The 72,089-nt window shown below is 34.3% G+C and overlaps 2 pseudogenes; one reads left to right on the top strand and one right to left on the bottom strand.

The window, feature by feature from the left end:
• Positions 1 to 31,448: 31,448 nt before the first annotated feature.
• On the bottom strand, positions 31,449 to 56,701 carry LOC120120887 (annotated as a pseudogene).
• Positions 56,702 to 62,967: 6,266 nt separating this feature from the next.
• Positions 62,968 to 65,348, top strand: LOC120120886 (annotated as a pseudogene).
• The last annotated feature ends 6,741 nt before the right edge of the window (positions 65,349 to 72,089 follow it).

Below are 72,089 nucleotides of genomic sequence, written 5' to 3'. Positions count from 1 at the left end.
GTATTTACGTTTTTTTTTCATTTGCATATTTGCATAGTTACATCTATAGTTTCAAACTTACATCATGCATTAAAACATTCGTTCATTAAAATAAGGATTTCAACCGAAGTGATCTTGGTTCTTCCTTGTAGCAAGAACGCTTAGCATGACACAAGAAAAATGTCTAAAGAAACTGAGGATAGGCTAGCCAAATTTGAGATAGAGCAAAAAGAGAGGCAGGAAGAATTGAGGAGCAAGTTGGCACAAATTGAAGCTAATATCGCAAATTCTCATACCGATCTACTGAACAATATGAAAGAAATGATTGGGAAGCACCAGACCGCTGTAAAGAGTCTTGTTGAAAACCCCATAAATCCTCTGGATGTTACACCTGTTCACATTCCTGAGCACACCTCTGTACATCAGGAAATTCAATCACCGGTTCATTTCACTGTCAAGAACCCACAATATCAGGCTGGAACATCATTCCCCACTGATTGTCCTACTGCTTTTGGGTTGAAGCCAAATGAATTTTGTACTGCTTCTAGAGAGACGGTTGAGTCATTTTTTGGGTTTGACGCCAAAGAGTTGAGTTTGGTCCCCGACTTAGTTCTCCCACCAAATTTCAAAGTTCTAAATTTTGAGAAGTATAATGGGACCACATTCCCTTCATATCATATCACTATGTACTGTCGTCGTATGACTGGCTATATGGAAAATAAAAAGTTGTTGATCCACTGTTTCCAAGATAGTTTATCGGGGTCTGCATCCAAATGGTATAATCAGCAAAAACGTACTCAAATACGTTCTTAGAGAGACTTAGCTCAAGCTTTATTGGGTCAATACAAGCACATGACTGATATGGCCCCTAATCGAACAATGTTGCAAAACATGAATATGAAGTGCAATGAAAGCTTTCGACAATATTCACAACGATGGAGGGACGTTGCTTCTCAAGTGCATCCACCATTGACTGAAAGGGAGTTCACTACCTTTTTCATCAGTACATTAAAATTTCCCTATATTAATCACATGATAGGGGTTACCCCTAATAATTTTTCTAACATCATCATGAGTGGAGAAATGATCGAAATAGCTATCAAGAATGGCAAGATAAGAGGCTCTAACAATACTGACGTCGAGAAAGAAGCTGAGGATAATACAGTGAGGTCTTATTCAGTTAAACATGGTGCCAAACCTTATAGAGTGATCAAGAAGAAAAAGAATGTGCAGGGTTTTCAATTTCCTCCCTTCTACTGTTCGAGTGAAAAATTGCATCCAAAAATGCTCTCAGCCAGATTAACTACTTCACGACTTGTTCAACCACAGTGGCCTCCAAATGAGAATTGAACCTATAAGGATGTTCCTTGGATAAACCAAACTGGAATTCCAAATTCTTCAGCTAAGGTTCCTGGTAACCTCGAGGGAAATTTCCAAGATCCTTTAGAGCAAGCAATTCAAAAATGCAAGATAAAAGAAAGGGTTAAGGTTCAATGCCCTGAAATCGTTGCTTCAACAAAGACTAATGTGACCAAATCCTGCGAAGAATATCGGGCGCAAGAAAATGGGAAAAGGAATCAAAAGGCTCCCATGGAGGTAATTCGAGATTGACTCATAGGTCTAAGAAAGAATGGGGCAGATATAACCCAGAAGATACCTCAGATACCTATATCAGATTTTTTGAAACCCAGTAAAGCAAGGGGAAACTTAAAGATTCCCGTTAATACTACCCCAGTTGTAGCTGAAATGAACATCCAGAACCCTTCGATCACAGGAGAACATTTAGTCGTTCAGAACGATCAAGGAAAGTGATAATCTCTCGAGCGAGAAAAACTCTGAAGGTGTTTCAAGAATCTATCTCAGATCTGTACCCTCATCTTATGCCCATTTCTATGATCAAAATAGTTTATGTAATTTTTACTTGGGAGTATCTGGGCATTCAACAGGGAATTGTTGATCACTGTTAAAAGAAATAGAGACGCTCGTTGACAAGGGAGTCTTGACACAAGAAATAATCAAGAAATGGGGGCAAATAAAGATGAAAATCCTGGGCCAAGTACATATCCAACATTCGAGGAATGATAGATGCAAGCTAAATAAACAAGTGGAAGTTGTTATCTACCACTGTAGTACTTTCTATTTTCAGTATCTTGTTTGAACATGTTTTTTGTTCCTTTCTCCGCCTTTTGTGCAATAAATAAACTTGCGTTGCTTTCATGGTTATGAGCAGGAATTGAATTTTAATCTTGAAATTTTTTAGTATCGAGTAAATTAAATATTCTTTTTCAAGAATTATAGATCTTTGGCAAGTGGTAAAATTATATCTTTCATATCCCGTCCAAAGCCAGAAATACAAAAATAACCAACTTGATCCTTACTAAAACCAAATCTTTACCATACATTTATTTGAGACTCTGAAGTCATGTCTCTACCTGTTTTTGACACCAATTCCAGATGTTTACCTTCTTGGGTAGAATTGATTGGTTTATAACCTTACACCATACACATGACTTTAAAAGTCACACATTTGTCCTTCCAAATACAAAATCATCATTTTACCAGTGAAACCAAAAGACCTCGAAAGAACCAAACTTTCAAATTATCCGTAAATCTTTCTGCAAGAAGAGACGAGATGAGGCATCATGTACGAACTTATCGAAGATAATTTTGAGTGATTGGGGCATACTCAAAGAAGAAGAAAAAGATTGATTTAGATAAATATATCATGCATTAATTACATTGTTTTCATATAAACAAAGATTAATCTTGAATATCCATCCCCTTGGGGATACCACTTTTTACAAAGGCTTCTGTGTATGAGATGACGAACGACATTGTTTCATTTATCCCTTCGCAAAAGGAAAAAAATATATCCCTTGTTGTCTCCATTTGAGCCTGAATGATTTTTCTTCTGATTCAACCCTAACCAAGGATCACCCTCCACATTGGGGGACAAGAAGAAGGGTATCTGCTCACAGGAATAAAGATTATCAATTTGAAGGCAAATCTTCATACTCTCCACCCCAGTCACTTTGCACAACCTTCACAAACATCCCCAACTGAGTTGCAAACATTTGTTGAAACAACTTAAATGTATTTACTGTCTGCGATCGTGTTTTCAAAAAATAAACCCAAGTATGTCTTGAATAAGCATCAACAAATGACAAGTAATAGTAATATCCATTAGAAGCTACATGAGCTGGTCCCCATATATCAGTGTACACAAGTTGACAGGGTTCAGTGTACACAGAATTGGAATGAAAGAAAGGCAACTTATGACTTTTGCCCAATGCAGCACGCTTCACAAATCTTATTCATGCCTTTATTAACTCGTACATCAATAGTTTTGCATACACTAGAAACTGTATCATATATTGCATGCCCTAACCTTCTAAGTCAAAGACTGTGAACATCATCAGCCACAACAGAATTTACAAAGGTATTTTTACAAACACTTGACATAGTAACACTAGGAAACACATAAAGTCCCTCTTGCATTCTTCCTTGGAGAAGCATCTCTCCAGTAACTGCATCACGAACACAGCAACCTTGTGCATAGAATTCAAACACCACGTTGTTGTCCCTAGCAAACTTGGACATAGATAACAAATTTTGTGTTATGCCAGGTACATGGACTAAATCATTAACTAGCAGTACTCTAGAAGAAGGCTTCATGACCATACTACCAACCAAATCAACAGGTAATGAAGCACCATCACCCACAACCAGCTTACCTAGACCACTGTAACCAGTTTTGTGAGTTATAGCATATGCATCTGAAGTGATATGGTGGGTAGCACCAGAGTCAACAAACCACTGATACTACTCAGCCACTGATGCATCAACACTAGTCGAAGCGTGAAGTCGAGAACCCTTCAAAGAACACATACAAGCACACTTATCATACGCAGCAGTGTGAGCTTGAGCATATTCTTCATCATAAATGGATTGATTGCTAATAAAAATCTGAAACCCTTCATCATAACAATGCCAACAACGATCAACTAAGTGCCCGATCTTGCCACAATGCTTACACTGAACACACGACCTACTACGTCATCGACCCGCTTAACCACTATACCTGCCACCTGACCGAGCAGTGGTCATACAATCTTTATCATAGTTCAAATATGACCGTTTAGAGTAATCACCTGAACCAGCTCCATGAGCAAGATGAGTCGCAACCATCACAATTTCTTCTTGAACAAGAAACCCATCAATCTGCGTTTATGCATCTATAAGCATCGTACAAACCTTATCTAAGGGCAACATGTCATCGTTTGATGTAATAACAACCATAAACGACTGATACTCACATGGTAACCCTTTCAAAATACTAGCAATATGTCCTAGAAAAGGAATCAGACTTCCACATGAAGCCAAGGCATCACAAATTTCTTTGACTTTGGTAATGTAGACTCGAATATTGTCTTCTCCCTTCTTGAGAGACTAAAGTTTACAATGTAAACTCATCACCGAGGTTGAAGACCTAGTTGTAAAGTATTACAACAACGTAGCCCAGATAGATGCAGCTGTCTCAGCTGCCACAAATTGAGATAAAATATGTGGACTAATGGTAGAAAGTAACCACGATGCTAATGCACTGTCTTGGGCTATAAAATCATCATAAGCTTTATTGGGAACAAGACTGCCATCTTCATCAACAATCATCTCCGGTGGAGATTGCATACCACTGGTGAAAAGGCGATGAATGTGAATGGTAAGTAAATCTTGTTCTTTCCACAACAAGAAGTTTGTTCATCCAACACCACATTGATCTTCTTGTTAGTTAACATCGAATCACAACACTTAGTAGAAAAACAAGCAAGAAACACATAAAGATCCGATAATCAAATAGAAACATCATACCATAACTACTGAGCAATCACCTTTTACACTTAACAACACGATGAACTAACAAGAACACCCTGAGTAATGCAGCAAGAAAATCAAGAAGCTCCAGTGACTTATGACGATTGATGCCATGTAAAGAAGTAACCACATTGAGGAAATGTAAAACCAAGATGCATATCATTTATTGAGCTATACCACTGCTTATATACAAGAGATTACAGCCACTATAACTGCTTATAACAGCTAACAACCAATAGTTAATAACTGCCCCTAACAACTTCCTAACTACAAAGCTAACTGCACACATCAGCAACACATTCATCATTCAACACCGCCACTGGGCTACAAAATAAAACAAAAACTAGGAAGATAAGCCGTTAACTTTTCAAATATTGTTAGAGAAAGGTATTGTCACTATCATGTGGATGAAATGTGATGCATCTACTTGAACAAAGTAAAGTGGATGATGCTGATAACTTTATTAGTACTACAACATATCAAGACATATTGGATAATAAACATAAATGAAGCATTGTTTACCATTAATTTGTTGCTAAGGCCAGATTAATTGTTGAGATTGATAACACTTTGAATCACAAATATCAACCTAAGAAAAAACATTGAATGAGCATTAAAACTCAAAGAAAAAAAACATAAATGAACATCTTAAGCAGGGTTTCAAATCGAGGTCACGGTTTGGTCATTTCGGGTTTACCGTGATTGTGGTCGTCGCGGGCGCTATTGTGGGTATAGTGGGTAACCTGGACGGCGACAAAACATCTATTTCGCAGACGCTATCACGTTTTCAGATCGTGATTTAAAACTCTGATCTTAAATACTGTATCCGAGTCATATGAACTTCTAGTAAAACTACAAAATAGAATTCCACACCTCTCTACACCTTTAGGGGGAAGCCCTGACCCTACGTTTTCTCTAGAAGGATAAACAATAGTATAACTAATTATACATTTAGCTATACTAGAATTGACTACTCAAATACAAGGATATGCATGGGACCCGAACCCGACGGGTTCCGACCCGACCTTTATAAAAATTTCGAGTTCGGGTCGGGTCGGGTTTTTTTAAGTGTAATGTTCGGGTTGGGTCGGGTTCGGGTTTATGATAAAAAATATCCGACCCGACCCAAAAAAATATATATAATTTTATTTTATATATTTAGGAATAATTACAATAATACCCCTTTATATATAATTTTTTTCAATTAAGTCATTGTTTTTATTGAATAAAAATAATATTTTTTTATCGGGTTGGGTCGGATTGGATTTTTAAGTTATATATCGGGTTTGATTCGGGTCAAGTGAAATTTGATTTTAATCGGATCAGATCTCGAGTGGAATATCATTTATTCTCGAATCAAATCAAATGGACCAAAAATCCGACCCGACGCATGCCCACCCCTAGCCCAATAGGACCAGACGTTGCATTTTTGCCAGATACAGCACGAAATGCGAACCCATTGCCGGTGTCATTAAATATGCTCCTAATGTACTTGCCCTATCAAATCAATACGCCAGCTAACAAAGTCAAAAGCATTTATTAAAAAAAAAAGTTGAAAAGTAAACATTTGTGAATGCCAATCGGGCATAGGACTGAACATGACTTTCTGGTGTTATTAACGCATGGTCCCGTTTGTAAACACTACCGGTGAAACCGTGTAAGTCTGCAAAGAAACCAAATTTGATTTCAAAACTAAAAATTTACATTCACTTGTAATCTTTTAGCTAATCCAAAATTGATCAGTGGAAACTAAAATATAAAATAACCTTGGAGATGAGAATGAGAGAGAGGTGGGTTTGTGACTTTCCAATACAAAGGTTTAGAGGAAGTATCAGATTGGTCCAATATGGAAGAATCCTCCATCACCCAATATTTGATTGAACACACTGTCGCGGTAATCTTTCGGATGGGTCCGGATCTTCAACTTAAAAAAATATTTTAGAGTCGTCATCGATCATTTAAAAAATATTTAGGTTAATCGGACACCATCTTACCTGATATGCGTTTTATCATAAATATGTCAGATTCGGGAGTCGGTTACAGTCAAGGAATGATTAACATTCTTGAACTGTCCTTTCGGTACCATTTTAATTTATCGGTTGTCTTAATTGCGAAAATTAAAATTTAAAGACTCGATTCGAATTATTTACTTTTGATCGATTAAAATTACCTCTAAAAAGTTGAAAACGTTATATTATAAAATAAAAGAAATATCAAATAAAAATTAAATTAAAAAATCAAAGAAGAAAATATTAAATTTTAAAAAATGTTATATAAAAATGTTAAAAGAAAAAATAAAATAAATAAAGAAAATATTAAATTTCATAAAACAAAAATAATAAAATATAAAATAATGTTAAAAGAGAAAATAAAAATAAAACAAAGTAAAATAAAAAAAGAAGTTAAAAATAAAAATAAAATATAATAATAATAATAATAATAATATAAAGAAAAATATAATAAAATAATAAATAATAGTAGTAAAGATAAAAAATGGACTTTTTTAAAATTTATTTTTAAAATAAAAAATAAGAATTAAATAAAAGAAAATAATTAAATAAATAATCTAAAGAGATTGAGATAAAGAGAAACTTATAGTGAAAACTGTTTCAGACTTCAGTTTTGCCTCAAATTCTTTGGATTATCGAAACAGATCTTTACTTCAAAATTCACATCGACTTACAAGGATAATTCTTCGCTGTCAACTCGAATTATATTGTTTCAACAATAACTGGTTTCGATCTCAATTTCTTCTTAGCAAACAATTTTGCTAAGTGTGTTCTCGGAAAGTCGATTACGCTTCAATAAGTAAATCTTTATTCAAACGTTAACCATAACAACATCCAGACCAATGTCGAAATCATTTTGAATTGAAAAGTAAGCTGATAAAATAAAGAGAAAATTCCGAAGCGATTTAGGTGTCTCACAATTCTATCGTTTGGAATTGAGCTCTCACTTTAACTTTCGGCTTAAAAGAAACTTAGCTAAGCATGACCAAAATCATACTTAGCATAATTGTTGAAAACAAAATTTAAAAGAAAATAAAAAAGTGTGCAAAAAATAGAAAGAAAGTTAAGAGAAAATGAATATTTTATTCTTAGATGTGTGTGTGTGAGCTGAGATGTCCTCTTAAGCTTACCTGGAGAGTATATTTATAGCATTCAAATTCTTAAAAATAAGCCAAAGATAATTCCTAAAAAAATATATTTTATTCTAATTAAAACATTTAAAATTATTTAAACAAAATACCTAAAACAAAAATAAAATAATATTTAAAATAATATCTTAAATCCTAATTAAAATATTAACATCTATTTAAACTAAAATATAAAGATAAAATATAATATTAACATGTGGATGCAAAGGAAACAAAAGAAGAACCCAATAAAGATGTGGATGATTGAAGCTAAAAGCATAGAAGAAATCAGAGGAAGAAGGTACTTAATAGAGTGAAGAAGGAAAGTAGAAGTCGAGGAAGAGAGGGGTTCTCCATTTTTTTTCCTGCGTTTTTGGTTGTTGTCTGGTAGATGAAAGGAACAAGAGCGTACTGAGTGGTAATGTGGGTTTGGAATTCGAGCATTAACGTTAATCTTTTACTCGAATTTCTGAAACTGACAAAGATGTACAAGTTGGGATTGAGTTGGAACTCCAGGATTTTCTTTTCTTTTTTACTTTTCCCCCTTTTTACAGGTTAAATTTTGTTGTTAGTCCCTTAATTGTGCAAATTGAGGATTTAGCTCCTATACTCTAATTTTCTCAATCGTGGGTTTCATATACTTTATGAATTTTGAAATTTCAGTCCTAACTTAAACGATGTAAGGAATGTATGACTAAGTTACATGAATTACAAATGAAAAAAATTAAAGAACAAAAATTAATTCTACAATTTCCCTAATAATGTAATTTAACTTAGCATGTTTAATAGTTATAATTTAGATTATGACAAATTCTAAAATTTGAAAAATACGAAGACTTAAAATGATTAAATTAAAATATAAAGATTAAATCCATAATTTAGACGTATTATAGGGATTGATAAGAAAATTTTACCTTTTTATATAATTTTACTACTTATAGATCAATTTAATCCATGTACTAGCAATACAAATAAAAAATGTTATTTTGATTTTATTATTATTTGATCTTATAATGGACTTATAAACAAGCATTTCATTTTTCAAGGATAATGAAGGCTACCAAAAAATTCAATTTCGGTCTCGGTTGTTCAAGACAGAAAATTTGAAGGTTCAAGATGCTAAAAATTATACAAGCCCATGTGTTGAGAGAAAATTGGGTTTTTTTTCAACAGGGAAAAATAATTATTTAACCCAATACAACATTATAGTTTATTTTGAAATCTATGACATATGCTACAACTTAGAACTCGTCACCTCGGGATGATGAGTTACATTAAAATAATTTTATTTTTTCTATTATGTAGTTTTTTATAAGAAAAGAAAAAAAAGTGGAACTCGTCTCGCCAAGATGACGAGTTCCATATTTCATACTGATGTTTTATTTAATTCAAAGTATTAAATAATTTGAGGTTTTATTTAGTTGGAAGTATTAAATGTTGTGATTGGACATTAAAATAGATTTTGTAATAGATAAAAACAATAAAACTAACACTAACACATTACGTTATTGACATAAATTCAACAAACCTTACACATCTTAAACAGTAAAATAAAATCATAAACATACAACTATTCTTTATGATGTTTTAATCCTCGTAATCAGTAGACTCGTTAGCAGTAATATTAAGTTCTTCAATACCCCATGTTTTTTTCTTTTTGGCGTTCAAGTACAAATTGGAACCATGCTTCCGGGTCTCCATCATCTACCTCTGTTCTTCATAATTGTTCTTAGTTGGTGGGATATTCGAGCTAGAAGCATAATCCTCAACCATACGAGCAAGGTCGACATCAGCAAATTCTACAGACAAATGGATATTAGACATAGAATTATAGTAGTATGTCTCAATCATACCAGCAAGGTCGGCATATTCGTTTATATGAAACCTTGTGCATGATAGTGGAAATCTATAATGTAATGAAGATATTATTCTATTGTTTCCGAGTTGAACCCTTCTTTCTATTTTGAACTCCAACTTGTTTAGTTGAATGTTTTTGTTGAAAGACATGGTTAAAGATTTGTAATAATAAAAAAAACAATTGCAAGAATAGTAGTCATATTAGGAAAAAATTGAAGTTTTGGAAGCGAAAGACTCAATTTTGCTAATTTTTTGTTTCACCTCAAACATATTTATAGCCCTCAAGGAGCGTTTTCTGTAGGACGAGCTGATATAACAAAAAATAGGTTTATGTAAAAAAAATAGGTTTATATAATTGAAAAGTTCCTGAAGTGAATTAATTGTTGTATGAGAAAAGGACATTTTTCTAAAATGAATTTATTTCAGAGGCTCTACTCACATATGGAGTGATCAAATTTGAGGATGATGACGATGTTGCTGCGATGGTTGAACTACATCAATCTTCAAGTAATCAAATGATCGAGATATACGCGGAGATGAGAAATGTTGTGGATATTCTTACCTCATCAATAGTTGCATTCGTCGCTGAAGAAGTAGGACCATCAGCTGATGACAACCGTTTTGGGCAATTTGGTGAAAGCCTTGCTGAGTTTAGCGAGGATGATGCAAAACAAACTTCCATGCAAGGCTGAAAAATGTGAGGAAATACGAAAAAGATGTTTACAACTTTGTAGTTGAAATACTTCGGGAAAGATGGTCACAAACATATGATGATCAGGGTCGACGTTACGACCATATAACAACCAATCTTGTTGAATGTATAAATTCAATGCTTAAAGGGACTAGATATCTTTCAGTTGCAAGTATTGTGAGGGAGACTTACTTCTGATTGGGTAAAGTTTGGGCAGACAAAGATGCACAAATAGAGGAAATGATCAATGATGGTAGAAATTAGACTCCAAATTTAGAGAAGGAAATAAACAAAAATCAAACACATGCAACATGAATGTTTGTCCATAATTTCGTCAGACTTGATTCTGATTACATTGTCAAATCACTTGTCCAACCACATGAGGGTGGTAATTCTACCACATACACTAATAATTTGAATAAAAGATAGTGTGATTGTGGACGAGTTCCATCTATTATACTAATGTTTTATTTAGTTCAAATTATTAAATGCTTTGAGGTTTTATTTAGTTGGAAGTATTAAATGTTGATACATACTCATATGTTGATGATTATTATAGTCTGCATAATATGAGTAACATATACAGCTGTGAGTTTAAGTATCTATCAAACGATGCTTATTGGCTGCCAACAATTTCTGAAGAATAATTTCAAATCCACAATAACGAAGGAAGTTGAAAGGTCAGTCTTAATCTACTCGAATTCATAATGATATGGATGTTCCTCAATGAGAGCAAGGTCTGCCAAAGCTTTGTGGCCACTACAGATGTGAAGGCCACAATAAGAAGTGTTGTCCACATATTTCTAAATATCGAGCGGGCCGATAAAACATTTGTAATTTTGTTCTCATGTTGTTTTGTTGTATCAATCGGTGGATAAGTTATGAACATCATTATCCATATACATTTTTATTTTTTCATACATAATTACATACTACTTATAAATAACTTTTAACTAAACACAAATTCATACATATATTTAAAACATTTCATCAACATACCAACCAAAATTTTCTCTTATTCTTCTTCTAAATTTCTACACAATTTTTTTCCAATCTTCTCAATAAGACGTTTGCTACGTCGGATCAGTAACTCTTTATACTTTTTCTCCTCCTCCTTCTCTTCTTCAAGTTTCCTTCTCTCCTTATATTGATCTATTGACTTCATAGTCTCCTTTACCCACTCTTCATCTAAAGACAAACTCGATTATGAATCATTGATGTTTGAGTAATCAGACCCAAATATACCATTCGAAAAATTTTGGTAATATTTTTTTTCTAAAAAATGCATGATTTCAATCTCATATACACACATCAACTCACCCACTCCTATTTATAATGAAAATTTTGTAAAAATGATCGTTGGAACTCTATCAACTCACCCACTCCATCAATTCTAAAAATCATGGTGTTGGTTTGTCAACGACTACTAATTTTAAAATAAATAATATTTTATTGGAACTCTTTATGTGAGGTGACGAGTTCCATTTTTCTAAATTTTGTAAAAAACAAAATACTTGATAAATAAAAAATATTATTTTAATGAGGTGACGAGTTTAAAAAAATAATTAAATATTGGCATGTCGATTTAAAAATTATTTTTAATGTAACTCATCATCTCGAGGTGGCGAGTTTCAGGTACATTGTAACAAATGTCGCAAATCCCAAAATAAACTACAAATATTAGTAACTCATCATTTTCCAAACTTTTCACTTCAAATAATAAATACTCAAAATAATTTTATTTTATGAATTTAATATTAGTAAAATATTTTAATATCATTTTAATCAAAATATTAATTATTAAAATATATAAAATATATTTATTAATATTTCTAATAATATAATATTATATTTTTAATATTATAATAAAATAATTAATTATATTATAATAATATAAGATATTATATTTTTATTTTAATAATATATAATAAATTATTAATACAATTTATTAATAATGAATAATATTATTTATACATTTAATAATATATAATAATCTAATAACATTTTAATAAATATATTTAAAATATACTAATTAATATTTTTAATATATAGTATAACACTATTACTTTAATAAATAATTAATATAATTTATAATATTTTTATTTCAATAAATATACTAATATTAATATTTGTATTAATAAAATTATAAAAATAAAATTTAATAATAAATGAATTATTTTAATATTTATAATAAATAATTTTTAAAAAATTCATCAACTAGTGAAAAAAAAAATTTAAACATATATTTCAAACAACGTAAAACGTTTTCTAGATATTTTTCAGAAAAATGTAATTTAATTTCCAGAATTCAATTTTCAGTAATTCATTATCCAGAAAATCAATTACTATCAAATACACATACCCTTATTTACAATCTCTTTTTGCAACAATATTTCTTTCCTTGTCCTTGTACGGAAAGGATGCGATATATTATAATAATTGAGTAATGATATCTACGTGATTAAAATATTTAACTTCACTTCATGAACTTGAGATTATTAATGGTAAGGGTACGTTTGGTTCACGGAATGTAAGATTATTAGTGGAAATAGGATTATCGGCGGGAATAAGATTATTGAGAATGTTGTATTCTGTATTTGGTTACTTTAACAGGAATGTAAGATTACAGTGTATGGTTAAAGTAATAAGAAATTATTGAAATGTATATTTTACCAAATTGTCTTTATTATTATATATTTATTTTTTAACAAGTTGAATTCTACTATAATATTACTATAATTAATGTATATATTATCTTTAAAAAATTTAAATTCATAAAATTTATATAATTTTTTTTACAAAATTGAAAAGATAAATAGGTTTAATGAAAGTGTAAAATTTTATTTTAACCTCTGAACTTCATATAAAATTATAATTATGGACTTTTTTTGTAAATCTAAAATAGTTTAAGGATAAATTTGTAATTTAACCTTCGTAGAATTTTTATTATTCATCGACAGAAGAAGGATATTTTTGAAAGAAAAAAAATTTAAGGGCATTTTAGTTTAAAACGTCGGTAATCCAACAATACATAAGGGAATGGGGTAATCACATTCCCGGTAATATACCCCCAAAATATCAATGTTGGAAATAAAAAATTATCGGAGAATAGAATTACTGGTCAACCAAATGGGAGAATGACATTCCATTCTCATAGTAATCCCATATTATCTGAACCAAACACCCCCTAAAAAATATGATAGCTTTATCGGGATTGCCTTGCTAAACTTACTAAAAGTTAAATGGGGGAGATACACTATAATTGACACAATTTCTCACATCTAAATGTTGATATCACAAAATTCAATAAAATTTGAGGTGTGTAGTAAAATTTTAAATTCTCTATCAGATTTTAATTAATATTATATCTTTTCTGTTTGAGTAAAGTTTTTTATTCACTTTTTTTAAAAAGTGTGTTTTAATAAAAAAAAATTATATATTCCAGATTTTTGCAAGTATATATTTTTAGTACATTAGACTACTTCAAAGTAGTAATTACAGTCTTTACTTCTTTCTCTCTTGAATATTTTCTATATTTCATATTTTACATTTTTGCAAGTATATTTTTAATCAATGTCTAAATAAAACATTTCATAAACATAATACATCAATTTTAGGCATTAAAAGAAATGATAGAGAGAGAATAAAATAAATACTTAGAATTATATTATTCTCTCAAAGATGAAAATAGATGGAATAAGATATAAATGAGGTGACAAGTTCTCTATTTATAGTTGAACTCTCACACAGTGAATTACTTATATCGGTTTATATCTACGACTAAGATAAACGCACTTCATATATATCTTTAGAAATTACATATATTCTTATTTAAGATGTTCACACTAGATATAACAAGATTCATCTGGAATATTATCTGATATGATGTCATCTTCATTTTTTGTAAAATCAATGTAAACAGGTTTTCTAGCGTTCTAAGTGATGAGTCAAATTTGATGGTTTTGACAAGCTTAATACTCTTACAACATTTGGTGAAATCGCTATTTGACCTCCAAAAAAATTGTAATTAAATCGCGCTCTTGTAATGCAAAAAACTTGACTTTTGTTTCTTTGTGTAATTCTGTTAATGTTTTAAGTAACATACATAGATACTTTTATGCCAATTTTACTAAGGAATTAATATTAATCTGAATTTGCTAAGTAACTATTCAGTTTTTACATTTTGCATGTATCAAATATGAAGATGGATGAATCAGTCAAAGCAGGAAGCTTACCATGGAAGCCTTTCACTTTATTTGCATTTAGGTTTGAAGTCGTGAGTTGTAGTTTTTGCTCTAGAAGTTTTCGTCTCTTGCTTAATGGTTTGTAACTTTTAATTTGTAGCTAGGGTGGTGACTGTTGGTAAAATAGACTGCAAATCCACACCGTTAGCACTGACAGGAAAGATAAACAGTAATTGAAAAAGAACAGATTGGTAAACCGTGGCGTGGTATAACCACTGCCTTAGAAACGAATTCGCCCCGATGTGTGTAATCGCTACAGTAGGTGGACCGTCCCCCAATGTTAACACGATCGCTCCGAATTCCTTACACACGAAATCGGAGTGGACTGCTGGTGGTATTGCTCTTCTTATAGGAAAACACACAGAGAGAATATTTAGAAAACACTTGGAGAGTGAATTCTGAATGTTGAGAGTGAGTTGGGAAGCTGAATATAGCTCTATATTTATAGGCTAGAAATAGGGTTAAAATTGTCCATAAAATTTACGGATTAAATCTCTTCTTTGTAACACCTGAAACGTCTAGATGAACTTGACTCAGAAATAGTCCAGGTTCATTGCATCATTATTCAGTTGTTATAACTCCCGAAATTATATCATGTAACCCCTGGAATTAAATCAAATAACTCCTGTAACTCCTGATATTAACAGTTTGTCCCCTTTGTACAAAATTGGAAATCAGTCCAGATACATCTTAACATTTTTGATTTAATTTAGGAAAAGCTGTTTAATTTATGATAACTCTCATAATTATCATTTAAATTTAAACAGTCCTCAGCAGCCTATAAATATCAGTTGAAATCTTTCACATTTTTCCATTTGTTTCTTTCAAAGAGAAATTCCTCAAGAATTTTCTCTAAAAAGATAGTATCCGTGCGGACGTGTCGAAGACCCATTTGTTGGAGATTGGTTTGAATCCCATAGGCAAGTCAACTAATTCCCAAGTATGATTAGACATTATCGATTCAAGTTCATCATTAACATCGCTTTTCCAAAAACTAGCATCGATAGATCTTATAGCTTCTTCAAAAGTTTTAGGATCATCATCTAACAGAAAAATTTGAGCTATAGGATCTGAAATGGAGTCTAAATCATTTATTACAGAAATAAAGGAAAAGTATGGTCCAAAAGAGGTTTCAACTCTTTGCCTTTTACTTCTTCTAGGCTCAAAAACAATTTGTTCAGAAGACCTAGCAGGATTATTAGAAGAAGTTGATGGAATATATTCTATTTGTGTTTCAATATTTATTCTCGGCTCCTTTAAAGGAAAAGTATTTTCAAAGAAACAACATCCCTTGACTCACAAATAGAATAATCTTGTAAAAGCATGAATCTATATGCCGCACTATTCGTAGCATACCCTATAAACACTGCATCAACGATTTTAGGTCTGATGGTGGACTTCTTAAAGTCTGGCAAACCCACTTTAGCCAGACACCCCCACACTTTCAGGTATTGTAAATTAGGAGCGTATCCTTTTCACAATTCATATGGGGTAGAATCTAATTTCTTATGAGGAACTCAGTTTAAGATATGAGTTGACGATAGAATGGCTTCCTCCCACATATTATCAGATAACCCTGAACTTATTAGTAAAGAATTCATCATATCTTTTAAAGTTCTATTTTTCCTTTCGGTTATACCATTCTGTTGAGGAAAATAGGGGGCTGAAGTTTCATGAATTATGCCATTCTTTTCACAAATATCTTTTAAGAAATTAGATCCATATTCACCACCTCTATCAAATCTAACCCGTTTGATTCTCCTATCTAACTGATTTTCAACTTCTGCCTTATAAATAAGAAAGAAGTTTTCAGCTTCATCTTTAGTCCTTAGGAGATAAACTTTTGTATATCTTGAATAATCATCTACAAAAGTTATGTAGTAGTGTTTTCCTCCTTTACTTTCAGTGTTTCTAAAATCTGGTAGATCAGTATGAATAAGTTCCTAACAATTCAATCTTTCTATTAGAAATAGTTTTAAAGTGAGGTCTAGTATGCTTAGCTTCTACACAAATATCACATTTGTTAAAGCTAGTTGTGTCTAGTTTAGGCAGAACATTCAAATATATTAATTTTTTTAAAGAATGAATATTCACGTGTCCTAATCTAGCATGCCACATATCAATGGATTCAACAATATAAGAAGCAGTGGTAGATTTATTTTCATTAAATTGAGTTTATATGACAAATTAACCATTGCTTAAAAACCCTTTCCCAACATAATCACCATTTCGAGAAAGTACAAGTTTATCTTCCTCAAAAACTAACTTAGTGCCTGCCTTATTCAGAAGCCCACCACTTATCAAATTTCTACGCAAGGTAGGTACATACAGAACATTATTTAAAGCCAGAGTTTTACCAAAGGTCAGCTTGAGTAAAACCTTGCCTTTGCCTAGCACTTCAGAGCTGCCAGAGTTCCCCATATACACACGTTCACCTACGTTCCCATCCTCGAATTCGGTGAAAAACTCCTTCCTTGCGCAGAAATGCTTTGAAGCTCCAGTGTCAATAACCCATTCCGAACTGTTTTCCACCAGATTGACTTCTGAGACCACCGCAACAATGATCTCATATTCTTCTTCTACAACGTGCATCTCTAGCTTGTTTTCATTCTAGCGGTCTGAGCGGTGTTGGCATTGGTAAGCTTTGTGGCTGGGTAAACCGCATATATAACACTTGAACGTCTTTCCTTCAGTTTTGGCCTTTCCTGACTTCTTGAAGTTGGTAGCCTTATGAGGTTTCGTCTTCTTGTCTTGATTCCCATGTTTCATGATCTTCTTAAATTTAGACTCAACCAAGTTAGCTCTAAAAGATAAATTACTCATAGAATTAGTAAGCTTATCTTTTAAACGGTTGGCTTCTTCAATCTTCATATGGCCAACGAGCTCTTCAAGCGAAATTTCTCTCTTTTTATACTTAAGAGAGCTGCAGTAGTCAGACCAGGACTTGGGCAGCTTCTCAATGAGAACATTGGCTTACAGCACCTCGTATATTTGCATTCCTTCGGCGATGATGTAAGCAACTAGGTTCTCATAGTCATGGACTTGATCCATTATCGGCTTGTCATCAGTCATCTGGAATTTGAGCCATTCGCCGACAACGTACTTCTTGATGCCAGCATCGTCCGCACCATACTTTTTATTGAGAGTATCCCATATTGCCTTGGCACTTTTTTCTCTAAGGAACATATCAAATAATTTATTTGACATGTGAGTAAATGTCCTCGCACCGTTTTGTTGTCTTTCTCGTACTTCTCGTAGGTAGCGACTGTAGCAGCGGCAGTTGTTACGGCATCATCATTGAGGACCGCATCATTACCGGTAACTGGGGTTGGCGACATGGTAGGTGGTGGCTTGAGCAACACGTAGTCAAGATCAAGTTGCTCGAAGAATATCAGGATTCTTTGGGACCACCTTATAATTCTTTCCATCAAGTGCATCCAGCTTGGAAAGATCAGGTATCAGTTTGCTCAAAGGTGTTGACATGATTGCAGTATATTTGAATTCGTTTCTAAATTGTTGGTAAAATAGACTGTAAAACCACACCGTTAGCACTGACAAGAAAGATAAACAGTAATTGAAAAAGAACAGATTGGTAAACCGTGTCGTGGTATAACCACTGTCTTAGAAACAAATTCGTACCGATATATGTAATCACTGCAGTAGGCGGACCGTCCCCCGAGGTTAACACGGTCGCTCTGAATTCCGTACACCCGAAATCGGAGTAGACTGCTGGTGGTATTGCTCTTCTTATCGGAAATCACACAAAGATAATATTTAGAAAACACTTGGATAGTGAATTCTGAATGTTGAGAGTGAGTGGAGAAGTTGAATACAGCTCTCTATTTATAGGCTATAAATAGGGTTAAAATCGTCCATAAAATTTCAGGATTAAATCTCTTCTTTGTAACAGCTGAAACTTCTAGATGAACCTAACTCAAAAATAGTCCAGGTTCATTGCATCATTATTCAGCTGTTATAACTCCCGAAATTATATCATGTAACCCCTGGAATTAAATCAAATAACTCCTGTAACTCCTGATATTAACAGCTTGTCCCCTTTATACAAAGCTGAAAATCAGCCCAGATACATCTGAACGTTTTTGATTTAATTTAGGAAAAGCTGTTTAATTTATGACAACTCTCATAAACCAGCTGTTATCATTTAAATTTAAACAGTCCTCAGCAGCCTATAAATATCAGTTGAAATCTTTCACATTTTCCATTTGTTTCTTTCAAAGAGAAATTCCTCAAGAATTTTCTCTAAAAATATAGTATCCACGTGGACGTGTCGAAGACACCTATTAACTCGACCACGACCACGACCATGAGTCGAGCCGTGCCGAGCTGAGCCGAGACGAGACAGATGGCGGCGGCGGCGGTGCGCGAGAGTCCCCCTTGTTCTCTTTCACTCAACAAGGAAGTGGGAAATCCAAACCATAAATACCCATTCCCAATAGTATTTCCAATACTATGTGGGATTGAGCATTACCAACATTCCCCTACTAATGCGAAAGAATTCTTCTGAAACTCGAAAACAAACTTTCCAGAAGAGCAATAGCGAGATTAGTTACTTAAGAACTAGTGAACGTATCTGGAACTAGTACATAGTGATAATGAGCAATCATTCTCTTAGATAAGTGAAACTAGTCTGGAACTTTCTAAGATGGGGATAAAGTCATAACACAGAACTAACCCCTTCATCCACCTGAGTCCTCAATGTGTAAGATATATATATATATATATATATATATATATATATATATATATATATATATATATATATATACAAAGTATATATTTGGCCATCTTGCCTCAGGATTCTAGTAAGTGTGCTAGAAAAATGGCCCAACATTTTTCATAGAAGGCGGCTAACCCTTTTCACTTACATAGGTTATTTCATCAAGTTTATCTCGATATAAACCACCCTTAACAAGGATATGAAATAATTCACAGCTTTTATAAAATTTCAACCTCACAAAGAGTATGATGACTTTCTTCAAGTTCATTATAAATGAACCACCCAAACTCTGGGCTAAGAAGTCATTAAGAATAAATATTCAACCTCATTTATCGGTAAATTCAATAAGTCATTCTCACTAGAACCATCCAAATACTGGGATTTGAATTTATTAAGAGTTTAACAAACTCAACCTTTCTGTTGGTAAGTTCATTATTTCCTTCACACTTAGGAGTACCCACTCAAATTGGGTTATGAACTTATTAAGAATAGATATTCAGCCAAAATCGGTAAATTCATCAAGTCCTTCTTACTAAGACCACCCAAAGTCTGGGCTATGAATTTATTAAGAGCACTAAAGATCATCATGGGCATGCACATTATTCGTCATTGGGATAAGAAGTAGGAATGTGCACTATGAGTCTTTCCATGGTTTCGTTTGAGCACATGGAACTTAGATAACTAAGTTGGGTATCCACTATGAATTCCTCAACCAATGGGCTTGAGACCCATCCCCCTCGATGAATATAAGACCAGCTTCCGACTTAACCCTTTGGTAAGCGGATCTGTAGGTTCCTTTCCGACTTCACATACTCTAAAGAGAGCACTCCATTCTTTATTAAGTATATAACTGATTCATGTCTTATGCGAATGTGTCTTTTCTTACCATTGTAAGCTTGGTTCATAGCCACACATATCGTAGCTTGTGAATCACACAACAATGAAACTGGAGGAGTAGGTCTTCCCCACAACGGAAAATATGCTAACAATCTTCTGAGCCACTCGACTTCTTGCCCAGCTAGGTCAAGAACTATAAACTCTGACTCCATGGTAGAACGAGCAATAAAAGTCTACTTTGATGTTTTCCACGAGATTGCTGCTCCACCCAAAGTAAAAACATACTCGCTCGTAGAGCTTACCTCATTATTATCAGAAACCCAGTTGACATCACAATATCCTTCTAGTACCGCAAGAAAGCCAACAAACTCAAGTTTCCAATCCAAAGTACCCTTAATATACTTCAGTAAATGTTTAAGAGCAATCCAGTGCTCACCACTCGGATTATGAGTATATCTACTCACTCTACTAACAGCATAAGCAATATCAGGTCGAGTATAGTTCATTAAGAACATTAAGCTCCCAATTAATTTAGCATATTCAGTTTTGGAAACACTACTTCCTTTATTCTTAACTAGATGTATGCTACGGTCATAAGGAGTTCGAACAGGGACGACATCAAAACTGTCAAATTTCTTTAGCACTTTCTCTACTTTCTCTATATAATGTGCTTGACATAAAGAAAATCCCTTCTCAGTTTTGGTAACTTTGACTCCTAAGATTACATCTACTTCTCCCAAATCTGTCATCTCAAACTTGGTGGACAAGAAATTTTTAACTTTGTTAATGGACTCAATGTTAGAACTGAAAATCAACATGTCATCAACATAAAGACTTATGATAACACATTCAGTGTCAAACATCTTTGAATACACACAAGCATCCGAACCATTCATAACAAAACCAAAACTAAGAATAGTTTTATGAAGTTTCTCATACCACTGTTTAAGAGCCTGCTTAAGTCCATAGAGTGACTTTCTAGGTCTACAGACTTTGCCTTCCATACCAGGTGCTTCAAAACCTAGTGGTTGCTCCATGTAAATCTCCTCATCTAGATCTCCATTCAAGAAAATAGTATTAACATCAATTTGATGTACCTGCAACTTGTGAATAGTGGCTATTGCAAATAATGCACGAATCATTGAGATTTTTGTAACGGGAGAGTATGTATCAAAGTAGTCTAAACCAAACCTTTGATTGAACCCTTTGACGACTAACCTTGCCTTGTACCGCTGAATCGAACCATCTGGCCTTAGTTTCTTCCGGAAGACCCATTTGTTTGAGATTGGTTTGAATCCCTTAGGCAAGTCAACTAATTCCCAAGTATGATTAGACATTATCGATTCTAGTTCATCATTAACAACGCTTTTCTAAAACCTAGCATCGATAGATCTTATAGATTCTTCAAAAGTTTTAGGATCCTCATCTAACAGAAAAATTTGAGCTATAGGATCTGAAATGGAGTCTAAAACATTTATTTCATAAATAAATGAAGTAATAAAGTCTAGTCCAAAAGAGGTTTCAACTCTTTGCCTTTTACTTCTTCTAGGCTCAAAAATAATTTGTTCAGAAGACCTAACAAGATTACTAGAAGAAGTTGATGGAATATATTATATTTTTGTTTCAATATTTATTCTCGGTTCCTTTAAAGGAAAAGTATTTTCAAAGAAAACAACATCTCTTGACTCACAAATAGAATAATCTTGTAAAAGCATAAATCTATATGTGGCACTATTCGTAGCATACCCTATAAACACTGCATCAATGGTTTTTGGTCCGATGGTGGACTTCTTAAAGTCTGGCAAACCCACTTTAGCCAGACACCCCCACACTTTCAGGTATTGTAAATTAGGAGTGTATCCTTTTCACAATTCATATGGGGTAGAATCTAATTTCTTATGAGGAACTCGGTTCAAGATATGAGTTGACGATAGAATCACTTCCCCCACATGTTATTAGATAACCCTGAACTTATTAATAAAGAATTCATCATATCTTTTAAAGTTCTATTTTTCCTTTCGGCTATATCATTCTGTTGAGGAAAATAGGGGGCTGAAGTTTCATGAATTATGCCATTCTTTTCACAAATATCTTTTAAGAAATTAGATCCATATTCACTACCTCTATCAGATCTAACCTGCTTGATTCTCCTATCTAACTGATTTTCAACTTATGCCTTATAAATAAGAAAGAAGTTTTAAGCTTCATCTTTAGTCCTTAGGAGATAAACATTTGTATATCTTGAATAATCATCTACAAAAGTTATGTAGTAGTGTTTTCCTCCTTTACTTTCAGTGTTTCTAAAATCTGGTAGATTAGTATGAATAAGTTCTAATAATTCAGTCTTTCTATTAGAAACAGTTTTAAAGTGAAGTCTAGTATGCTTAGCTTCTACACAAATCTCATATTTGTTAAAGCTAGTTGTGTCTAGTTTAGGCAGAACATTCAAATTTATTAATTTCTTTAAAGAATGAATATTCACGTGTCCTAATCTAGCATGCCACATATCAATGGATTCAACAATATAAGAAGAAGTGGTAGCTTTATTTTCATTAAATTGAGTTTCTATGACAAATAAACCATTACTTAAAACCCTTTCCCAACATAATCACCATTTCGGGAAAGTACAAGTTTATCTGCCTCAAAAACTAACTTAATGCCTGCCTTATTCAAAAGCCCACCACTTATCAAATTTCTACGCAAGGCATGTACATACATAACATTATTTAAAGCCAGAGTTTTACTAGAGGTCAGTTTGAGTAAAACCTTGCCTTTGCCTAGCACTTCAGAGCTGCCAGAGTTCCCCATGTACACACGTTCACCTACATTGTCATCCTCGAATTCGGTGAAAAACTCATTTCTTGCGTAGAAATGCTTTGAAGCTCCAGTGTCAACAAACCATTCCAACTGTTTTCCACCAGATTGACTTCTGAGACCACCGCAATAATGATCTCATTATCTTCTTCTACAACGTGCATCTGTGGCTTGTTTTTATTCTGGCGGTCTGAGCGGTGTTGGCATTGGTAAGCTTTGTGGCCGAGTAAACCGTAGACATAACACTTGAACGTCTTTCCTTCAAGTTTGGCCTTTCCTGACTTCTTGAAGTTGGTAGCCTTATGAGGTTTCATCTTCTTGTCTTGTTTCTCACGTTTCATGATCTTCTTAAATTTAGACTCAACCAAGTTAGCTCTAAAATATAAATTACTTATAGAATTAGTAAGCTTATCTTTTAAACGGTTGGCTTCTTCAATCTTCATGTAGCCCACGAGCTCTTCAAGCAAAATTTCTCTCTTCTTATGCTTAAGAGAGTTGTGGTAGTCAGACCAGGACTTGGGCAGCTTCTCAAAGAGAACATTTGCATCCCTTCGGCGATGATGTCAGCAACTAGGTTCTCATAGTCATGGACTTGATCCATTATTGGCTTGTCATCAGTCATCTGGAATTTGATCCATTCGCCGACAACGTACTTCTTGATGCCAGCATCGTCCGCGCCATACTTTTTATCGAGAGTATGCCATATTGCCTTGACACTCCTTTCCCTAAGGAACATATCAAATAATTTATTTGACATGTGACTGAATAAATGTCATCACACCGTTTTTTTGACTTTCTCGTACTTCTCGTAGGTAGCGAGTGCAGCAGCGACAGTTACTAGGGCATCATCATTGAGAACCGCATCAGCATAATTACCGGTAGCTGGGGTTGGCGGCATGGTAGGTGGTGGATTTAGCAACACGTAGTCAATATCAAGTTGCTCGAATAATATTAGGATTCTTTGGGACCACCTTCTATAATTCTTTCCATCAAGTGCATCGAGCTTGGAAAGATCGGGTATCCGTTTGCTCAAAGGTGTTGACATGATTGCAGTATATTTGAATTCGTTTCTAAATTGTTGGTAAAATAGATCATAAAACCACACCATTAACACGGACATGAAAGATAAACAGTAATTGAAAAAGAACAGATTGGTAAACCGTGTCGTGGTATAACCACTACCTTAGAAATGAATTCGCCCCGATGTGTATAATCGTTGCAGTAGGCGGACTATCCCCCGAGGTTAACATGGTCACTCCCAATTCCGTACACCCGAAATCGAAGTGGAACTGCTGGTGGTATTGCTCTTCTTATCGGAGAGCACACAGAGAGAATATTTAGAAAACACTTGGAGAGTGAATTCTGAATGTTGAGAGTGAGTTGAGAAGCTGAATATAGCTCTCTATTTATAGGCTAGAAATAGGGTTAAAATCGTCCATAAAATTTCAAGATTAAATCTCTTCTTTGTAACAGCTGAATACATCTGAACGTTTTTTGATTTAATTTAGGAAAAGCTATTTAATTTCTAATAACTCTCATAAACCAGCTATTATAATTTAAATTTAAACAGTCCTCAGCAGCCTATAAATATCAGTTGAAATCTTTCACATTTTTCCATTTGTTTCTTTCAAAGAGAAATTCCTCAAGAATTTTCTCTAAAAAGATAGTATCCGCGCGGACGTGTGGAAGACACCTATTAACTCGACCCCGACCACGACCATGAGCCAAGTCGTGCCGAGCTGAGCCGAGATGAGATAGACGGTGGCGGTGGCGGTGCGCGAGAGTCCCCCTTGTTCTCTTTCACTCAACAAGGAAGTGGGAAATCCAAATCATAAATACCCATTCCCAATAGTATTTCCAATACTATGTGGGATTGAGCATTACCAACATTCCCCCACTAATGCGAAAGAATTCTTCTGAAACTCGAAAACAAACTTTCCAGAAGAGCAATAGCGAGATTAGTTGCTTAAGAACTAGTGAACGTATCTGGAACTAGTACATAGTGATAATGAGCAATCCTTCTCTTAGATAAGTGAAACTAGTCTGGAACTTTCTAAGATTGGGATAAACTCATAACACAGAACTAACCCCTTCATCCACCTGAGTCCTCGATGTGTAAGATATATATATATATACAAAAGTATATATTTGGCCATATTGCCTCAGGATTCTAGTAAGTGTGCTAGAAAAATGGCCCCAACATTTTTCATAGAAGGCGACTAACCCTTCTCACTTACATAGGTTATTTCATCAAGTTTATCTCGATATAAACCACCCTTAACAGAGATATGAAATAATTAAGAGCTTTTATAAAAGCTCAACCTCACAAAGAGTAGATGACTTTCTTCAAGTTCATTATAAATGAACCACCCAAACTCTGGGCTAAGAAGTCATTAAGAATAAATATTCAACCTCATTTATCGGTAAATTCAACAAGTCATTCTCACTAGAACCATCCAAATACTTGGATTTGAATTTATTAAGAGTTTAACAAACTCAACCTTTCTGTTGGTAAGTTCATTATTTCCTTCTCACTTAGGAATACCCACTCAAATTGGGTTATGAACTTATTAAGAATAGATATTCAGCTAAAATCTGTAAATTCATCAAGTCTTTCTCACTAAGATCACCCAAAGCCTAGGCTATAAATTTATTAAGAGCACTTAAGCTCATCCTGGGTATGCACATTATTTGTCATAGGGATAGAAAGTATGAATATGCACTATGAGTCTTTCCATGGTTTCGTTTGACCACATGGAACTTAGATAACTAAGTTGGGTATCCACCATGAATTTCTCAACCAATGGGCTTGAGACCCATCCCCCTCGACGAATCTAGGACCAGCTTCCGACTTAACCCTTTGGTAAGCGGATCTACTAGGTTCCTTTCCGACTTCACATACTCTAAAGAGAGAACTCCATTCTTTATTAAGTGTCTAACTGATTCATGTCTTATGCGAATGTGTCTTTTCTTACCATTGTAAGCTTGATTCATAGCCACACATATCGCAGCTTGTGAATCACACAACAATGAAACTGGAGGAGTCGGTCTTCCCCACAACGGAATATCTGCTAACAAGCTTCTGAGCCACTCGGCTTCTTGCCCAGCTAGGTCAAGAGCTATAAACTCTGACTCCATGGTAGAATGAGCAATACAAGTCTGCTTTGATGATTTCCACGAGATTGCTACTCTACCCAAAGTAAAAACATACCCGCTCGTAGAGCTTACCTCATCATTATCAGAAACCCAGTTGGCATCACAATATCCTTCTAGTACCGCAAGAAAGCCAACAAACTCAAGTTTCCAATCCAAGTACCCTTAAGATACTTCAGTAAGCATTTAAGAGCAATCCAGTGCTCACCACTCGGATTATGAGTATAGCTACTCAGTCTACTCACAACATAAGCAATATTAGGCCGAGTATAGTTCATTAAGAACATTAAGCTCCCAATTAATTTAGCATATTCAATTTTTGAAACGCTACTTCCTTTATTCTTAACTAGATGTATGCTAGAGTCATAAGGAGTTTGAACAGGGATGACATCAAAACTGTCAAATTTCTTTAGCACTTTCTCTATATAATGTGCTTGACATAAAGAAAATCCCTTCTCAGTTTTGGTAACTTTGACTCTTAAGATTACATCTACTTCTCCCAAATCTGTCATCTCAAACTTGGCGGACAAGAAATTTTTAACTTTGTCAATGAACTCAATGTTAGAACTTAAAATCAACATGTTATCAACATAAAGACTTATGATAACATATTCAGTGTCAAACATCTTCGAATACACACAAGTATCCGAACCATTCATAACAAAACCAAAACTAAGAATAGTTTTATGAAATTTCTCATACCACTGTTTAGGAGCCTGCTTAAGTCCATAGAGTGATTTTTTAAGTCTATAGACTTTGCCTTCCATACCAGGTGCTTTAAAACCTAGTGGTTGCTCCATATAATTCTCCTCATCTAGATCTCCATTCAAGAAAGCAATCTTAACATCCATTTGATGTACCTACAACTTATGAATAGAGGCTAGTGCAAATAATGCACGAATCGTTGAGATTTTTGTAACAGGAGAGTATGTATCAATGTAGTCTAAAACAAACCTTTGAGTAAACCTTTTGACGACTAACATTTCCTTGTACCGCTGAATCGAACCATATGGCCTTAGTTTCTTCCAAAAGCCCCATTTATTAGAGATTGGTTTGAATCCCTTAGGCAAGTCAACTAAATCCCAAGTATGATTAGACATTATCGATTCTAGTTCATCATTAACAACGCTTTTCCAAAAACTAGCATCGATAGATCTTATAGCTTCTTCAAAAGTTTTAGGATCCTCATCTAACAGAAAAATTTGAGATATAGGATCTGAAATGGAGTCTAAAACATTTATTTCAGAAATAGAGGAAGTAATAAAGTTTGGTCCAAAAGAGGTTTCAACTCTTTGCCTTTTACTTCTTCTAGGCTCAAAAACAATTTGTTCAGAAGACCTAACAGGATTACTAGAAGAAGTTGATGGAATATATTCTATTTGTGTTTCAATATTTATTCTCGGTTCCTTTAAAGGAAAAGTATTTTCAAAGAAAACAGCATCCCTTGACTCACAAATAGAATAATCTTGTAAACACATGAATCTATATGCCACACTATTCGTAGAATACCCTATAAACACTGCATCAACGGTTTTAGGTCCGATGGTGGACTTCTTAAAGTCTGACAAACCCACTTTAGCCAGACACCCCCACACTTTCAGGTATTGTAAATTAGCAGCGTATCCTTTCCAAAATTCATATGGGGTAAAACCTAATTTCTTATGAGGAACTCGGTTCAAGATATGAGTTGACGATAGAATGGCTTCCCCCAACATGTTATCAAATAACCCTAAACTTATTAGTAAAGAATTCATCATATCTTTTAAAGTTCTATTTTTTCTTTCGGCTATATCATTCTGTTGAGGAAAATAGGGGGCTGAAGTTTCATGAATTATGCCATTCTTTTCACAAATATCTTTTAAGAAATTAGATCCATATTCACCACCTCTATCAGATCTAACCCGCTTGATTCTCCTATCTAACTGATTTTCAACTTTTGCCTTATAAATAAGAAAGAAGTTTTAAGCTTCATCTTTAGTCCTTAGGAGATAAACTTTTGTATATCTTGAATAATCATCTACAAAAGTTATGTAATAGTGTTTTCCTCCTTTACTTTCAGTGTTTCTAAAATCTGGTAGATCAGTATGAATAAGTTCTAACAATTCAGTCTTTCTATTAGAAATAGTTTTAAAGTGAGGTCTAGTATGCTTAGCTTCTACACAAATCTCACATTTTTTAAAGCTAGTTGTGTCTAGTTTAGGCAGAACATTCAAATTTATTAATTTCTTTAAAGAATGAATATTCACGTGTCCTAATCTAGCATGCCACATATCAATGGATTCAACAATATAAGAAGAAGTGGTAGCTTTATTTTTATTAAATTGAGTTTCTATGACAAATAAACCATTGCTTAAAAACCCTTTCCCAACATAATCACCATTTCGAGAAAGTACAAGTTTATCTGCCTCAAAAACTAACTTAATGCCTGCCTTATTCAAAAGCCCACTACTTATCAAATTTTTACGCAAGGCATGTACATACAGAATATTATTTAATGCCAGAGTTTTTCCAAAGGTCAGCTTGAGTAAAACCTTGCCTTTGCCTAGCACTTCAGAGCTGCTAGAGTTCCCCATGTACACACGTTCACCTACGTTCTCATCCTCAAATTCGGTGAAAAACACTTTCCTTGCGCAGAAATGCTTTGAAGCTCCAGTGTCAACAACCCATTTTGAACTGTTTTCCACCAGATTGACTTCTGAGACCACCGCAGCAATGATCTCATCATCTTCTTCTACAACGTGCATCTGTGGCTTGTTTTCATTCTGGTGGTCTGAGCGGTGTTGGAATTGGTAAGCTTTGTGGCCGGGTAAACCGCAGACATAACACTTGAACATTTTTCCTTCAGGTTTTGCCTTTCCTGACTTCTTGAAGTTGGTAGCCTTCTGAGGTTTCATCTTCTTATCTTGATTCCCACGTTTCATGATCTTCTTAAATTTAGACTCAACCAAGTTAGCTCTAAAAGATAAATTACTCATAGAATTAGTAAGCTTATCTTTTAAACGGTTGGCTTCTTTAATCTTCATATGGCCCATGAGCTATTCAAGCGAAATTTCTCTATTCTTATACTTAAGAGAGTTGCGGTAGTCAGACCAGGACTTGGGCAGCTTCTCAATGAGAACATTGGCTTGTAGCACCTCGCACATTTGCATCCCTTCGGCGATGATGTCAGCAACTAGGTTCTCACAGTCATGGACTTGATCCATTATCGGCTTGTTATCAGTCATTTGGAATTTGAGCCATTCGTCGACAACGTACTTCTTGTTGCCAGCATCGTCCGCACCATACTTTTTATCGAGAGTATCCCATATTGCCTTGGCACTCTTTTCTCTAAGGAACATATCAAATAATTTATTTGACATGTGACTGAGTAAATATCCTCGCACCGTTTTGTTGTCTTTCTCGTACTTCTCGTAGGTAGCAAGTGCAACAGCGGTAGTTACTAGGGCATCATCATTGAGAACCGCATCAGCATCATTATTTGTAGTTGGGGTTAGCGGCATGGTAGGTGGTGGCTTGAGCAACACGTAGTCAAGATCAAGTTGCTCGAAGAATATCAGGATTCTTTGGGACCACCTTCTATAATTCTTTCTATCAAGTGCATCGAGCTTGGAAAGATCGGGTATCAGTTTGCTCAAAGGTGTTGACATGATTGCAGTATATTTGAATTTGTTTCTAAATTGTTGGTAAAATAGACTGCCAAACCACACCGTTAGCACTGACAGGAAAGATAAACAGTAATTGAAAAAGAACAGATTGGTAAACCGTGTCGTGGTATAACCACTGTCTTAGAAACAAATTTGCCCCGATGTGTGTAATCGCTGCAGTAAGCGGACCGTCCCCCGAGGTTAACACGGTCGCTCCGAATTCCGTACACCCGAAATCGGAGTAGACTGCTGGTGGTATTGCTCTTCTTATCGGAAATCACATAGAGAATATTTAGAAAACACTTGGAGAGTGAATTCTGAATGTTGAGAGTGAGTTGAGAAGCTGAATATAACTCTCTATTTATAGGCTAGAAATAGGGTTAAAATCGTCCATAAAACTTCAGGATTAAATCTCTTCTTTGTAACAGCTGAAACGTCTAGATGAACCTAACTCAGAAATAGTCCAGGTTCATTGCATCATTATTCAGCTGTTATAACTCCCAAAATTATATCATGTAACCCCTGGAATTAAATCAAATAACTCATGTAACTCCTGATATTAATAGCTTGTCCCCTTTGTACAAAGCTGAAAATCAGTCCAGATACATCTTAACGTTTTTTATTTAATTTAGAAAATGTTGTTTAATTTATGATAACTCTCATAAACCAGCTGTTATCATTTAAATTTAAACAGTCCTCAGCAGCCTATAAATATCAGTTGAAATCTTTCACATTTTTCCATTTGTTTCTTTCAAAGAGAAATTCCTCAAGAATTTTCTCTAAAAAGATAGTATTCACGCGTACGTGTCGAAGACACGTATTAACTCGACCACGACCACGACCATGAGTTATGCCGAGCCGAGCCGAGACGGACAGCACCGACGGCGGTGCACGAGAGTCCCCCTTGTTCTCTTTCACTCAACAAGGAAGTGGGAAATCCAAACCATAAATACCCATTCCCAATAGTATTTCCAATACTATGTGGGATTGAACATTACTAACATTGACATCGTGCTTTGTTAGGAGAAACCACATGGTGCTGTCGTAAAGCTTAAGAAGCCGAAACCGGTGAGAGAGGTAGGTGTCGGCCCGGCGCAGTGGTCAGAGATGCTTGAGGTAAATGGCTAGGAGGTTCAGTTTTTGTGTGGGGGATGTAGTATTGATTTCTATAACTCTTTCTACTGCATTTTGTAAAAACGTAAGGCCTTTATACCTTGTTTTCCTATCAGTCTTCTTCCTTAATCATGACTACAACTTCAGATTCAGGATGTGATGCATAATCTGACGACTGAAATTCTCAGTTATTTTAACATATAGAATCTTAGAAATACATCTAAAGGGTCTTAGCCAAGGTTTGCAAAAGTAAATAAAAAAGCGTAAAATAATGCAATTCATTGATGTTTAAATAATGATCACCAAATTCTGAACCCTGCTTGTTCACAAGCAGAGGAAAACTATAACTAGATTGTTAAAGGACGAATAACTCCAATCGAACTAGCTAGCTATCATTGGAACCATTGTTGTCGTCCTGCCATATCGCTTGCCATTGCTTGTCGTAAAAGCTTGTCTCTTCAACCAGTTTCTTGATGTTATCCAAATCCTCATTCTTCCTGATTAAAAGCACTCCCCCCACCGCTACAAACAATAAAGTTTTGCAAAAGAAGTTTTCCATTTGATTAACCAGTCCAACTCCGGTCAAGCTATCAACCAAATACGCCAAGAAGAACCCTATCATCGCTGCCCGCCCTGCACGATACTCACAAGTCACAAGAACAAATTATGGTTTAAAACAATACAGGTTTTTAGAAAGAGAAAAGAAAATGCAGATTTTTCACAAACCATTAAGTAATTCAGCTTCAGGTAGATGGAATCTCTTCATCTATGCCCACCAAGGTATAATGGATGTATCAAACACTACAGGGTCATCATTACTGGTGGTTTCTGGATTATCCTACAACCATTTTCTCCTTCTCACCTCTAACATGGAGTTCAAGGAAATTTGTTACAAACAAAAGGAATCACAGATAAATTAGAAAGCAAGAAATAGAGGTTTCAAAAGTAAAAATCTTATTACCAGTATCAATAACAGCATCCCAATAAGTGGTACCATCTTTCTGAAACTGTTTCAAGTCCCAAGTTCCTCCAATCCACTTAGGGTCCTCAAACTTGCTCAAATCCTCAACTTCTGCAGCAGAGGACGTGCTCACAGCCGCTCCGTTGGACCCGGTGGAGCCTTCGACGGCCTTTTCGAGTAGAGGGTCTTTTTGGTTGGATGTTGGGTCTTGAACGGCGGCAGTTGAAGCTAAAACCCCGACGCCATTGCCGGGTAAAGATCTGGGTGTGGTTAGTAGAAGAAAGGGTCTCTTGAGAGGGAGAAAAAGTGTTGAACTGTGGGTGAAATGTTTCTGATAGAGAAAAACTGCGGAGGAGGGGAAAATGAAGCCACTGAATCCTGTAAAGAAAAGAAAGGAGGGAGATTGACAACAACAAGCACGCACAACAAAACCAAACAAAATACGAAGAGGAAACGAAATAACCAGCAAAGGATAAGAGAGAAGGAAACTTACTCCGTTATCGAAGTTCTTCAAAGGTCGCCGGAAAACCGAAACATAAGAGGTAAAAATCCTAGATCTAGAAAATTCTAAGGGTTTTTAAGAGAAATAGAGATCGTATTCTGCTTTAAGAAGCGGAGATCTACGATCTAGGCATTTTTGTAAAATCCGACAACCGTGGCGGCGAAGAGCGGTGCCGAATTACGGCGACCGGCGTTGGATGAATTCCCTCCGGTGAGGGAATTCCAGAAACAAACGAGAGTTTCTCTCTCTAATGAGAGAAGCAAAATAGAAAATGAAGAGTAAATGACCAAAATGGCCGATTTTAAGGGTATTTAAATACCTCCCCAAACGATGTCGTTTTGGGAGGGACCCCTGCATAATTTTCAGCATGGTAAAACCCTTTCCGCAACCATTCGAAGTTTGTAAACTTTTATTTTAGCCACAGAAATAAATTTTTATACGCTTTAATTCTATCTTTTAATTTAATTTTATTATATTTTAGTCATTACCAGATTAATATTTATATTTAAGGTAAAATAACATATTTAGCCCCTATTAATTTAAATAAATTATATTTATATCCCTAATTAATTATCTATGGTTAATTACACTATTAGTAATTATAATTTTATAATAATTTGAATTATGTCCATTAATTTTAATATTTTATATTTTATTCCTATTGCTTTAATTTTATTTATTTTAGTCACAATTTAGTTACACTTTAAATTAATTTTTTATTATTATCTTTTTTAATTTCAATATATATTTAAATTATTAATTTAATTATTATTATTATTTTCATATTAGTCATATAAATATATATATATATATATATTTGTTTAAATAATAATATTTATTTATTTTTAATATTAAGAAATTGACTGTCTTAAAGCAACTAGAAGTCCTTTTATGATATTTTTAGATAAATAAATATTTTACTTTTATAAATTATAATTTTATTATTATTAGGAAAATGTTTTCTATTTATTTATTTTTTTAATATTAAAGAAATGGGCTGTCTTAAAGCAACTACAAGTCCTTTTCTAATATTTTTAAATAAATAAATACTTTATTTATCATTTATAAAAATTATTTTAATATTTTTCTTCCTTATTATCCAATTGAATATGAAAAGAACATAAATTAAATTCATATTTGAATTCTTAAATTATATTATTAGAGACAATTTATAATCGACAAGGACCAATTTTGGGCGTTGTAGGGGTGTTAATCCTTCCCCAAACGTAACTGACCACGAATCCCTTTTTATTATTAAAAAGAATGAATTTTTGGTTAAACGCAGACCAATTTATATTTTAACTGATGTTTTCTTAAAAACTCTTTTAAAAGATGATTTTTAGGTATTCGACCTACCTGACCCAAAAGGCCGATGTCAACTCCCAAAATATTTCATTAAAAACCATTTATTTATTCACATTACTTTTCCCGCAAAGTAAAAATTCGTTCCCGAGAGAAAACCGGTTACGACAGCTTGGTGACTCCGCTGGGGACTCTGGTTAACCAAAGTCGATTATATGTTGTCTCTACAATTAGAAATTAAGAATTCAATTTTATTTAATTTATGATTCTTTTGATTTCTTTCAATTTATTTTATACTCTTGCATATTTGATTGCTTTTTAGATATTAAACTTTTCTATGAAAATTTCTCCTCACAAACAACACATGCATTGCATAACATAAGCTTTATAATCAAGCTTGTCCTTTTTAAGTGGGAGTAAAAGCGACTTCTTCGTGAGAATTTATTCTCTGTGCCAGACCTAGGGAAATGTGTCCCCTCGAATTGAACTCAGTCCGCTTAAGTCTGTGATGGAATAGGATTGAGGGTTTGGCAGCCCAAGAGGGCACCAACAAGGACAGTTCGAGTACCTTTACTCCTAGAACTGAAACACTGCATATAATAAACCTTAGAAATTCACCCGATCTAAGAAAAGGCTGAATCTCTGTCCATCGGTGTACATAAAGGAGAAATAAGCTCTAGCTTTTAATTTATTTGATTTTATTTTTTATTCTAAATAAATGTCTGCGAATTAGTAATCATGCGGTTAGGTTAATTTTTCCAAACAAAGCATGGAACTAGAAAACATGAGGTTATGATTTATTTATATACCATGATAAATAAGAATTTTTTCTTTCTATTAATTGGTACTAACCATTTTATTTTTTTATCTATTTTCTAAAATACATTTTATTTTGCTCTAACTTGTTTACATTGATTTCTTTTGTTTGCATTGCATGATTATGACATAACCAAAAGGTGTTGATTTGAAAGATTGTTCATTAAATTGGAAAGAATTCATAAATGGACAAAAAGTTTTATGATCGAACAAAATATGACGCAACCATGGAATGACATCCTGAGGGAACTCCGAAGATAGAGGAGAGTTATGCACCCAAAGATCGTATGCCCATTGAAGAGCAAAAGGAGATACGAGAAATAAGAGAGCAGATGTCCAAGATGATGGTTAGAATATCTGTTTTGGTCAAAGGAAAAGAGATTTCTGCACAAAAAGAGAGAGAGCTCAATGAAGATAAATCTGCAATCTTAGATATGCAAGAGACTTCTGATCCTAACCAATTTGAGAAATTACAGACAATCATTATTCGTATTCACAAACTATCTGGAGATACCAAAGAAATGGTGACAAATGTAAAAGCTCCCAGAGATAAGAAGAAATCATGTAATCTGAAATCATCGAAGTTTAGTTTGCTCACGATGTCTAAAATTCAGGTTCAATCCCAGACAAAAGGCTATTTTCATTTTGATGTTATCCCTATATCATATAAAGAGTTATATGAGAAGCTACTTGAAGCACGAGAAGTGGCTCCATACTACATAAAACTGTTCCAGCCTCCGTATCCGAATTGGTATGACATCAACGTTTCTTGTGAATATCATTCCAGAGCTCAAGGGCATACCATTGAGAATTGTCTTGCCTTCAAACGACAAGTCCAAAGTCTTTTGGATCATGGAACCTTACAATTTATGACAAATGATCGACCTAGTTTAATAATTGAAGGTTCTACTATATTAATACCAACAGTTGTCAAAGATAAGAGCATCAGTGGGGCACCCAGAAAGAAGAAGATTTGCTGAGGCCTGAGGCTCAAATACGTCATTTAAAGATTGAAAATGATAAATTGAGCACCAAAATGGAAACCATGCATGACGATTTCCAGAAGGTCAGTCAAGTCTTTCAAAATACTGGCATAGGACCCCAGAAGAGTGGATAACAGGGGTCACCAAACTGAAAAAGAATTGCAACATACATGAAGGTCTAGCCAAGAAGTTTTATCATGATTCACGAGTTGCAGAAGAAAGACGCAATACATTTGTCTTTGAATTAGGAAAATGTCAAGCCAAAAATCAAATGTTGAATAGTGCTATGACTAACATGGAAGCATCATATCAGATACATCTGCTTGAGATCGATACTGAATTAAAAGTCACTACGTCCAAGAACAAGACATTGAAGAAATGTTTAGATGATTATGGAGATCTTGTACGAGAACTTCTTGAACATAAAGATTCACTCACAAGAAAAAATGAACAACATTGTTTACAACTCCGAGATTTGACACAAAAGATGAAGGAAAAAGAGAATATCATGAAGGAAGCTACTGCTCAAGCAAGTAATTTGGCTCATAAGCTGGTAGACTTAGCTGGCTTCACGAGAGAATTAAGGTAGATTGATAACTCCACACCTGAGCATGAGTGGAAGTTAATTTGGCTTTTAAGGGAAATAGAGAAATTAGGAGTGAAAGCTATCCCCTATATGTAAAAGTTTTGTTTGATGCACCAAAACTTTTGTGTTCAATGAAATCTGTTTTAAGATGATCGCTCTGGAGTAACACCTTTTCATACATGTATTTTGCATCTTTGCATTTTTATTTTGCATTTGTTGTTTGCTTGTGTACTACACAATTTGCATTCTTATTGTTGTATTTCTACATTTTTGCACTTTCATGTTACATTCACATCTTTGCATTTGTATTTTCATATTTGCATTTTTACGTTTGTATTTACATTTTTATTTTTGCATTTGCATCTTTGCATAATTATATTTTGTTTTAAACTATTTTACATACATTTAATCGTGAAAATATGGGAATAATTCGTAGAGGATTCCATGATAGAATTTTTAAAACCAAATTGGAGCTAACTTGGTCTTCCTAAATAAGGATAATAGCCATGAATGAGATTTTATCAAGGTTTGGTAGAATCGAGAAACTGCAAGAGCAAATTATCATGACTCAACAAGATATGATTGATCAAGTAAAAAAGTTCCAAGGTGATTCAAATGAACAAATGGATCAAGCAAAAAAATTCCAAGATGATTCAAAAGAGCAAATGAAAAAACTAATGTATATGGTGAATATTGTGATCCATGGAGAGAAACCCTTAGAGGATCCCGTTGTAACAGATTTGAATGGGTTTATGAATGTTAGTGGTATAGCCAATACAATGGAAACAAATGACCAAGAACTTGTCAAGAAATGTGGAAATCCAATAAGTCTCCAAAAATCGGGTATGATCCTAGAAAAGGCTACAAATATCAAGTTGAAACGAAGCATAGAAGATGTTCAAAGGCCATTAAAGAAAGATAGGAAAAGAAAAAAAAAACAAATGATACCTCTCATTCCAATTCCAATCTCATATTTAGATTTATTACCATTTCTTTTTGCAAATGACCTCATAACACCAGTTCCTCCAAGGCCTAATACTTATTTGCGTCCAGATTGGTAGGGTGTCAAGAATTCATGCAATTATCATTCTAGAGAGTTTAGACACTCTACGGAGAATTGTAGGGTTGTGAATTTAAAAGTCCAAAACCTTATCGCAGAAAGGTTACTATGTTTTGAAGATGGGAAACCTAAGCTCCTCAAAAGCTCAAAACTGGTCGAGAAAGAGAAATTTTTGAATTATTGTCTGTCTCATGATGTTCAAGAGTCAAACATTCAAAGCAAACATTTTGGTCATCATTCACATGGTCTTCAAGAAAACAAAGTAAACAATTGTAAAGAGACAGTGATGTCAAGGGAGAATTTACCTCGTTTTCCTTCAGTTTCATGCAGTAAGGTATATTACAAGTTGCTCCAAGCCTAGATTTTTACTCCATGTAGAGCTAAGCCTTTGTTGCTTCCATACTCGAGTTGGTATAATGAGAAACTCTCTTGTGACTATCATGCTGGAGCCCGAGGATACTCCATTGAGAATTGTGGTAACTTCAAACTACGGGTTCAAGACCTTTTGGTTCAGGGAATCATAGAAGTGGATGATCAGTCTGTTTTGGTCAAATAATTGGGAATCAAACCCCAAAATAGAGTTGGTAGTATTAAAACAAGTGAAGTACATGCCGCAGAAGAAGAGGAAAACAAAGTATTTGAGCCAAAGATAAAACGTTCAATTTTTAATACCTCTCTGATTATAAATGATAAAGAAGTAAAAGGAGAGGTAATTCGAGACTGGCCCACAGGTTTAAGAATGAATGAGAAAGATGTAACTCTGAAGAAACCTCAAACACATGTATTAGATTTTCTGAGGACAAGTGAGGTAGTGGGCAATACAAAGAGTCTGGTGAATACTACTCTAATTACAGCCACAATATTTGTTCATAATCAGGACAAGACTATCATCCTTAATAAAAGGTGTTATGGATATAAAAATGAGCTCAATCTCCAGGTCAGAGGAGAAGAAGATGATAATGAAAATTGTTCAAGAAGAAGGAAAGAGTTGTATATCTGAAGGTTTACCAAAAAAAAGTTAACACAAAAGAAATGATCAAGAAATGGGGGGCAAATAAGGATGAAAATCTTGGGCCAAGTACACACCCAACATTCGAAGAATGATATAGCAAGTTAAATAAAAACAAGTGGAAGTTGTTATCTACCACTGTAGTACTTTTATATTTTCAGCATCCTGTTTAAACTTGTTTTTTGTTCATTTCTCTGCCTTTTGTGCAATAAATAAATTTGCGTTGCTTTTAAGGTTATGAGCATTAAGTCAATTTTGCAATCTTGTAGCTCTTTGAATATCAATTGGATTAAAAAAATTAAATGATTAGAGTTATAATCTTTGACAAAATATCAAGATTGAAAACCAGAAAAACAAGGACCTTTAACCTTACCTCAGATGAAATATACCCAAACACTATCCTATATATGAGATAACCTTCTCCCATTGAAAGAAATTACAAAAAGGCTTGGTATTTATATATAGGAGCGTACAACATGGGGCATCGTTGGTGTATTACATTACAAAACCGACTAGAGTATTTTTCTATTGATGACGTTCGATGATGAACATAATTTTTACAAATAGGTAAATCTAGTTTAAGTAAGTTGTTTGGGAATTGAATTCTAACGAAGAGATTTTCTGAATTCCACCAAAACACCTAGACAATAACAGGTTCTTCATAACAAGCTTAAGAAATTTGATTTGGATACCCATGTTATATTATTATATATACAATAAAGCTTGAGTTATCCTCCTAAAGCAATTGGTTAATAGCCCCGACTTTATGGATAATATTCAGCTAATATGTTTTGCTTGAGTTATCCCCCTAAAGCAATTGGTTAATCGCCCCGACTTTATGGATAATATTCAGCTAGCATGTTATACTATTATACGCAATAAAATTGTCGCTATAGAGCAATTGGTTAATCCCCCCGAATTTATGGATAAGTTTCAATTAGCTTGATAAAGGTGATTATATTATCATATACAATAAGTTGAATTCAGCTAGTCAAAATGGCAAATGTGTTAAGAGATGAACTAAGGATGTTAAGAAACACCTGTTATAGTCAACTTCACACGAGCACTCAGAAATTTCATTTTTAGATCAATATTTTCGCACTGTTTTTGTTAGACTTTACAAAGCTTTCACAAATGGAATATTTCAAAGAACTAAAATAGAGATATTCTAGATTGTCTAGTAATTAGCAATCCTAGTTGCGTCATTTTGTACGCATCTGGTTAAAATACCAAGTCCTTAAAGCGAGGCATGTGATAAAGTTCACAAAAGAGCGAGAGAAGAGTGACATCTTAAATAGATGAGTAGTATTAAATACATGTTATAGTGAGGCATGTGCAGTTTTCATTTGACACGATAGCTTCAAGCTCCAGGGGGAGGCATTCAACTGCGAGCTTTTTCGATCTCAATGTCGATATGCCTTCCAGTTCAAGGGGAAGGTATGCAAGTAGTAGGTTTCTCGATCTAAATGTGGAGAGCATGGAGGAACCATCATATCCACCAGAAGAATCGCTTCGTGATCCTGGTGCGGATGGTGCTGAGACTGAACTATTCATTCAACCAGAATCACCACAATTTAACTCTGATGATGATGATGATGTAGATGAAGTTCTAGGAAATATGGCACAAACTGACCCTCCAGCACACATGTATGAAGCTGATTATGGTGCAATGTACGGGCCAGAATTTGCGGATATGCCTTATCTCGGTGAATATGGATATTACTCATCAATAAATAATGGTGAGTTATCTTTAGGCATGGAGTTTTCAAGCAAAGAAGAAGTGATGATGGCTATAAAAATTTACAATATTCGTAATTTTGTTCAATCCAGAGTCGACCGCTCCACGACAGAAAAATATGTATGTCACTGTGCCCGACGCGAAAACATATGTAATTGGATGGTTTGCGTATCGAAGAGGAAGATGAAAAACAACAGATGAGAACTAACAGTATACAATGATCCTCACACATGTTGTGCTGGAGGGGTCAACCAAGATCATCCCAACTTGGACTTTGAAATGATATGCCAAGCCATCATGCCCATGGTAAAAGCAAGATCTCATATAGCTATTGCTGTGTTGATTTCAGCTATACAATCACGGTATGGGTATATTGTCTCCTACAAAAAAGCTTGGTTGGCAAAACAAAATGTCATTGTCAAACTTCATGGTGAATGGGATGTTTCTTACAACGAACTTCCAAATTGGTTTAGGCTGGTATGGAGGTTGAATCCTGGGACAATTGTTGACTTAGAAACCTCCTATGCATACTATAATGATCGAGTTCTTCGTGATCGATTCCAATTCTACTGGGGAAGGCGCCGATGTCGATCATCCCATAATATGACCCACTCATGATGCCTCACCAGCCAATCTGTATCTATCTTGCCGTGTCTATCTGTGTTATGCAACTTGTCCATATTGCGAGGTGCTTTTGAAATTGGTTGAAAACAATCAAATTACCGGAGCATGCGATCAGTGGAGTGCCACTCGACGGTCTCATAACATATCAAAGGGACTATTGCCATCCAAACATCTGATGGGTCCCTCAACTCAGGTGGGATCACCGTCCTCACATCATCAGTAGAATATGATACCCATTCAAGCTAAAACAAATATATATAATTTTTATCAAAATAATAATCTAATTATATAACTATAATCTAAAATTGTTTTTTAAACATTAAAATTCATACCTGTGTGCCAGCCTTCTGATCGATTAACACCCTAATTTTTTTTCTAAATTATCAGGTAGCTCTTGATGATTTTTACTATCAGTAGACCACCTATTCAAGGAAAAAAATTTATTATACGCTGTATCAAATAATTAATATATGAAATCAGTTTTACAATTACCTCAATAATAGTGGAAATACGAATGGGTTCTTGACAACGGGACATAAAAAGGGCAATCGATACCATGCCCAAGACTGCAGCAGCACGAGACATCCGCCGATAGCATTTCTCCTGTAGTCAATGGCTCGACACATCTCCCTGTACAAGAAAGACAAAACTGCCAAGCCCCAACTAAGTGATCCGGCCAGATGAAAGTCGCTAAGATGTCGCAACCACATGCAGTGAACTTGGTTGCGCAATTTGTCCGGCATCAGCAACCCTCCTATCAGCTGCAGTATGCATGCCCGTGCATACATTTTAACTTCATCATCGGAGGCGTCCTCGCTCAACTCCCAAAAATTGGCATCTAACTAATTTAACGGTATCCGACCACTGTTAAAATTTTTCGGGACACGTCCTAGATTTTCCCTGCATAAAGTAGTCCATGAACCCTGCGCGATCCCTGATATCACATCTCTATCCACCAGAAACCCCAGGTGCATAGCAACATCCTCCAGTGTAATCGTGCACTCTCCGCACGGAAGATGGAATGTGTGGGTCTCTGGCCTCTACCGCTCTACTAAGGCAGAAATAAGGTCTGGTTCTACAGTGACCCTGATATCTACCTATGCAACCGAATCCAGCGTCTACTAAATACGACAAGACACGACTAGGTATCACTAACTTAAGGTTCCCAATAAAAGGATCTAATACACGTTCCTTCTCCTAAAATTAAATAATTACACAAATTAATTCTTAATCTAATAATCATACATTAAATAAATCAACAAATTATTACTAATACTTTAAATTAAATTAAAACGTTAAAATGTTACCGTAACAGCAAAGTGTCGAGATATATGATTTTCATCCAAACGAAGTAGACATCCTTCCATTATATATCTGAAAAAAATATATAAGTAAAATATTAAATAAATTAAATACTTAAATAAATTAAATACAAAATATTAAAAATATAATAAAATATACCTTAAAACAGAGAAATGATATACCTATTTGAGAGAAGTTGAGAGAAATTGAGAGAATTTGGTATGATGAAAGTGATTAAGGATGGGGTATTTATAGGAAGGGATTGGGGTGTAAAGCGTCGGGGTAGATGGGTAATTAAACCTAAGGCGCGCCGCAGGGGCCGCGCCTTACTGACGCGTGGCAGATTCACAGGTAAGGTGCGACCCTTGACCCGCGCTATACCCTACGTGGCCTAAGGCGCACCCCAGGGGCTGCGCTATACACACGTGTGTCCCATGTCAGCATAAGGCGCGCCTCGCGGGACGCGCCTTATCCCACGCGGCGCCAAATCAGCGTTTAACGCGCTGCAAGGGGCGCACCTTTCTGCAAAGGGTGTTAGATCGAAAAATATAATTTGAACGGTACCTGATTGAGAATATTAAATGAAAAAGGTAATTTTTCAGGATAAACGCCCTGATTTAACTTGTCATGATTTGAGGTTGTCACTAGTCAGCTATTCCATATTTGGGTAGCCAATAAATGAAGCCAGGAAACACAGTCTAGCTAGATTAAAGACCCTGTTATCTCTGCACTTCAAAGAATATCCACGTGATATTGTACTCTTCTTTATCTTGTTTTAATTAAGGATGGCCACTCAACCGAAATCGACGAGTTCCGACCCGACCCGATTGGGTCGAATTGTTTTTAAAAATATTCAGGTTTGGGTTTAGGGTAAAAAAATACCTTATCCGACTAAAAAATATATATATAATTTTACCTTATATATTTAGAAATAATTACAATAATACCCTTCTATATATTTTTTTTTCAATTAAGTCACTGTTTTTATTGAATAAAAATAATTTTTTTATTATTTCGGGTCGGGTTAGATTTCTAATTCATATATTCGAGTCGGGTCGGGTCTCAGGTGGAGGTTTCCTTGTTCTCGAGTCAGGTGGACTAAAAACCTGACCCAACCCGACCAATGGACATCCCTAGTTTTAATCATCTTACTATTTTTTTAAGTATAATAAATAATATTATTTAAAAATAGTTAGAGAGAAATTATCAATTTAGATGTGTTAATATTTTATCATAAAATATTATTTACATGAATTAAGTGATATAAGTGATTAAAGAATTATTATTAATATGGATAGAGTCAATATTTTAATTAAGTGGTAAAATATAATTAACAATAGAAAATGGGATAAAATCAAAATTTAAAGGCCTAAATAGATAATTACCCCCTCCCAAGGTACTATGTACCTCCCTGCCTGATTGTTAATATTTGAGATCTCAAGTTCAACTACTAAAAATATTAGATATGTAAACATTTAATGTTAAATTATCCAGAATTATTAAAAAATATTATTTTATACTCATCCTAAATTAATAAAAAAATATTTTATTATAAATACATTTAGTTGTTCGATTTGTCGAGAAAAGTCATTAAAGCTTGGATAAAGAGTAAGGATAAATTATATAGGTGGTTCCTTATATTTTTTGTTCGTTTGATTCTATTCATGTATTTAAAAACGATATCAGTTTTAGTCTTTATCTTATTGGTTCGTTATGTAAAAATTAATATATATATTATTAAAAACCCTAACATCCTTTCTCCTAAAATAAGAAGAATTGAAATCAATGCAGCATATGAGAATGATCTCAATTAAAGGCAACTGAACTAGGATTAGGGTTGCTCGGAACAACAGATGATGAAGAAGAAACAACAGTTGCATGTGTTAGAACCAAGAAGCGACCATTGCAGGAGGATACTGCTGGAAAATCTGAATCTCAGAATGAAACAGTCCCTCCTTCCAAGTAATATGCAATAACAAATACAAAGATTTGTTCTTTTTTTTCCATATACTATGCAATCAAATTTTTAAAAGAACTAATGGGTGGGTTTGTCGGCAAATAGCTATACATATATATAAATTCTAGCTTCCCACACAATTGATTCCTAGTCCTAGCTCTTCTCAAACTCATCCATCAAAGATTCTCTTCATAAGACAGTGCTTACTAGGGGTGTATTCGGTTCGGTTTTTTAATAAAAGTTGAACCGAACCACAATAAATAATTTTTTAAAATTAAAATTGAACCGAAACCGAATGATATAAAAACGAAAATATGTGAAACTGAACTTTTCGATTCAGTTCAATAATACGGTTTTTGATAAACCAAAAATATTATTAGATATACTTTAATTGGGCTAAATATTAGGCTATTAGGGGTAAGTGGGTAACCGGCTAGACATTAGTTTGAAGTACAAACTTGTTTATTCGGTTCAATATGGAACAAGTGGGTTCTATATAGAAAATCCGAACCGAACCGAACCGAATTAAGACACTTGAGTGTCTAAATCAACCCAAAACTGAACAGTAACAGGTAAATCCGAGCCGAACCGAACCGTTTTACTCGATTTGTGTCGATTATTTGATTTTTTCGGTTTCGCTGCTCAGCCCTAATACTTTACCTTACTTTCCATTGCAGTGAAAAACAATGGCATTCAGCGGTTATAATGCAGCATCTATTTATATATTCGTGTTGATGAACATGTTATTCTTCACTTGCGTTTCATCTCATAAGTTTGTCCCATGACCCCTAAAACCGACACCGTCACCTATGTCTGCCGCTGCCAAATATTCCAAAGATACAGTTAAGTACGGCGTTTGTAGAAGCTGGTTGAGGTTGGTTCATGAGGTTGTTGGGAGTTGGGACTACACCCTAGTAAGGAGTGTTGTACACTGATTTCGGGTCTAGCTGATCTACAAGATGCATTGTGCTTGTGTACTACAATTAAGGCCAATGTGTTTGGATTTGTTAAAGGTCAAGTTGCCATCAGTTTCCTGATAACTGCTTGCGGAAAAAAAGTTCCTCAAGGCTTTGTATGCCCATAGAATATATATCCTATTATTCTCCCTATTTTGCAGATACATTGTTGTTTATTATCCTTCCTCCTTGCTTGTTAATAGACTTTGCGTCTATTTGGGATTGCTTAGTGTTGCACGCTTAGTTAATGATGCGTAATAGCTCTTATGCGTAAAGAGGTTGCTTAAGAACTCCCAAGGTTCTCATCTCAATGATAGAGGTATGACGTGAATAATATTTGTTTATACTACAGGTTTACGGTGAAGAAGATATTAAGTTTATTCAATAAGTTTTTTTTTTATTAAAGTCATAAAACATTATATTATGATACATGGAAGATATTATTCAATTTACATAGTGACAAAATTAGTCCCTTAACATTTTAATTTTCAGTCAGAATAGTTCATGTTAGATGAAAATCGTTAGTTGATTAACAGTCAAGTGGTCAACACATGTTGTTAATGTGACATTTTTTATATGTTTAATTAATGATGTGACACATATCACATCATCAATTTGAGGTGACGTATCACATACCACATCATTATTTTATTTGATGTGGCATATATAACGCCATTAACATGACACATTATTTTTGGTAATGAGACATATCAATTTGAATGACACGACACATATCATATTATCACTTTTAATTATATGATACATGTCATATCATTATTTTTGTAATACCCTAAACCCGAATAGGCCTAAAGTGTCACATTGGACCATCGAGGCAACCTCTGATTTTCAAAATCTATTTATTTTCTTGTAAAACAAACTATATGGTATCAATGATAAATATAAATATCATTTATAAAACATTTTATAAACTAGAACTCCATGACACATAGTTTAAATCAATTAATACAAACTCTTTCTCATAAATCTGAATATATGAGTAAGGCTCTATGAATACATATACCCACTAAAATATAGTACAATACTCTAAAAGAGATGCTAGAAATCCTGCTGCAACGGTGCTCCACGAATTGTTCAATCTACTAACATGCCAATGAAAAACATCCGAAGGCTGAGCTTACAAAGCCAAACAATATAATCACTAATCTAAAGCAGCATTAAGAGTTTCATAAACACATTTATACTAAAGAGATGGTACTAATCCGTAGGTACATACATGATCTAGATCGAGTAATACCTACCTAAGGCTTAACTGTTCTATCACTGACGTAGGATGACTCACGTTTCCCTTAATCCTATTCTAAGGGCTTCACCATGAGTACACCTATAAAGGATCACTAACCCTAATGATTGTTTCTTTTTCACATGATCTAAATGTAATATTGATGTTCACGTGCACAATATGGATGTAATAATGACTCTACTATGCATTATATGAATGCAACACTGAACGTGAAGTGCCATAGAATAGCCAAGGTAGAATCACATTGTGACTAAGGGGTTGTATCTCGAAGTACTCATCCCTCTAACCTACCACTGCCACTACTATATGACACATCACAAAAAACACACAAGTTGTGGTGGGCGTCATGGTGCAGCTGAGGGATCTTGCATCTTGGAGCTCATGCACCCCTATAGCTTGCCTGAATACCTGAAGGTATTTTGGGGTGTGATATGGAATGCTACATCAGAAACGTACACCCGACCAACTTACTCCGTCGGCATCTGCGCCCATCTGGAAAGAGAAGTGCCTTAGCATTAACTGGTATATACTTGGACAAATTGATAAACAAGGTAATCGTTCTACTACTAAAGTAACTCGGGTGTCCTGACTGTTTCTCGAGTGTCACATAAAAAGGCTAATTTTATGAAATCCTAACTCTTACTGTTTCTAGTTGTTCTGAGTTATTACTGATATCATTTACTAGTCTCCTAGTTATTATCTTGCATCGTTCCCTCATCAAGAACGTTATGCAAGAGTTTATTAGTTTGTTACTACTGTTGGTTTATTAAGCGGCTCTATCTTGATCATTCACTACTTGAGGGCGATTTAAGTATTCTTTGTCTCTAGGGGAGTCTTTACGTATTTCGTGGTCTTTCGATGATTATTGTGTATGTTGTTCACTGGTTGTGATACTAGTTGTCCCGATACTTGACTCGAGTTTATTTATGGGTAGTAATACTTTATCTGTTTTACTAAGCTTCCCTCAGCTAGCTCTCGAATTAAAGGATACCTATATGTCCATCACTCTCTGTCGTTCTTGCAGTACACGACTCTACTACTTCATAATCTGATTATTCAGTTATACCACTTTCTGATACACCCTATGAAATTAATGGTCTTTTATCTGTATATATTCAATACAAGGTCTATAAGGGAAATTTGGTAATTTTGGCTCCCAAGGGCATTTTAGTAACCTCCTGCACCCATGCTAGATTCTCAATCTCAATCGATATTAAACTCCTCACTATTGAGTCCATTTCACATCTTGAAGTCACTCAACCTCTTTAGGTATTGATATTAAGCCTTCGATATGGATACTCAATTTTTGGTATGGAGACCAGTCCTTCGGTATAGAGACTAGCGGTCTCGAGATCGAGCATCATGTCTTGAGATTGAGTATATGGTCTCAATACCGAGTATCCCATATCGATACTATAACCCTCAGTATCAATACTAAGAGATTGGTATGGATACTACTCCCCCCAGTATCGATACTCTATGCATGAAATCCCTAGTTTTTGCCCCAAATCATCTACTATCGATGTTGTTCATCTCAATATCGATACTCGAACATATAAATGGTTTATTTAGGCTCGAGAAAACACCTAAAATCACTTCTAAGGCCATAGTTTGGTTTCTATTCATGTGCTGAAACTTTAGGGAGCTAATTAAGGTCGTAAAGTGTCTTGAGAACACATACTTTACATCAAATTCATTATCTATGGCTTAATTCAAGTATAAGCCCAAAATTGTTTAAATACTCAAATCCTATAAAATATTCATGTTTAAGGAAACCTTAACACCCCAGATGATTAGAAATACACTATATTGATGCTAGGATCCTGAAATGAAGCTCATTGTTTTCCCATACCTTTTTTTCTTTATAATTTGGATGGATCCTTCAACTTTCTCTTACAAACAAAGAACCCATGGCTTGAATTTTTTAAATCCATGATGCTGGAGGGATTGAGAATGAAAATAAAGCTTGAAAGAGGTCAGAAATGGCTTAGAGGACTTACCCACGGTTTATAGAGCTTGGAGAGAAAAATGGAAGAAATAAAAATGAAATGATGAAGTTGAAAAAAGATATATAAAAGCTCTTATCCACTAAAATGGGGTAATGATGTTTTTGTTCCTTTATCATCTTTCTACCATTCAAAAATATCCTCTTAAGACTAATTGGGCCCAATTCCAACCCAATTAAACCCAACGACTTGAATTATAAATTTTACGTGGTCCACTTATCTCTCAGGGTAAACTCGAAACTACTAACACGAAATTTGGGGTGTTACAACCTTTCCCTCTTTAAAATAAATTTCATCCTCGAAATTTACTTTGACTAAAAACAACTTACCCTTTGGTCAAACATTGAGGCTCTTATTTGAATTGATCCTCAAGAAAAAGTACTTGCAACTTGACATTACATTCGTAACTCGTAAAATCGATCTACGATATTCGTAAGGGTGCTACCTTCATTGAACCTTAAACAAGAACCTTCGAAAAGCATGAAGTCGAAGAAATCACATTCCAATTGTCTGATACTGTATGCTCAGAACGTTTCACAAGGATGATGTTACTTCATGATCCAACTACTATTGCGATACTCCTCACTAGCTAGCTCAACTCAAACGAGTTATTAACTACACCATCTTTTAAATCTCTTGGCCTACTAGACTTGAGTAACTCCACAACTACACACCGAGACCCTAAGAACACTTTTCATACACAGTCTCAATGTCAACCACTGAAGATATGACAAAAAGTCTCAACTTCTTAATGTCAAGCTCTACGCTTCTACTGCGTAACTCTGATTTAATACCCATCCACGCTACTTGTAAGACTGTCATTTGTCGTACGGCTTAAATATACACTATACAATTGATCAAGCATCTAAGGTACTCATCACTGGAATCAACCATTTGTTGAGCGAAGCTAGCAACATCTAGCTCTCCTGGAGATCACGCCTCACAAGGTGGAGATTTTCACAACTGTATCTTGACTAAAGGATCCTGAGACTCTACATTCTGCACTCACTAAAACTTATCACCAATGATTTATTTAATGATGACTAACACTGGCCAATGATGCTTAACGTACTTGATCTCCTTTAGTCTGAAGTAACAAAATTTGTGGTACTACGCAACGCTGTATACTATTATATGTTGTATATAACTTTCACTCATATACCAACACTAAGAAATCACTGACGAGGCTTGGCTCAGTAAATTAATTTACTTACTATTCATGCAATAAGACATCTTGGTGATATATGAGGGTTCACTGCACTTTGAGACTCACAACTCAGTATCGCACCTAATATACCTTTAGAATCTATAGTGAAATTCCAGAACTGTTGTATTGGAATGCACACTTGGAAATTCTTAATGCTCACTGAGAAATCCTCATCTCCGCTACTATACTGGGATTTCTAAATCTCTGTGGGCCGACCACACAAACCCTCTATTGAGATACCAAGATATTTTTATAGTCACGTATCTAACTCTAACAACCCACTTGAATATTCCCCTGGGGAACTTGAAAGGGTGAAAGATTCTGTGGTTAAACATATTCTTAAAGTCGATCTTTAACTCAACAAGGGATAATCATCTATTCTCCCATCTCTAAATCCCAAAATCCTGATATTAAAGCAACACTTTTGCTAACAACTTCCTTTAGGTTGACTACTGAGTTTGATATAAACCTCCTTTAAATATCTAGGGTTTTCTTGTCTGTTCCACTAGGATCTACCTTCTCGCTAGCTGCATGCTTCATTCTCAAAATCTCTACATGAATACGCTTCCTACCTATTTTACTTGACATCACAACAAAATACTCGCACATTCGCCTAACAACCAGCTCTGGAGCATAACAACTCAACCCAATAAGGTCATTATTTATTGTTTGAACACTGAACGATCTCCCTAAACTAACTGTGAGGAGTGCACTCTCAATTCATCTATATGTGTATCACTAATATTCTTTCTCTAAATTCGCTTGGAAACTGATTCCACATAGGCATTTTTGACTGTAACGCCATCTTCACAGTCTTTCACCAACCGATAATATCACTCTAAGTAAAGCGGTGACACACTCCTACTCACCCTCTGGGTAGGGTGAAGTTTCCTTAAAGTTTTCACAGTCTCTCTCTTAACCACTTATTGACTAAATTTGATCATCACCATTTGAACTATAGAAGTCGACTGTCTAATACCTCTTTAATGGGAATTCTATTAGCACTAACACACCCTGGGTGGCTGACTGAGTGATATAGGTTTTAGGAATAACGTCCACTATCTCTATGAGAGTAAAAGTTAAACCTCTGATGAAGGTCACCTTTTCGACTCCTGCACCTAACGAGACTCTAATATCATATTCCCTTGGCATTAATTTCTTACTATCTTTATCGAGATGAGAGGCTCGCCTCTCTATCCTATAATAGGGATTATGCTAGAAATTGTATTTTATCGAGAATTCAACGATACTGATTAAGAAATGAGGAATCATCAATATTCCAGACTTATACAAGTACTTTAAGTACCTAGGGGCATGTATTCACTAACACCTTACTAAAATTGACCACTGAATCCTAGAACCGACTCAACCTGCTACTATAATACCACTAAATGTAACATCCTAAATGTGAATAAGCCTAAAGTGTTACATTGGGCCACTGAGGTAACCCCTAATTTTCAAAACTTATTTATCAATTATAAAATATTTTATAAACTGGTGGTCAATGACACATAATTTAAATAATAAATGCAAACTCTTTCTTATAAATATGAATACACGAGTAAGGTTCTATGAATACATATACCAAAAAAACTATAGTAAAATAATCTGAAGAAGATGTTGGAAATCCTGTTGTAATGGTGCTCCATGACTACTTACCTGTCAACTGAAAACATCTGAAGGCTGAGCTTACAAAGCCCAACAGTATAATCGCTAATCTAAAGCATCATTAAGAGTTTTATAAACACATATATGCTAAAGAGATGATACTAAGCAGTAGGTACATGCATGATCTAGATCGAGTAATACCTACCTAAGGCTTAACTGTTCTATCACTGATGTAGGATGACTCATGCTTCTCATAATCCTATGCTAAGGGCTTCACCATGAGTACACCTCTAAAGGATCACTAACCCTAATGACTGTCTATACTACGCATTATCTAAATTATAATGATACTCATGTGTAAATATATGGATGCAATACTAACTCTATTATGTATTATCTAAATGTAACACTAAACCTGATATACCATATACTAGCCGAGATAGACATCATGATGTGGCTGATGGGCTGCATCTCGAAGCACACATCCCTCTAGCCTACCATTGACACTACTATATGACACATCACAAAAAATACACAAGCTATGAAGGACATCATGGTGTGGCCAAGGCATCCTTAATCTCGGAGCTCACACACCCCTCTAGTCTGCTTAAATACCTGAAGGTACTTTGGGGTGAGATCTGAAATGATGCATCAGAAACGTACACCCGACCAACTTACTCCATCGAGCCTTGTGGCATCTGTGCCCAGCTAGCAAGAGAAGTGCCTTTGCACTGAATACATTAACAAACAGGACAATCGTCCTACTGCTAAAGTAACTCGGGTGTCCTGACTATTTCCCAAGTATCACACACAAAGGCAAGTTTTATGACATCCTAGTTGTTACTATTTCTAGTTGTTCTAAGTTATTACTGATCTCATTTACTGGTCTCCTAGTTGTTATCTTATATCGTTCCCTTATCTAGAATGTTATGCAAGGGTTTATTATAGGGATAGGCATGAGACCCGAACCCGACCTGACCTGACAGGGTCGGTTTTTTAAAATAAATTGAGTTTGGGTCGGGTTTTTTTAAATTTAATGTTTGGGTCGAGCCAAATTCAGGTTTAGGGTGAAAAATACCTGACGCGAAAAAATATAATTTTATCTTATATATTTAGAAATAATTACAATAATACCCCTCTATATATTATTATTTTTAAATTAAATCGCTGATTTTATTAAATAAAAATAATAGTTTTATTATTTCAGGTTGGGTCAAATCGAGTTCAAATTTTATCTCAAAAAATCAGGTTTGGTGAAGGGTATATATTCTTTGGGTCGGGTTAGGTCGGGTGAAGGATATAAAATATTTGGGTCGAGTCGGGTTGGCCAAAACCATGCCCATCCCTAGTTCATTAGTCTGTTACTATTGTTGGTTTATTAAGCAGCTCTATCCTGATCATTCACTACTTGAGGGCGGTTTAAGTGTTAGTCTCTAGGGGAGTCTCTACGTGTTTTTGGTATTTTGATGATTATTGTGTCTGTTGTCCACTGGCTATGATACTGGTTGTCTCGATACTTGACTCGGGTTTATTTTAGGTAGATTTACTCTATCGCTCTTACTAAGCTTCCCTCAACTCACTTTCAAATTAAGGGATAATTGTATGTCCATCACTCTTAGTCGTTCTTGTGGTCCACGGCTCAACTGCTTCATAATCTGATTATTTGATCATACCGCTTGTCGGTACACCCTATATAATGGTCCTTCATCCGTAGATATTCAATACGAGGTCTATAAGGGAAATTTGGTAATTTTGGTTCCCAAGGGCATTTTAGTAACCTCTCGCACCCATGCTAGATTCTCGATCTCAATCGATATTAAACTCCTCACTCTTGAGTCCATTTGACATATTGAAGTTACTCAACCACTTTAGGTATTGATATTAAGTCTTTGGTATGGATACTCAATTTTCGATATGGAGACTAATCCTTTGGTATGGAGAACAACGTTCTCGAGATTGAGCATCCGGTCTCGATATTGAGCATACAATATCGATACTACAACCCTCAGTATCGATACTAAGCGATTGATATCAATACTCCTCCCCTCGATGTCAATACTCCATGCCTGAAATCCATAATATTTGCCCCAAATCATCTAGTATCGATACTGTTCATCCCAATATTGATACTCGAACCTAGAAATGATTTATTTAGTCTCGGGAAAACACCTAAAATCACTCCTAAGGCCATAGTTTGGTTTTTAATCGTGTGCTGAAACTTTAGGGAACTAATTAGGGTCATTAAGTGTCTTAAGAACCCATATTTTACATTAAATTCATCATCTATGGATGAAATCAAGTATAAACCCTAAAATGCTTAACTCAAATCCTATAAAATCTTCATGTTTAATGAAGCCTTAACACCACAAAGGATTAGAAATACACTACCTTGATGCTAGGATCCCGAAATAAAGCTTCTTGCTTAGCCACACCCCTTTTCCTTTGTGATTTGGATGAAAACCTCAACTTTTTCTTGCAAACAAATAACCCATGGCTTGAATTGTAAGAGAAAATATTGTTATGATTCATATATTATGTTTTGATTTTAACTACTCGCAGTTATGGTCAATATGAATCAAGTTAGAGAATGATAAATTATCTTAGGTATTCCATATTTTTTGAATTGTTTTTTTCAGCTATTAAAACATAATTATGGTTCTGATTAACTACAATAATATGGTTATTGTTCTCGTTGACTACTAAAATATGCTAATGGTATTAGTTAAATATGCTTAAAACCTCCCTTATCCATGGTCATGAGATTAAAGAATTCTTATGGGAGAATCCTATAAATATGTATGGTTAAGAGGTCCCTAAACGTACGTAGACACAAAGTTAGAAAAATATAATATTAAGTAAAGTGTTTGAGGGTTTAAAAGATTAACGATTTTCAATCTTTTGTACAAAAAAATTCAATGTGCTAAACAAAGAAATTACAATATCTTGATTGCGATTTTCAATTAAGATGATTATTGGAAGTACTATTTTTTATGGGTAAACTACACTATATACCATCAATCTTTAAGCGCTAACTTGTTTATACCACTAAACTTTCAATTTTGTCAAATTTTAGCAATAATGTTTACTTTTAAGTGCAATTATGCCACTCCGTCGTTAATGATCTAACAAGACAATGACATGGCAGTTATACGCCATGACATTACTGGCGTGACTATCTCACCAAAACTTATTTTAGCATGACCATGTTTGGTGCTAAAAAAAACTCAAAATGATATTGTTTTGTTTGAGAAATTTTGGTAAAATTCCAAAAAAGCCTCTAAATTCCAGAAAATCCTAAAAAACCCTAAATTCCTAAAAATCCTAAAAATACTAATCTCTAGATTAAAAACCCTAAATTCACCCACCACTATCATCTTCTATGGTATGTTGTTACATCACACTGAAGCCTCCTCCTCTCATCATGCACATCATTTCCCATTTTCTCTTCGATCGTCATTCATGGTACGATTAGAATTATTTACATTCAACATTTAACGATCAATTACCACACCGTTCACCAATTTCTAGCGATAATAGAGTGGGATAATTGGTGGTAAGGGTCCCACAATAGAAGTGATGGGCGGTAGTTGTTGATTCGGCGACGACAACGAGTGAAATTAGAGATTTTGATACTTAAGGCTTTGGGCTTTGAGGGAATTTTGTAATTTAAAGTTTTTTAAAGTTTTTTTTAAAATTATTATTATTTTATTATAAATAATATATATTATAAAACAATATAAAAATAAAAATAATATGAAATAAATTATATTAATTCAAACTATTATTTAACACATATATTAGTTTTGTTAAAAATATAATAAGTTCTTAAGTTAGCTTGGTGGTTGGTTGCTTCTTATTAGGTCCAATAGATTTTTGGTTCAAATCCCATGGAAAACATTTTTCCATTAACAAAATGATGTCGTTTTGCTAAAGTGCCACATCAGCAACGTCACAACGCATGGATTCCATGTCATCGTCCTGTTAGATCATTAACGAAGATGTGACATAATTGAACTTAAAAGTAAACGTTAGTGCTAAATTTGGTAAAATTGAAAGTTTGATGGTACAATCGAGTCAACACTTAAAATTTAATTGTATATGACGTAGTTTACCTTTTTTATGTTTCAATTACTTTTATGTGAACATCTATTTTGTTAAAATAAAACTACCAGCAAATAATGACACCGATACTAGCAGCTTTGGGCAAGGGAAAATACCACTACATTTCTTCACTGTTAACGGTTTAACTTTTTAATTTGTCATTGTGGGCGATTATGATTATTATAACTGACCTCCCATGAAGAACCTTTTTTACGAGTGATTCTAACCAATGTCAAGCTAATTTAATTGATACATATACGTATCGTACCGACCTTCTTCTTCATAAAAAAACTAGAGAACCCTACAGAGAAATGCTTGGAAGAATGAAACCACAATCCAGCAACTCTTGAAACTGCTCATTCAACACCTTCAACTCCTTAGGTGTCATGCGATAGGGAGCAATAGACACAAGAGCTGAATCGGTATAAGTTTTGATGCTAAAATCTACTTCATGATCTGTTGGTAACCCAAAAGCCCTTCAGGAAACACATCTGGAAAATCCTTAGCTACTTGAATATCTTGTATGCGCAACTCTCTTCCTCTCAGACTAAGAACATAGGCCAAAACTGCTTCACAATCGCTACTCATTAACTTACTCGCATCTAATGTCGACACTACATTGGAAAAGAAATCTGACCTTTTTTCGATAACCACAAGCTCAACACCATCCGACGTCTTCAAGATCGTACGAGACAACTTAAACTCCAAATGCACTCGATGCTTACAAAGCCAATCCGTACCCAAGATAACATCAAACCCACAAAATGACAACTCTATCAAATTCGCTGGAAACACCTCGGCTTGGATAACCAAATAAAACCTCCAAAACACTCAATCCACAAGTGCACTCTCTCCTAACACCCTGCTCATTAGTAAATCCACATCCTTAACACTAACATGAACACTTAATCGAGTCGCCAAACTATTAAGGATATGAGAATACATAGAACTAGAATATTTTAAGTGAGCAAAGAAAAGAATCTAGTAGAAAGGTACATATGATCACATTCGCCGAGACATGCTATTGAGGTTCATGCATTACATACACTCTGCCAAGACCATCAATCTCAACCACGCTGGTATGACCTTGACCTCTACCACGAGCGTGACTCATTTGACCACCAACATGATAGCCTCCTCTAACAGAATAAGAGCAATATCACAAATCTAAACCTTTTTCGGACAATGTCGCAACTGGACCCAAATCTCCACATTGAAAACAACCTCTAGTGAGAGACCAACACTCACCCAAATGTCTTTTGTTACAAGTCGAATAGAGTAGAGACTACTACCCACCAACAACTACAGTAGGCACTCTATCAGTTTGCCTCGGAGAGAATCATGTTGATTACCCCGATAATCAAATCCTTGACCTCTTTTCACCTAGTGACTCTGAGAACCAGTATCTCTAGACCTTTTCTATGAAAAATCTCAAGCTAAATCACCCACCAAAGTGAACTCAACCTCTCTAGCCTGATCCACTAAGGTATCGAGCACCTCCGAAGAATTGGTAACAAGATATGCATAAATTTCCCTCTTTAGACCATCCCTGAACTGCTTATACATCTCCAACTCAATCAAAACTATCTCCCTAGAATACTCACTCAAGCAAACAAACTCTGCCTCATATTCGAATACTGACATCATCCTTATACATCCTCGTATTCGTATACTGAGCTCCCAGAAACTTTCGCCTGTACACTTCTAGAAAATATGACCAGGTCAGCCTATCCTCTACAACACTCATCCAAATTATCGTCCAATAGTGATGCACATAACCCTTGATAACTCCATAAAAACTATGTTTTCTATATTTTTCTTAAGTTATTATGTGTATAAAAGTTGTTGTCATAGTATTTTAGTTGCATTTAGGTCATATTTGCATGTGGTGGATAAGTTTTGCCTAGGCAAGATTTATTTGGCTTAATTGATACTGCTGAGGATGAAGGTTCTTTGTTGGCTGTGATGATGCAGGAAATAACAATAAAGAATTCATTTGTCGAGACAAAAACTATTTCCCATGGCTAAAGGAACATAAGAAGACGACAGTGAGGAATAAATTTAGCTTGCAGATCTGACATGGCCCAACAATTCCTGACGTTATTTGCCTAGCTTCACTCTTACGTGCAATCATTCCCTTCAAGAAATTGCCCACCTCCAACCGTATTTCCATTTAACTGTTTAGCTAAGAAGAATAATCTTTCGGAATTTGAAAAATGCTACACTAAAGAATTACGCTAATTGTTTAGCTATAAAGTTTTGAAGAGTTTCCTTTAGAAGTCGTCCTCCCTATAGAAGATCATATTAGCTAGAGTTGGTTTATTCATATGTTTGTGGTCTGATAAAGGTAAGGTCACATGGTGGTGCACTTTATTTTGTGACTTTCATTGATGATTATTCAAGAGAGCTGTGAGGCTATACTTTGAAGTCGAAAGACTAAGTCTTTGAGGTGTTAAAATAGTTTCAAGCATTAATTGAAAGAGAAATAGGGAAGAATTTAAAGTGCATTCGTAGTAATAATGGTGGCGAGTACACATGGACATTTCATGAGTATTTTATACGAAAAGGAATCAGACATTGGAGGACACCAACGAAGACTCCACTGTTAAATGGTTTAGCTAAAAAATGAACTGAACATTGATTGAGAGAGTCAGATGTTTGTTGACAGACGCAAAGTTGCCAAGATCGTTTTTGGTTAAAGCTTTGAATACAATGGCACATATGATTAATATGTCTTTTAGTGTTCCTTTACGAGGTGATGTACCAGATAGAGTTTGGTTTGGTAAAGACGTGTCATATGATCACTTTTGCGTGTTTAGTTGTAACACATTTGTTCATGTTTTAACTGATGAAAGATCCAAGTTGGAAGCTAAGATTCGACAATGCATCTTTATTGGTTATGGTTTAGATGGTGAGTTTGGTTATAGAATCTATTCAGAAGAAGCTCATGAGAAGACAAGATGTTATATTCATTAAGGATCAGACCATTGATGACATTAATAAGATGGAGAAAGCATATTCACAAGATAGTGGTGACTTGATCAACGTGAATCCATTTCCTCTTGACCCTTCACCAGATCCTATTCAGGATGATGTGTATGGTGATGTTCATGACGACCAACAAGATATAGGTCACTTTGGTGCTCTCATGGATGATGTTGTGAATGATCAAAAACACCTATAGCTCCACCAGTAGTTCCACTTCGGAGGTCTTCCCGAGATTGAAGACCTTTTGTCATGTATTCTTCTAATAAGTATGTCCTTTTGACTGATGCATGAGAATATGAATGTTATAAAGATGATATGGAGAGTGAATGCAAAGATTAATGGGTTGAAACGATGAAAGATGAACTTAAATCCTTGCATGAAAATCATACCTTTGAGTTGGTAAAACAAGGGCAAGAGAGCCTTGAAGAATTAGTGGGTTTACAGGTTGAAGTAAGAATATAACTGTTTATATCCATTATACAAACCTAGATTTGTCGTCAAGGGTTATACTAAAAAAAGGGGTTGATTTTGAATAAATATTTTCTCCGATTATGAATATGTCCTCAATCATAACTATACTAAGTTTGGAACTTGTTATGACTTAGAGGTTGAATAAATGGATGTGAAAACTATTTTTCTTCATGGTGATTTGAACGAAGAGCTTTTCATGGAGTTGCCAGAGGGATTTTCTACACAAGGGAAAGAATACCACGTGTACAAGTTAAAGAGGAGCTTGAATGGATTAAAGCAAGCTCCTATGCAATGGTACAAGAAGTTTGAGTCTACTATGGTGGAGCAGGGCTACAAGAAGACTACTTCTGATCATTTTGTGTTTGTCAAGAGATTCTTTGGGGATGATTTTATTATTCTTTTTCTCTATGTTGATGATATGCTTATTGTTGGTCGTAATGCTTCTAAAATTGAGAAGTTAAAGCAATAATTGATTAAATCCTTTACGATGAAATATTTGGGACCAACAAAGCAAATTCTTAGCATAAGGTTAACACGTGATAGAAAGGCTAAGAAATTGTGGTTATCACAGGAAATGTACATTGATAAGGTACTTTAGAGGTTTAGTATGGACAGAGCTAAAACGGTGAATACTCCCTTTGCTACGCACTTTAGATTGAGTTTCAATCATATTCTTTCTACAGAAAAGAAGAAGAGATGCATAAAGTTCCTTACTCTTCATCTATCGGTAGTTTGATGTATGCAATGGTATGCACGAGATCAGACTGGGCTTATGGTGTTGGTATAGTTAGTCAGTTTCTTTCTAATCCAGGCAGAGAAAATTAGAATGAAGTGAAGTGGATTATGAGATATCTTCATTGCACTTCCAATAAGCAACTTTTTTTCAACAATGAGAAACATGTTCTTGTTAGATATAAAGATTCAGATATGGTCAGAGACATTGATCGAGGAGATATACTTCAGGTTATTTGATCACTTGTTTAGGGGGATCTGTAGCATGACAATCGAGATTGCAAAAGTGTGTTGCATTGTCCACATTGAATTAGAGTTCATTGCAGAAATTGAAGCGTGCAAGGAGATGCTTTGGATGAACAAGTTTGTGCATGAACTTGATTTTACTCAAGAGAGGTTTGTCTTGTATATTGATAGCCAGAGCGCAATTCATCTTGGTAAGAACTCAACTTTAAATGCTAGATCTAAACATATTGATTTGAGGTACCATTGGATACGAGATGTTCTTGAAGCTAAATTGTTAGAGCTTGTGAAAATTTATACTGATGATAATGGTGTTGATATTTTGATAAGGGCCTTACCAAGAGGAAAGTTTGAAGCATGTTGTTTGACTGCTGGCATAGAGGTTTTCCCCACATATTTGAGGGAAGATTTGTTGGATATGGATCCTAATATGTAGGTAACTCATCACCAAGAAATGGGCAACCAGAAAATGAGTTATAACTTAAAATCGGGTGCAACTCAAAAATGGGTTGCAACTTTTAAAAAGGGTTATGTCTTACCTTTTTGTCTTTTCTTTTGGTGAAAATCTACCATTGGATTTTGTATAAAAATTAGTGTGGGAAGCCTTTACATAGTAGAAAAATCATATTTGATTTTTTAAGAGAGATTGAAGCTCGTTATGAGAAAAAGAAAGGAGAAAACAAATTTTTTAAAGTTTGGTACAGTAGTGATCGACTCTTCAATTGGAGGTCCATCCATGGTTCGATTGAGCTAATATTTGGATACCATATAAAAGAAAAGGTTTTTTTTAACTTTGTATAGTCAGATCTTTCATCTGATTCTTGTAGGGTCGAAAATACCCATTTTTCAGTAAGCTACATTTATGGTGATGTTCTCCCATTTTTCTCTTTTTGCTAAAGATTACTAGTTGTTAGCATTGTTGAAGTTTTATGCTTGTTGTGGGCTTGATTTTATTATATTGTAGATGAATATTTGTTGATAATGGAGCTTTTGGTCGCACTTTATAGTCATGTGGTTTATACCCTTGATTTAAAGGGATTTTCCATATAAAAATATTGGTGTCTCTATTTATTTGCTTTGTGGTTGTATTGGTTGACTAGTATTGCTAGAGAACATATTTTGTGCTATTGTTATTGCCATAATTATTTATAGGAGTTATAGGGAAAAATAATACTGATTGTGCTTCCGCTTTGTTTTGATTGTTTGGTTTCTTCCCCAACAAGAAATGTATTTTATGTTTGTATGTACGTATATTACATGTACAAAGTAAAAAAATCATATTAAGCTTCCTTGAGCATTTTATTTACACTTATATATTTGTAAATTTATTGAAACTTTTAATTGATAAAGAAACTTATTATTATTATTATTATGTTGAAAAGATTAAAGAAATAGTTTTGGAAATGAAAACTATTCGAAGGAAGAGAGTAAGGTAATGGGATATTGCACATTTGCTGTTGAGTGTCGACGATAGACTTTCCACTTTTGTTGACACCTGTAAATATATTAAAGGCTAAAACATAGAAATGAACACTAATATTTGAGTGAATTTAGTTTTTTCATCGATGTTTTAAAAATAACAAATTGATCATAGAAATTATCAATTTAATAAATCGATCATTCGCCGTTAATAACTATTCCTTGAGGTAATGTAATGCTAATATTGAGCGTTAAACCGGTGACTTGGTATCGTTTTACCATATGAGACGGCTACACACACCAAGTTTGACTCCCCAAAACTTGTTATTGTCATTTACAAGTCTAAAATTAACCCGCTCAATTCTGCGGCCGCTAACCTTAAAGATGATGCTAACCTCAGTCACATGAATGGGAGAGTGCTCGTTTAGAAGCTAAAATTAGATTGGTCCAAGATTCCACATTAGTCCAAGATTCCACATTAGTCTTCTCCTACGTCCCTCACCAAAACTACCTCGATGCACAGGCTACAGCAAAAATGTTCTTTAGCGGCGTTTTGAGAGTAAACGCCACTAACTTTAAATATATAGAGGCGTTTATATTCCAAACGCCACAAAATGATAACTTTAACGGTGTTTTTTATAAACGTCACTTTAAGGTTCATCTATAGTGGCATTTTTTAAATAAAGGCCGCAACAAGTCTATCTATAGTGGCGTTTTTTCAATAAGCGTCGTAATAGATTAGTACTTTAGTAGCATTTTTATACAAACGCTGTAATAGGGTTCTCCTATAGTGGCGTTTTTTAATAAATGCCACAACAAATTATAACTTTATCGGTGTTTTGGTAACAAACACCGCAAATGAATCGTACTTTAGTGGCGTTTTTACAAAAAAAATGCCGTAATAAAATTATATATAGTTGCAAATGTTTTTAACATTAGTGGCGTTTTTAATTAAAAGCACCGCAATTGGTTACACAACAGTAGCGTTTGTATTGTTAAAAACTGCAAAGTAGTTTTAAATCTCCTATAGCCCTAGCCATTTTTCATTTTTTTATGTCCACTTTCCGCTGTTTACAACTTACCCACAAAACTACAGCAGGCATCTCCTTCACTGCGCCCAGCCTTCTTCGCCTCCAGCGTCGTCGCTTCCAATAACATTCCTGGTGTGTTCTTCTCCCTTCACATTTGACATCTCCCTGTTGTAATATCCCATATTATCTTTCTAAGTTTCCCATTCTTTCTCTCTCTCTTTCTCTTGGCTTTGGAGCACCGCTAATTTGGAGCTCATCCCTTGTTCTTCGATTCTACACACTACATATGGGTAAGCTTCATTCTCAATTAATTCTTCATTCTATTGTTAATTTCTATCTTTTTAGCTCCACTTTTTTATTTTATTTTTCTAATTTCGAGTTTCTTTTTCCCCCCTTTCGTTTTTGTGTTTCTTGTATGTAGAAGCGAGAATTCCTTAGTGAGGTGAAAATGTCGTCAAGAAGAGGATCAAAACCGAAGAAATTAGGTTCAAGCAACTCAAAGGCTATAAATTCACCTTCATCTTCAACAACTTCATCATCCAAACAATTTCTGGAAACATTTATCAATTACAAGAGCTCACCAGCATCTTCATCGGCTCGAAGCAAGCCACAATATATTTACTATGAGAATTTGCTTGTGGATGATGACCGATCCAAGGAAAATGTCACCGTCATAGTTCGGTTCCGTCCTCTTAGGTATATTGTTATTATTTTTTGACTTGCTTTGAGTATTTTGTTTATTTAATTGTTCAATGAAGGCTTTGATTGCTTTTGTGGATGTAGTCAGAGGGAAATTCGTCTAGGCGAGGAGATTGCTTGGTATGCAGATGGGGAGACTATTATTAGAAATGAACATAATCCATCTAGAGCTAAGAAAAAGTTTGAAAGGGAACTTTCTGTTGGAATCTCCCCTGAATTGAACATTCTGGAACCTTTACTAGATTTGTATGGAATGTAATTGTAGTCATACACAGTTCCTGTGTTTCGCCTTTCCATGGTTTTCACATAGATTGGGTTGGTGATAAAATGTTGCTACGTTGTCCTCACTTGGTAATGTGAATATGATTTTATGTTGTCCTTCTTTCCTTTTTCGTTGAGATGAAGAGATGTTTTAGGTGTATTTTTTAGGATGGGGAATCTCTGTCCCTCCCAAAAAAAAAAAACTTATGGTTTTACACTTTCAATTTTGTTAGTGTATTGATTTCATTAACAGTTGCAAGGGAAAGAAGGTGAAAGGGAAAGAAAAAAACAAGAAGAAGAAATTGAATCAGAGAAAAGCATTTCAAAGAAAATTAAGGTATGAGAGTATCACTTTCCAGTTTCTTGTGTGATATAGAGACCTTCAAAAAAGAAAGAAGAAAAGTAGAACCACTTTTCCATTTTCACCTTTGCATTGCACTTATTATCATTTATCTATCATATTTTATACCATATCATGCTCACTATACAGAGAACATATAAATACAAATAAGATATTGAAGTGTAGGAAAGTAAGTGTGGGTTACCTTTTATTGCATTTATTGTATGTTGAGAAACTCAAAGAATAAATTTTGTAATCATCTATTATTAGTTCCAAATTCGAAGCCTGCCAAATTGCTTGTACACTAACTATACCATGCATGGTTCACCAAAAAAGAGTGAGTCAGTTTGTGTGGTTAATTCTTATATATAATTTTTGAGTTCATGGTATTTGTGTAGTTGAGGATCCCATCAACTGATCAGCTTTAAATTTTTACGCTCTCAACTAGTTGTCAACACCTAATGAGAAATCTCAGTTTGACATAGCCTTTTCTGTCTCCGATGTCAAGGATACGTATAAGGTATGATATGTTTTGCTTGTTGTATATTATTATGTTCTTGAACCTTAACATATTCTAAGGATTTTTTTTATTTAGAGCTCAGATGTTTCCATCATTGTTGCAAACTTTTTGGCTTTCTTGTTTGTATCTTTTTCTGTGCTTTAGGATGCTGCTTTAGAACCAAAATGGAAGGCATTCCAGACAGTTATATTTCTCGAACGGGTAAGATGCCAATCATAATACAGTTGACAAATGAAGGAAGGAAAACTTGAATGCTTTCATGATAGTGGATGCTGAAGTTTAATAATTGGCCTAATCTTGCAGAATCTATCTATTTTTTTCAAGGAACTCCAAGATTTTGTCATGTGACCAACAATTGATTGTTTTATATTAACTCACTTATTATCTTGCCATACCTTCAAATCAAGTTACATTTTCAATTACAAGAACAATGCAGACCACTCTTTCAAAGCTACTTTTGGGAATCGTCTTACTGTGGTTCTTAGGCTTTTCTTCTAGGATTATTGTTCTTCCCTCACCATGGTAAGTTTCTACCATTTATATGTTCAATTGCTAGTTGCATGTTATTATTTTTCCTAGTCAGCTAAGAAAGTTTTAGGTGTCCGATTAATATGCTGATTTAAGAAAACCAAAATCAAAGTTTCTTTATGTGTTATGACATTTTCATTGTGTATGAACTCATTATTTGATCATTTAGTAATTGTGTTTATTACATTGTTCTATTGTGTTTTGTTAGTCAACCAATGAAAATCTTCCACCGAATGTTATAAAGCAATTGGCAAAGTAGTTGAAGAGTCTCGATGAATCGCCACCGGAAGGCATTAAAGTTGGTGCAAATGATGATGACTTTTCAATCATTTATGCCGACATTGAAGGGCCAGGCAAGTAATTCTCTCCATAGTCCAGACAAATTTACTTCCTTTGCAGCATGCTTGTTACTCTTCCATTTACTGAGAATATTTTCGGTTTTGCAGCTGGGACTCCATATGAAAATGGTGTTTTCCGTATGAAATTATTACTGTCTCGTGATTTCCCTCATTCTCCTCCAAAAGGTATGTTTTATAGGTTATTATAGTAATCCAGACATAATTAGATTTCAACACTGCTATGAGCTAGAAAATATTAAAACTGGATCATGCCATTCGGACTCCTGAAGTATAATAACGCAACTTCATTGCTTGCAGTTGCGTTTAATAGGCGTGTTTTATAAGTTATTATAGTAATCCAAGCATAGTTAGATTTAAACACTGCTATGAACTAGAAAAATTCAAAACTGGGTCATGTGAATCATCTTGGATTTTTTAGTCACCAAGCAATAGTGAATATTATGAAGTCCTTGGGTACTGCAGGCTACTTCCTGACAGATTTTTCATCCAAATATTGCGACCAATGGTGAAATTTGTATAAACACTCTAAAAAATGATTGGAATCCAAGTCTTGGATTACGACATGTACTCATTGTAAGTTCCATCGGACCCATACTTGATTCTTTTATTTTTTTTATCAGTTTGTTTGATAAGAACCGCAAAGACTGCAAATTTCTTTCGATAATTCTGCTTTAGAACTTTAGATTCATGTCTTTTATCTTCCTTGGCAGAGCAGGTATTTAGGTGTTTATTGATTGAACCATTTCCAGAATCAACTCTAAATGAACTGGCTGGCAAGATGCTGCTTGAAAATTATGACCAGTATGCCCGGCATGCCAGGTGTGGCTTGCCTAACCCATCTATACCTAACAAATTTATTCGTTATTTTAATATTTTGCGATGTGGGAATATAGGACCTTCAGCTGGAAGGTCACAAACTCGTCTAGTTGGAATGACTTCACATTCTGTATGTTACTTTAGTTGTTCGACTTTTTCTACGAACGGACGATCAAGCTTTCATATATCGTTATTCTATTATGCCTTGCAGATAGATAAGATCTTATAGTTTAACATCATATAAGAGCATCTATTGTTTTGTGAACCGATTTAAATAGGAAGGACCAAAGATGGTATGAGTGATGCACAACTATGCAGGTCTCACAATCTTCTGTTCTTAACACAGGCTTTATACCGGAATCCATGCAAAGCCAAAACCAAAATTCAAATCAGGAGCTATTTGGGAGTCAACTACGGCGTTGAATGTGGAGCAGCATAACACCTCGATTCTGAATGTTGAGCAGAAAAATGCAGCAAGTGTTGCCGAGTTATCGTTGAATGTTGGCCTACATGGATGAACAATATTTTTTTAATTAAAAGTGAAAGAACCTAGACTAAATTCTAGAGAATAATGTCAAACTACATTACATTTAATTCTAATGTTTATAAATTTTAATTTATTTTGTTTTATTTTTCTGCATAATGTGTCTTAATTAAAATTTATGGTTGTTGTTAATTAGATAAAGCTACATTATATTAAATTTAGGTGATGTATTGCATAAATGAAATATGTAAAATCAATTAATTTAAGCTAAAAAATGAAATTAGTGGCGTTTGTATTCAAAAACACCGCAATATATATGACCTTTTGCGGCTTTTGTTTCAAAAAATCACCGCTATATATATGATCTTTTGCGGCGTTTGTGTAACACCCATAACTCGTATAATTATACTTATACAGATTATAGATGTCACCCGAATTTTAAAACCATTTTCTTTTCTAAAACGATTCAAAATTTATCTTGTTATAGCAATTTAATTCAAAAGATTTTTTTATGAATAGTGATGAACAATACCGTGAACAGTGATGAACATTACCCGTGAACAGTGCATCGATATGCTACAGTAACTGCTATAGTAATTTCAGCAAAAATGCATAAAACTCATAAAAATTTAATCGTGCATCACTATACAACTACCATTTACATGAATCCGTTTAAATTCATTTAAAACAAGTTTATTAAAATCTATTACATGCCGACTAAAATATAACTAAAACAATTCATTATGTCATACGGTTACTGATGAGGCGACCTTGACTGAATATCCAAATATCTCCTTACAAGTTGTATTCAACCTACGCGTGAAATAAACACACTTTAAGTATTACTTAGTGAGGCATAAATAATCACGAATAACAATTTTACATACAAATTATCTTCCGATATTTAATCTCCAAGGAATCTTTATTTCCAATGAATATACTATAATCTGCATTAGTGATGCCATTAACTCATTTATCAATCATTATTGGAATCTATACATTCCATAGGAAATTCATACAATTCGTGTAATTTCTTTTAATATTAGCACTAACAATGCTCCATTTTCATTTTAGCACACAAAGTGCCCTATTCGACAATTCATACTATTAGTATGATTTTGTTACCATTTTAGCACATAATATGCCCTATCTGAAAATCCATATTTCACTATGATTTCCTTATCATTTAGCACCCTTAGTGCCTTATCTGGAAACCCATACACTCAGTATGATTCCCTTACCATTTTAGCACATAATGCGCCCTATCTGGAAATCCATAATTTCAATATGATTTCCTTATCATTTAGCACCCTTAGTGCCTTATCTGGAAACCCATACACTCAGTATGATTCCCTTACCATTTTAGCACATAATATGCCCTATCTGGAAATCCATAATTTCAATATGATTTCCTTATCATTTAGCACACTCATTGCTCCATATGAAAATCTATTCACTCAGTATGATTTCCTTAACATTTTAGCACACAAAGTGCCATTTGGAAATCACTATACATATATCAATAGATTATGCTATTTTAACTATTATCACATGTACATACATAATTAAATGCACTCACCTGATTCGCCTTGCTATTATTTCCAATACGCAATTCCGATTACTCAGCTACTTTGTCTTTGCCTTTCATTTTGCTAGACTCAGAGCTTGATTTCGATATACTCAAGCATCCATTAAAGACACATTCAATATCACGTATTAGTACATTTGAAATCTTTAATTTCTTAAACTAAAAGAAAGGCTATTTTCATTCCTTTATTTGATGTATGCATCGGTACATTTTATAGTGTATCGATGCATCCTCTCATTGGTACATCGGTACACAACCTATGCATCAATGCACTACATGCATTCGATGTTTTCATCTTAAGGGAGTGCATCGATACACTACTTGTGCATCGATACACTCAGTGCATTCGATGTTTATTTAATTAGTGTGCATCGGTGCACTACTTATGCATCGATGCACCTTGCCCATAATTTACATTTTGAGCACGAAATTCACTTCATTCCAGCTTACATGTTCCATATTTCAACCCCTTTTATACTCTTAACTCAAATACCTTCATTTACACTCATTTATGCACATTTACCACATCCTTAACCTCAAAATCTTATATTCTTCATGAGATTCAAGAATCATACCCAATTTTCAACATATTCTATATCAAATTCTAACACTTCATATTTCTTAATTAACTTGATGACAAGTCAAATCTACCATAAAACATCCATAAACCTTTATATTTCATCATGCCACTCAAAAACCTACTATCTTTAATCTCTAATATCTCATCAATAACTTAGTTTTAAACTCATTTAAATCTTCCTTTAGCTTCCATAGTATACAAAGCTTCAATCCCCATCAAAAATCAAAGGAAATAACCATTAAATCGAAAACTTACCTTTAAGCTTAAGGGGAGAGTTTTCCACGGCAAGAAGAGAAGAAGATGAAAGAGTTGACTTCCTATTCCCCTCTTCATCTTATCCCTTATCTTAATTCCCCGCTAATTCAATATTAAATTCCATTTAATCCAAATGACCAAAATATCCTTTTAATCATCCTCTCTTACAATTTACTCTAAACTATGGATCCTATTAATCCTCATCTTTCATTATTTAAATTAATAAATCCTCATATTTTTAAATCTTTTCAATTTAATCCTTAAATAAATTTTTGGGGCATTACAATTTGTTCCAAAAACGTCGCTATAGATCTGACCTTTTGTGACGTTTGTTCCGAAAAGGCCGCTATAGATATCAACCTTTTGCAGCATTTGTTCCAAAAACGCCGCTATAAATATCAACCTTTTGCGGTGTTTGTTCCAAAAATGCCGTAATAAATATCGACCTTTAGCGGAGCTGGTATTGTCGGCGCTTCTTGCGGCGTTTTTCCTATCGCCGTAAGTACTTTTAGCGACGTTTAAAAACGCCGCTATAGGACTAAAAAACATCACTAAAGAACAATTTTGATGTAGTGCCTCTTCCTCTACTCCGACAACAAGACAGTGATGCCTCGACGTACTCAAAGCATGGTAAGGCATCGTTTTGGGGTATTTCACTTTCAACATCGATAAAGTCAATGTTGAACTTCATGGAGAACACGACGCTTCCAGTAGGTGCAGAGAACACTAATCAAGTTTTAGGGTGGGCATAAATCAATAAAATATGTAATTAAGAAAAAATTCAAATTTTAAGATGAGCACTTATTCATTCTTAATTTGCTATAGATTCTCCACTGTTGATATGTTTGTTTCTCAACACTCAAGTTTACCTTGGCATCCTCCCCAAACAAACTTTTTGCATGCTGGTTAGCGGCTAAGAATCCACACTCATCGTCTAGCACAAATCTGAAACACAATCCAACCACCAAAATGAATAACATTAGAGAATGGATTAGCAACAAGTGCTCAACTTCTTAGAAAATTTTATTGAGTCAAAAAACATAAAAAAAAAGATGCGTTCTGGATATCAATATCAATATTAATTTGTTGTTATACAAACTAATCTTGAAAGGTTCATTAAGTTTTCAGAACAAAGTGTCACGTAAAACTTACACTGGTATGAGATAATTCATATTGGTTGATTTGACAATAAGTTCAAGGAATTCCTTCTCATCTTGGATTACCATTCTAACAACAACCTGAATCACAAAAATCAAAAATGAAAATTAATATTTTTATAATAATGGGGATAGAAACTGTTAGTTTAGTCTATACAGTCGATATCGAGCTCAAACTTGCATATATGTTTGTTGTGGTATTTGATTGTGTAGGTCTATATGATTAAAAGTATTAAATTTTATTATTGGCTTTGGCTCTAAACCGAGAAAATCGATAGTTTGTGCTTTGAAGAGGAATGTCTTTGTATGTGTCGATATAAAAATTGGATAATTGGATATGTCCGAGTACATCAATATCTATGATATGAGAATTATGATATTTTTGTGAGAATAAGTTAATTACCGATGAAATTGAGCTAAATGTTTGTTTCATAATGATAATAAAATATGGATAATTCGATTAAATAAATGATAATTTTTGAAACTTTAATAACAACATGAATTGAAACTTCAGTTGTTAAATTAGTTTCAGGTACAGTTGGTATATCATATAGTCTATAACCCTTATGTATGAATTATTTTAAAACTTCAGTCTTGGCGAGATAGAGGAATTTTATTTATTCAAACTATATGTCCCTACAATATGAAGAGATGACTATAATAGTTTGTTTCATATCGATACTTGATGAAGAGATAAGATTCGTGTATATATTGACTACTAATAATTTTTTAGTGTTCAAATGTATTTGATATATGTGTTCCTTGTAACTTTGTTTAGATTGTAGAGTCAGACCTATTTAGTATGACCGTAGGTATTAAATATTAAGTTGATAGTATTGATACATAGTTTATATTTTATAACATTGAAAATTGATTAATATGATCTTACTCGGATATCAAATGTCATAAATCATTGAAGTGATTAAATTCGAAACCTACAAAATATCTCTTTTTAAAACGATTGATCTCTCGGAATTGAGTTAGTGAAAGAGGTGTTAGAAAAATTGTGCATGCATTCATTCGAAAATGATATAGAAAAATATTAATGAATAAATATCATTATAAAATTAAAGGGAATGAAAGGATAAGAGATAAAATAAGTTTACTCTTATCTTGAGATTGTTATTCGAAATAACAATTTGAGACAAAATTCAATCCTAAGAAAATAAACCAAAAAGCTTAAACTTATTAGAAGATAAGATAAAATAAATGGAAATAAAATACTCCTTTTATTTTGATCTATCGATCGAAACAGTTGAGGCATGTCGCTACACAGTTTCCTTAAGACAGATTTTCGGCAACTCCTTTGGTGCTCGAGTTCGTTGGTCGTTTATCTCTCAGGATACAACAACTAATGATTAGCTAGAGTAGTACATCTGCACAGATCACGAACGATCATTACCTTCGACTATCACCGGGAAAACTAAGGAAGAGAAAACTTTTTAAGATAAGAGAAGTAGTTGTTACATATGAAAAACCTTACATGTTTATTCACTATTTATAGGGGATTTTCAAGAGAGATTTAATCCAACTAAATATCTTTTAATATTCAACATTATATAGATAACAATATCTTTTAATTTGAAATATTCAAAAGATAAAACTCATTTTACCATTCAAACTTAAATAGATGTTATTTTAATTTGAAATATACAAAAGTGTATATTTATCTTTAATATTCAAAGTTAAAAATGTAACAAATACCTTTATATAATTATATTTAATAATTAAAGTTAAAAAGGTAACAAATACCTTTTTAAGTTGACATATTCAAAGAGTAATTATCCTATTAATATTCAAATTAAATATTATATTTAATTTGCAATGGTCAAAAGGTAAACTCATTTTACTATTCAAACTTAAACATATATTATTTTAATTTGAAATATACAAAAGTATATAATTATCTTTTAATATTCAAGATTAAAAAGATAAAAAAATACCGTTTTAAATTGACTTATTAAAAGAGTAATTATTCTACTAATATTCAAATTAAAAATTATCTTTTAATTTATAATAGTAAAAAAACCATGAATTTAATATAAATATTAAATCCATCAATTAAAATCAATTAAATTCACCATTTTTCCAACAATTCCACACATGAATGAAATTGATGATTTAATCAAAAACATTTTGGCATGATGTGGTGATAGCCTCTATGATTGATAGTTGCATAGGATAAGTAGGGGTCCTCCTTTTAACCTTCCATTGTGACAGTATATTTACTTTACTGGCTAAGCAGTAGACGCGATGTCCTTGAACTATTCTGTCATTTGTGTAAACGATGACATACTTCACACAACTACCCCTCTGACAAGAATTTAGTTCCCATGGGTATGTCCTTAAAGCCATGGACATTGTAACACCCCAACCCCTACCCGACCCGGATACAAGTCCGAGATGTCACATTAACTTTTAAAAATGATATTCTTACAAAATATCAAAACATTTGAACTCATTTTAAGAAAATACCACAATATTCTATTAAATTGTGTTTTAGTATAAATATTCAAGTCAAAAACGTATTTATAAACAATAAAATACGGTATGAACAGTGT

This window comes from Hibiscus syriacus, unplaced genomic scaffold (assembly GCF_006381635.1).
Source record: "Hibiscus syriacus cultivar Baekdansim isolate YM2019G1 unplaced genomic scaffold, ASM638163v2 tig00110348_pilon, whole genome shotgun sequence".
In the NCBI taxonomy this organism is placed as follows: domain Eukaryota; kingdom Viridiplantae; phylum Streptophyta; class Magnoliopsida; order Malvales; family Malvaceae; genus Hibiscus; species Hibiscus syriacus.
This window is presented reverse-complemented; position numbering and strand designations above follow the sequence as displayed.